Here is a 72,089-nt window from a genome sequence, read left to right as displayed (position 1 = left end):
TTATTTGGGGCTGGATTGTGCCACCTAGTCAGTCCATATTAAGTAGCAGCATGTTGCAGCACCATCCCAGGGAAGGAAATGTGGCTCAGGGAGACACAGTTCTCTCCCTACTCCCCACCCACTACTTCCTCCCGGGGGTGGTTGTACACTGCCGATATATACCAAAAGCAAATATTCCAGCAAACTGAGGAGTGGAAGGGGGACAGATCCAAGGCAGGGGGTCAGATGCCACCCCTATTTACCCATTTCCTACCCACATGTTTAGGAAGGGGAAGTAGCAGTTGCACAGCTTCTACCTACTTCTGCATGCCCAGACCCAAGATATGGGTTTCCCACCCAGAGATCTAAGAGGGCGTTTAACCCATAGAGATTCTTTGCACCCCTCCAGGGATATGGGGGTACAACTCAAGTAGAATATTGGGAAAAGTTTATTTATTCCTGTTTATCACTGATCGCATGGACATGTAATATTTCTATCTACCCAAAGTCGGAACAAAATGAAAACCTGGGTCATTTAGCTAAAACATAGGGAGGTGAAATCCTGGCCCCTTTAAAATCAAGGTCAAAACTCCTTTGCCTTCAGTGGTGCAGAATTTCAGCCTGGCTGTTTTTGTTTGGGGGATAATCCTTTCTGGATACAAAGCAGCAGTAAAACCCTTTTGACTGGTCTCTCTCTGTGTGATCGAGCATGAGAAATAGCAAGGAGAAAAGGTTCTGACACTGCAATAAAAATGTTTAGAGGTAATTAGAACTATATTTCCTGTACACTTTCTCAGTCTTTGCCTTTGTTTTTTCCTGGCAAGGAGTAGAGATGATGCTCCTTGGCCCAGAAAAGTTTGAATGCTACTGAACACACAGACCAGTGATTTGGTTGGGTGTTTTTCCCCTGAAACAATTCACAAGACCATTTTGAATGACATCAGTGCAGGAGGCCATCGCTAGGTGTGACATGACAGCATTCAAGAGTGTTGATTGGCTGCTGAGAAGTTTAGGAATGTTTCCTGAGATGATGTCATTCATGCTGATACCTGGCAAACTCATGACCTACCCATAGGCAGATTGGCTATTTTTAATTAGCGTTAGATTAAGCCTTTAGATTCATCCTTGAGTAAGGGTGGCATGTAACTGCGCCACACTAAGGGTATGTCTAGACTGTCAGAGTTACTGCGCCAGCAGTCACAGAGCTGATTAGAGAGAAAGGAAACCGCTGTTGTGTGTTCACACTGTCGGCTGCCTGCGCAATAGCATGTTCACACTTGTGGCACTTGCAGTGGTATTCGAAGCAGTGCACTCTGGGCAGCTATCCCACATAGCATCTCTTCTTCTTCTGCCGCTAAGAGTTGTGGGAAGGCGGAGGGAGTCACGGGGCATCCTGGGTCCTGTCCCAATGCCCTGTGATGCATTGCTTGACATCGCAGCAATCCCTGTGCTTCCGTCCGCATTTGGTGCCATCTTTCAATAGTTTGTGACACCTATCATCGGGATGGATCCTGAACTGCTGACCAATATGCTGCTCGCTCTCACTAACACGTCATGAGTGGCAGTGGAGTTATTCCTTAAACTACAAAGGCAAGAGGAGTGCAACATCGATCTCACCAGGTGTAGTAGCAGTGACATGAGATTGCTTGTGGCATTCATGGAGGTGCTGACCACAGTGGAAAGCTGCTTTTGGGCTCGGGAAACAAGCACTGAGTGGTGGGATCACATCGTCATGCGCGTCTGGGATGATGAGCAGTGGCTGCAGAACTTTTGGATGAGGAAAGCCACATTTACGGGACTGTGTGATGAGCTCTCCCCAGCCGCGCGGCACAAGGACACAAGAATAAGAGCTGTCCTGTCATTGGAAAAGTGCGTGATGATTGCACTGTGGAAGCTGGCTATTCCAGGCTGCTACCAATCGGTCGCTAACCAGTTTGGAGTGGAAAAGTCAACCATTGGACTCGTGTTGATGGAAGTGTGCAGGGCCATTAATCGTATCCTGCTCCGAAAGACCGTGACTCTGTGCAATGTGTGTGACATTGTGGATGGCTTTGCACAAATGGGCTTCCGTAACTGCGGAGGGGCGATAGATGGCACACATTTCAATTCTGCCACCAGACCATCTAGCCACTGAGTACATTAATTGGAAGGGGTATTTCTCAATGGTTCTCCAGGTGCTTTTGGATCACCATGGGCGTTTCACGGACATTAATGCAGGGTGGTCCGGAAAGGTGCATGATGCACGCATCTTTTGGAACACTGGCTTGTTCAGGAAGCTGACTGTAATTGGTGCAGAAGATGCACGATGAAGATTTAAGAAAATTGCCTGTTGCTTTGCAGGGCTCTGTTTGCTTTCAATAAATGGAGTAAAGATTGCTTTAAACAATTTATTTTAGTAAAAACAACAACTGGAGGAGAGAGACAAACAAAAAAACACGTCAGCACTGAAAGGGATGGGGGTTGGGGCTTCCCAGGAGGAGGTGGGGTCCCGGGATGGTTAAAGATTTGTGTATGTCCAGGTATCATATGCAACCTTCTCTTTCGGAGTACAATGCAGTGAGTACTGTACTTCAACAGGGCTAAACCTCAGAAGGATGGGTGTTGAGTGCAGTGGATACTGGGAGTCCACAGGGCTGGACTGTGACGGGGCAGGAGTGGAATGCAGCGGGTACAGACTGGAGCCAGGAGGTTGATAAGAGAGAGTGTCAGTCGCCAATTGCTTTAATCGCCATGGTGTCTACACTGGCACTGCGGCACTGTAGCCCCGGTGCAGAAAGCTGTAAACGTCTCGTTGGGATGGTTTTTTTTACAGCACTGCAACTGTGCAGTTTCTGTGCACTAAGTGGCTTGGCAGTGTGTATGCCTCAGGAGTTACAACACAGAAAGCTGCTTTACTGCGCACAAACTTGCCTGTGTAGGCCCGTCAGAGAAATGCAAATCAGAATCATACTCCTTTCCCTTTCCCATCTTGCTCAAGGGGCATGTAAGTTACTGTAGCCTTTAAAAGGAGACCGCTCATTTCACCATTGGTGACTGAGCTATTCTTGGTGTGTGCAGGGGGGCGGGAGAGTGGTCAAGGCTCCGTGTACTGTCTGCCCCTCTCCACCTGCTCTCTGTCCTTCTCCACACCCAATACCCCTTCCATCCTGTGGCGAGTGGGCATATAGAATGCAAAAGCTGCACTTTGCTCCAGATCCAATATCTGGGCAGGCATAACAAACAGTGGGGACAGGAGACTGCTCTCCTTTACTCCGTAATTCAGAACACAATCTAACACTTAGTCAGGCTGGTCAGGGGTATCAACACGGATCCATCTCTAGGGGAAAGATGCTTTGAGGAGGAGTATGTTTTAGGGTACAATCTTTCTCTTCAAACTACAGACTCCAGAAAGCTGGAACAGGGAGAAAAGACACAAAGATGAATACAAATTTCCATTGTTGGGGGGGGGGGGTAAGAATCAAATCAATAAAAAGAAATGATTTTTGAAGACAGTAAAGGGTGTAGCTGCCTGGAGCATTTTGTTTGGACTTTCTGGATGATAAAAATAACTCTGTGTGTGTGGTGTGTTTGAATATAGCATCGGGTTAACTACAAAGGACAAAAATGCAGTTGTTTATGCTGTTCTGCACATGCTCCCTCCCTGTGTTCACTGCCAATGCCTTCCTCTTCAATTTCATTTTTTAGCTCATTGCAGACCTTGTTCTTTAATAGGAGTTGCTGCTTCCCCCCCCCGCAATTGTATTTCTTATAAAACTTTCAGTTCGTTGCTGTGCTTTCTGTAAAGCTAGAAAACATTACATGCCAACAGAACAAGCCAAGATTAGAGCCTGCACTCTGAGCCATCTGGAAGAGTAAATTCCAATAGAGAGTAAAGCCTCAGGCTTTTCGACAAAGCATGAAAAGCTTTACCCAGCCTGACGTACACTCCCAAATTCCATAGACAGTCCCTTGCTTGCCAGTAAATTACTATATAACAATCATTGCAGTATTTCTCTGGTATATCAAATTCCCCTTTTAAAGATGCTTGTTCAGATGATTCTGGACAATAGTAATTTACTGGATGTGGCTTGGCAGCCTCCCTCTAAATCGGTACACAGAAGCAGTCTCTCTCTTTTCTCAGTTTGGGAACCGCACTGCTTAGGTACCACATAGTAATTATCCCTACTTATTTGATATTGCTTTGGAACTCTTCAGTACACCTTCATTTTCTTTCTGCAACATCAGCATCTTAATGCACTGCACTTACAACTGTATGTCTAGTGCCTTTCATTCCAAGGACCTGGTTTGTGAAACCCTTATCTGTAAGGGTGAGGGCATTCATCTGAGCAGTCCCACTGAAGTAATGCAAGTCTGGGATGCACAATCTATGGTGTACCAAAGTGGATACAGATTACTGCCCCAATTTTATCTATGGGGAAACTGTGGCACAAAAACGTTATGCAACCTGCCTAGATTTTATTTACTGTGACTCAGTGACAGTCCAGAATAGGACCCATTTTGAATATCCCTCTCTTACTATGGATCTGGACAAATCTGCAGTAGCCTTAATATTGGGTGTCCAGCTATTTCTTTGTTTAGGATTCCAGAGATGTTTTGTTTAACATCTGGGCCCTTAGGACTCAGTCCTGCAAAGGGTTGAGCACCTTTTGCGAGGTGTTGAATGCCTTCAATTCCCGTTGGCCATTAATAAGGTGTAAACTTTTAACAAAGAGTGTAATTATCCATTGGATCATCTTGCTGATGGATGTGGTGGTGCCTCTGTCACGTGAGGTCTTTAAGTCAAGATTCAATGTCTTTCCAGAACAGACGATATAGCCAGAAGTCATTGGCTCGATGCAAGAATCACTCACTGAAATTCAGATAATCACAGTTTTGCCTTCTGGCCTTACATTCTAAGAAAGGATGGGGGCTGAGATTGCTGAGCATCTCCTGGGGGAAGGGTGCTCAGCACTTTGTAAGATCCACCCTTTGTGGCTTGGTTTTCAAAAGTGCAGAATAGCCAGTAATTTCTGTTGACTCCAGTGGGGTAAGGAGGCTAACTTTTTGCCTTAGTGGGTAAACTTCTCATCTCTCATTATGATCAAGCTTAAAATATATATTGAAAAGATAGCCAGAATTATTTTTTTTTTTTAAATAATGGCTGACTGATAACTTTTTCCTGCCTCTCCCCTGGAACTGTGAAGGCCTTTTTATTTATGTTCTATCTTGTCCTTGTGTTTATGCCCCACTGGTTTTGATATCACATTGGGAAGAAAAAAATGACTTTACATTTGTCTGCCACATCCTGCTGCTTCTCTGCAATTTATCCTTATGCAGGCAGTTTTAAAAATGAGCAAGAGGAAAGCAAAATTCCTATGTGTTGACAAACAAATATTACCAATGGCTTGGTCAAGATTCCAAGACAATTGTGCAGGCTCTCTCTCAAATAATTACCAAACATTCTGATGATTCTTATTTATACATTAAGTTACCAGAGCTTTAGAAAGCAGAGGAAGATTCAGTTACATTAAAAATTATGTAAATTGCTGTTATGCAATTTTCCCCTCCAGCACGAAAATCCTGGCTAGAATGTCCATAAAATGTGCAGTACTGTAGTTGGGGGGCAGAGGCGGGGGGGCTGCAGGGGAGAGGACATGTGTGCAGAGTGAGACATGATCACCCTGCACACATTTAGCAAAACTCTTAAGCAAATGATTAACTTTAATCACAAAGGTAACCCCACGCCTATTCATCAAAGCACTTGAGCAGGTGCTTAACCTTAAGCATGTGAAAAGTCACATTGAAGTTCAAAGGGACTACTCACAGGCTTTAAGTTAAGCATTTGCTTAAGTGCTTTTTGGAATAAGGATGTGATTATTCATGTTTTTAACTGCTTTACTTTACTGGGATCTTATTCTGGACCTGGGCAATGGGGTGATTCTTATGCTATGGTTATGCTTGCTTGAGCTCATGCTACTCTTGCAGGAGCTGAAGATCATACCATGTTATTGGAAAGGTAGCTTTCTCTAGTTGTGCAATAAAATAAAATCTATTCAAGATTTAATCTATGATCTTGAGTTGCTGGGTTTGAACTCACCCTAAACTATTAGGAGTTGTACATGTGTCATACAGTTTATTATTGTAAAGGTAATTTTAAAAACTGAAAAGGGTTTATGATGTACTATTTTTACCCAGCATGCCGGATCTCGGGGTGCCTGTGACTCAGAGTCACCTTGTTACCCACCTGGCCGCAGTAAGAGGAAGACTTGTTTGTGCTTAACTGGATGTCAGTTTCCTGACATCTCTCATCTATTAGCCACCCAAACACTCTCCTCAGGGCTAAGCCAGCCCTTGCTTTGCCTTGCAGATTAACAATAAATGCTCCTCAGTCCCTGAGCCCCTTTGAAATGTTCCCCTGTAGTGTTCAGTCTCTTAACCACTGAACACCCACAGAAATACCAGGTTTGCTATCTTTAAGTGGACACTATACGCACAAGCTTGAATGACTCATCTCAGGATCAGCTCTTTGTATAATACCACGGCACTGAGTTATATTTATGGTGCAAACAATCACAAGTTCATTATCAAAGATTACGATTTAAGAGAGCGTGTATAGATAATGGAAACAGAAAGGTTACCTTTAAAACAAAATCATAGCATGCTTTCTAGAGATTAAACTTAACAGGCTACCCTTCTGTCCAAGGAAGTTTATCTCGCCCAGATGTCCTTCATAATGCTTCCAACCAGGGCAGGATGAGATCCCATTTTCATGAGCATAATCAGATTGCCCACAATTGCTTTCTTGGGTGCAGGGTAAAAGGGTATCTTTTTCCCTTTACCTTAAATTCTCCAAAGTTCATTGTCTGCATCCAAACACAGGGCAACTCCCCATGGTTCATTCTCTGATGAGCTCCTTTCCTGTTGACTCAGTATGTCAATGGCTGTTGTGTTAGTTTTCAATGCTTAATTTACATTTCGACAGAAATGCACATCTTACCTCTTGTCTGGAAGAAACCTGTTTTTCTTTTTAGTTGTTGACAGACTTTAAAATATATTTTCAGTACACATACACAGCTCCTTAAATGTCATCCATCCATACATATCAGAATGATTACAAGGCTCTGTGTGACATATGCTTTTAGCAGAGAACTTACATGACATCATTGATGGATAAATACCACGAAAGCAGCATGCTAGGTGTAATGAGTTTGTCAGGCCTGTTAGGAGTTGCGGTTACACAACAGTGAACTCTTTGACTGTTGGCATTGAAGGGTTCTTACAGTCATGCTCAGGTAAGGAGCTCAGAAATAGGGGATGATTTAAAAACAGGCAATTAGAAGTGGAAGACTAGGGGAGAACAATTCCATACTATGCTAGCATTGTAATAAATCCCTGACAGATGCTATTGAAGTAAGCTCTGTAAAAAATATTGAGACACCTAGTTATTTTAGAACCAAAGATTATGTTCAAAATGCAATAAAGTGCAATAACCCTAATGTTAAGGAAAGCAGAGTTCTCTGGCCACATGCTTTTGTATATTTTTGAGTAAGAAGATCTGCCTTGCAATTATTTTTTTTTATTTACACATGGGTGGACTGATAGTTTGGGTCCCTTGTCACTGCATTTTCTTTTGCCACTCATGAGCAACATATGTAAATTAACAAATACAGGATTTAAAGAAGTCTTGATATATTCCCTCTGTACAGTATGTGTTCTTATATATAATACACACGCACAGACACCCACCAACACACACAGATGCTTCAACTTGTCAAACAGGGCAGACTATATCATACCAGTTTCCCTCACTCTGCACTGACTCTTAATCCATTTCCTGATCTTCCTGAAGATTTTAAAAAGAATCCTTAAAGTGGGCTGGGGCATATTTTCTTTAGATACAGTCTCTCTTCCCAATATTCTCCCACAAAAACTTACGTCAACTAGGATGTTACAGCTGATGGAGGCCAAGAGTGTATTTGGAGAATGGGCATTCTCAGGCATGGGCCTCAACCCTGCCACCAGCGATGAGTGAGCCTAAATCTCACTGCTTTCAGAGCACAAGATACGATTTTTTTTGCAACAGCCTTCCCTCCATAACAACGAAGACTACAGAATGGCCAGCAGTGCCCTTCCTGGAAACAAAGATTTACAGATTTTTCAGGCCAAGCAGAGGCAATTTTGATAATCTAGTCCAGGGTTTCTCACGAGGGTACTCCAGGTGGTCCATGAGTCATGTCCGGGGCGCCAGCCCCGCTGATCAACTCTTACCCCTCCCTCCTAGTGCCTCCTGCATGCCACAGAACAGCTGTTCAGTGGCGTGCAGGAGGTGCTGGGAGGGCAGGGGAGGAGTGGGAACAGGGAGTGCTTCGGGGGGGACGGGACGGAAAGAGACAGGGAAGAGGAGTGGCAGGGGTGAAGCGGGGGAGGGAAGAGATGGGGTGGGGTCTGGGGCTGAGCGGGGAGCTTGGGGGTCCACAAAAAATTTTAAATCAAAATGGGGGTCCTTGGATTGCTAAAGTTTGAGAACCGCTGATCTAGTCTGCTAACACAGGGCCTAAGACTTCCCTGAATTAATTCCTGTTTGAACTAGAACATGTGTTTTAGAAAAATATCCAGTGCTGATTTAAAAATTGCCAGTGATGGAGAATCCACCACAACCCTTGTTCCAATGACTAATTACCCTCACTGTTAAAATTATTTCCAGTCTGCATTTGTCTAGCTTCAACTTCCAGCCATTGCATCTTGTTATATCTTTGTCTGCTAGACTGAAGAGCCCACTATCAATTTTTTGTTTCCCTTCTAGAAAATGCCAAAGGCGGCAGCAAAAATTATGATTTGGGAGATCATTGTTCTTTTGTTTAGAATTTATGCTCTTTAATGTGTATACATGATGCCTTCATCACTACAGTGCTAGCCACATTAAAAATGCTGAGGATCTTTCCATTGTCTTTCAATTAACTTCAGCGAGCTTTGGATCAGGGCCATACTTCTCCTATCCTATGTCAGTATTTTGCTTCTGTGAATGATTCAGAGTTTAATTAGTCAGATGGCATATTGGAATATATGTTTTCAAAGCAGACTGAGGAGCGCACACATGCAAATCAAATCTAACCATTTGTTAATGGAACGTGTTCATATCTATCCGCCCAGGCACCCGCTGCCCACTGTGAACTTTTCCCATTACTGCATGTCCTCTGTTGCTGCTGAGTGTGCTTGAAGCCCATGGCTTTGAGTGAATGCTGTTACTAGAGGTGCAAATCCAAAGCCATGCTCAATTCTTTTTCACTTGCAAGTCATCTACATATTGCTGTATGTCTAAAAATGGGATCATGAGAGTGAATTCTACAAATTATTCTGTGATATTTTTGAAGGCTGTTAAAGGGTTTCACAAAAATATTTGGGGATTTATGCCTCATGAACTATGTAATCTCAAATTAAATAGATACTGTATTAAGGCATCAAAGCAACAGCTGTAATCTGTTTTTCCCAGTTTTAATAGTTTAAGAGCTGAACCTTATCAGAAACAGCTGCTACTAATGACAGCCTAACATTTGTTATACATTTTCCATTATTTTTTCCCCTGTATTTTTCTCTTTTAACCTATTTAACCTATTTGTAAAAGGTGGTGGTTTAGCTGTTGCCTGAGGGGTCTTATTACTCACTTGTTTTGTATGCCTGTCTTAAATATTTAAAAGCCTACACTGTGAAAGTTGTAATGTCTGGCTGGATTTTAAAAAAAGTAGTTAGAGTTTAACTGCGGTGTGGATCAGATGGAAATTTTGTGATTATAGTAAAATCATTCTGATGACTTAATATTTCCTTTCATTGTTTATTAATCTGTCAGCTGGATGACAATGCTTTGGGATGGAGCCATTGAAATTCATAGGATGGAATGCAGCTGTCTGCAAAAGCTTAAGGTCTCAACCCTGCAATTTGTTCCATGAAGGTTCAGTAGGGTGCCATATAGGCACAGGAATCTGCAGGACAAGTCACAGGAGCCAGGACAAAATGATTAAGGTTTGAGATAATTTCAAGTGGGAGAAGATATTAATTATCTCTTGACAAAGTTAAGCCAAAATATATTCTAAATAGGGGTGTGTGTGTGTGAGAGAGAGACCCCCCCCCCCACACACAGAGCAGACTTAGGCTGAGCACTGCATATTTTGAATTCCAATATTATATTTAAAAATATATATGCAGTGCCATGATTATTGTCATCTGCAATATTACTAGTATTTGGTTCAACATTACGGAGTGTGAACTTTGGTTCATTTTGTTTTGATCATGTTTTTCTGATGTTGTACAGTGCCCCAAGAACCTCAGTGGTCATGACTAGGATGGAGCTTTATACATAAGTTATTAATTATTATGTATTTATTTTTAAAAGAGCGCAGCTTCAGATGCAAAAATCTTTCCTCGCAGAATTGCTTTCATGGAAAAGTTGGCTTTGTAAAAATATTTAATGTATTTCTAGCTTCTCTTAATACAATTTAATAGCTGGAAACAAGGAGGAGAGCCAACGCAGTGTGACTTGATAGCCTCTGCAGACTACTCACAAGTCCTCTGCAGACCACCGATGGTCCAGGAGCCACAGTTTGATAACCACATCACTAATCAATCAATACAAATAAGACAGCACCATCAATCATTCTGGAAAGTTCATTCTTTCAATCATCAAATTCCATTGCCTTCTTTTTAAATAAACAGGAAATACATAAAAAGGCAGCCATCAATTCTGAGCGGGGCAAGTCAAAAAAATTCAAATTGAGAAATTTCTCTGTGGAAAATAGTGACATTTTTGCTAACGTATTCTTGAAAAATTGTCCTGTTTTCTGACCAACTGTACCCACAAGCAACAGAAATAATACATGAAAAAAAAATTGACTCAGTGCTATAGTGAGCAAGGTTTGACAACTTGCTGCAGCAAAACTCTGTGAGCCATTCTGTCTGCAAGGCAGGAAGTCTATTGTGCTAGGTGTGTGCCTGACCATATACCACTGCAGCTCTTGGTCTAAGTAAGGGCTTAATTATCCCCACTTAGGCCTTTTCTAGGTTGAGACAAATTATGTTATTGGGATAATTTTAAAATGTCCATTGCACACCATGTTGGCAGGAACCATCAAATACGTCAAAAATGTGTTTTAAGTCACACTGTAGTCTAGAGACCAGAACGTGGTTTTCAAACACTGTTTTCAGACAATTATGCCCGGCCCACACTGGCCACCTGAACCATAGGCATATGGCAACGGGATGCATAGTGCTCCCAGATCCTTACACATCTACCAACTTCCATATGGAAGGGAGGGGTTCCTCCCCTCCTGCTCTTGGACACTGCTGTACACTTTGTGGGTTCAGGTCCCCATGGGAGGAGTTTGGGAGGCAGACTGAGACCAGGAAGAGAGAGGCCATATACAGTGATGAAGAGGAGGGACCACAGGTTCCTGTCTTCCTAATTCTTCTGCCCCTCCTCACCTCTTGTAGGAGTGAGGTCCATCTTGGAATGTGAGGTCCACAGTAGAACAGTTTCACGTCGGGCCAGTGAAAGGGAGCAAGCATGAAAATGACTCTGTAGCCTGGTGGTTGCCCACAGCAGTGCTCTAAGTGCCAGCATGGTCAATTTCATTTTCAAGGTCCAATACACTAATGCAATGCTGCAACAAATGGACTGTGGACAACGTAGAGCACATCTATTTGTTAAGCCAAGCAGTTTTATTGGGATTTATGGACCAGTCCTGCAATTGTCTATTTGCGTGGGGGACACACACATAGTCAATTGTAGGATCAGGGCCTAAAATAATATTGATGGAGAGCAAATTTTTCCATTGGTCTTTGGTTTTATAAAGATTTATTTTTCCAAAATTAAATTAAGTGTTGGTCCAAACTTGACCTGGTAGTGTCCTACTAAAGAAAAAATTCCCTCAGTCCTAGATTTAGTTTCACTGAATACATTTTGCTAGTGGAGTTTAATCTAAATTATTTTTTCTATTTATTTCACATTTATACACTTAATTACCCATAGGACATATCCAGAGTATAGAAGAAAACCTTTGGTAACTTTCCTGGGAGAGCCTAGAGAAGAGTTAGCTGCATTTTTCCCTGCAGCCATTGCCTATCTCTAAATGGTCCCAGATCAGCTGGTAATAGCTGCCTAAAAGTATGTGAAGTTGGCTGGCCACAAGGACAGTAGTATATCTCATCACTAATGAGAGCGACCTTTTCACCTCTACAGCTTTACATGATTGAAATCAGGAGAAATTAGTTTAGTAAACTCAGATCTTACGTAACTGTCAGTGCTAGAATTGAAATCTTTGGTCATAGTGCAAAGGCTGAATTAATGAATACTTGGATCTATTTAAAAATATTGCAGGAATCAGAATGAAGATAAAAGAACTGTGATTGAACCAACTAGTTTCTCTATAGTTTTTGACTGATAGGTGAAGAATAATAATGTCTCCAACGTGTCTAGCCTTCCATCTGGCGCATTACACATTTAACTGGAAAATCAGTGCTGCTGAACCAAAAGCCCCACTGCTTATACAGCTGACAAAGGCTGTGTTAGAGCACACTTAAAAATATAGACAAGAACATAGGTTTTGTGGAGAGAGTTCCATTGGTGTGTGAGCTGAAAGGTAATGTTTGAAATCTCTGCTGATCATGATTCAATCTCATCATTTCCCATTTATTGTTATAATTTAACATAATAGGGGCTTTAGATCTTAATTTTATATATACTATTATATAATATATATACACACACACTCACCATATAAATACTAAATACTTTTAACATATTAGAATGTTAAGATTGTTCTAAACATAAGTATGGGGGAAATTATATCATTAAAATATTTTATTTTATTCAATACAAAAATATAGTGGTTGGAGGAAAAAACCCAAGACCCGTGTAGTATGATACACTGTTAAATTCCAGATAAAGGTGATTGGAAAATAATTGCTAAACTGAAATTCACTCTCCATGTATTTTCTCATGGGGAATTATCTCAGCTTCCACTTGAAATATAAACTAGCCACTTTTATTTTATACAGATGTAATACAAGGATGAAACACAAAAGCAGCCCCGTCCTTTGTAATTTTAGGGACCCTTCTAAAATCTTATTGTGTAAGGATGCCCTTTTATAGGAACTTTTCCACAGCATGGCTTTCTGGAGCTGATTCTTTACATTTGGCAGAGGCAAGAAGCTGTAGCTCTCAGGTGGCCATTTTGTAAATGGAGGCTGCTTTTGCTGCTGTTCCAGTTGAATAAGTATTTTTAGTTTTCCTTTTCTTATTCCTGCGAAGCAGGCACATTCTCACAGCCTCAAGGGAGTTTTATTTTCCAAATTTTGACTCCTTCTGCTAATAATAATAAGTATGATTATTTTCTGTTTTTTTCGGCTCCCTGTACTACCACTCAGTATAGTTAATCTGAGCAATGCTTAGATACTATTATGACGGTTGCTTAAGAGAAAACTGGAGAAAGATTATGGACATTTAACAGCATTGTCTTTATTTGGCACTGTATGGCTGTAACTACCTCCGTATCCTACAGTCCTGTGTCCTTGAGGTTTTCTAGACTGTCCGTGTGGTAAAGAACTGTGTCTTGCGTTATTGGTTGCTGAGATCTTCACAGAGAGGTCAAACCTCAAAAGCACTTTTTCCCTTCAGACTAGAGGCTTTTATGAGTTTAACTCAACAATGTGTCCAATGCACTAGCTGACATTGAGGATAATCCTGGGATGGACATTTGAAAAAGATAACTTTTAAAAAAACTTCTCTAAGTGCAAAAAAGGCAGCTAAAATCTGTTATCTGGAAAAAATACCATCTTCTCATACTCATATCTTAAAAAAGCAGCCCGACGGAGTTATATGAAACTTTCCAAAAGAAACTGACCTTTGGGTGAAGAAGGAATAGGAACATTCCTAACAGAATGTAATTTTCTCAGAAAGTTAGGTATTTGAAATTGGGGACTTACATTGAGTGGACTTCTTCAACTACAATTGGTAGAGTTAAAGTGGGTATCAGGGTATCTTTCCATTGACTTGACTGGACACTGGACTGAGCCCTTATTGCCTTTTTAAGGATGGCTGGAGTTCCAAAAGAATCAGGTAGGAGACATGTTATAAAATGTCACCTTCTATAGGCTGCCAGTTCCCTTGCAGAATCCTTCCCTGAGCTCCTGAGGGAGCAGTGCATCTTCAGCACTGCCATCTCATTGGCCAGTGGCAAGATGACACAATTTGGCCCCATATTTTCAGATAAACATCCAGCCTGAGCTATCAAATGTTTTGGGTCTTGTTCATCACTACAAAGATGAAAGCTAATTAACATTTTTTATTCAAAACTCTTAACAAAAAATTACCTTGTTCACAAATTGTCACAGAAAAATCCATTTCCCCCTAAAATTTTCAGATTTTTTTAATGGAAACATTTTTAAAGTAAAAATTTAAGAAAAAAGTTCGGGGGGGGGGAATCAGTTATTTTTCCCCTGTTCTGTCCCCTTTTTCCCATATTTTCATTGGCAGAATGGAAAAAGAGAGAATAAAAGAAGGGAACAGGGAAGGAGGGTGCAAACGTGGTCAGGGGGAAAGGGAGAGAAGGGGAAACAAAATGGCCAAAACCCAGAATGATTTTGGTTTTGTGGTTTTTCCGTTTTTGATCAAAACATTTTAAAATGCAGAAATATTTTGTGAATATTTTTGAAACAACAAAGTGTTCAAAATGTTTCATATGAAACATGCTTGCCGTTTCCATAATTCTGATATCTATTTCTTTAAAGATTTCACTCCTAAAATATCCTGATCATTAACTTTCTTACCTTTCATCTGTTATGTCTCTTTTCCTGGGAATTATTTTGGGTATTGACCCCAAAATGAAGTCAACTGAAGTAAACAAAATGTTGAGGCTACCGTGAAAGAAGCAGACCCTAAACAAGCATACAGTATCTACCTTCTAATTACACTGATGCAGTGCAGCACTTACCACTACATTTGAAAGGCAAGTGATAGTTATTTGTAGGAATTTTTTTTCTGATGTGGAAAGGTAAGATTCTTTGTACAACTATACCAAATGGCTGACTGACAACCCAGCTTTATATAACAGGGTTTGTTTGTTTTTAACATATTGTCTAAGATATTACACAGGTTAGACTGAAAAGCTACCAAGAGTTCTTAGCACTACCAGCCTTTTCTAGTTTCTGCTATTTTAATATATCAGGAGGAAAATCCTTAAAACATTACAAAGGGTACAGTAATGAAATTGGTATAAATATCATGTACAACAGAGTTAATGAGCTAGGTATGGATGTTAAGGGTGAAAGAAATATTCACCTAGATAAAGGTTAAATGTAGTACAGGGGTAGGGTGTTTACTAGGGATTTATACTATGACTTTCTGTTGCTTTTCACCTTTTTTCACTTTAGGGAGTCACAAAATCTTTGTCAGAGTTTGTTGGAAATAGGATTTTTTTTTAATCTGGTCATTTTTACCGTATATTGACTTTGCATTATGAACTTTATATGTTGCATATGCAGATTTTGTTACTGAAAATACTTGTCTGGTCGGTTTATCCACCTGTTGTTGTTATTTATGTATTTGTGCTATGGTAATCCCTAAACATGATCAGTGGTCCCATTGTGGTGGGCACTCTACAAATTCATAGACATGACAGACAACAGATGAGAGAGGAAACAGAGGAAGAGAGAGGTGAAGTGAGTTGGCAACAACAGTGAGGCCCAGCCCGGTGAGGCACAGCCTAGGTTGTGAGCTCTCCATGTCTCTGTGTTACTTGTTTGTACAATGCCTAGCACAATACCAGTGTGGGATGCTTAAGCAATATCACAATAGAAATAATTTTTTTTAAATGTGACAACATAGTTGGAGTTAATGGCTTTGAGACATGAAATAAAACCCTTAAGTATTATTTGTTTGTATGAGGGTATCCATGACATTTTGATTTACATTAAGAACAATTATTTCCCTGCACCAGTATAATGTTTCACCTTAAGCCCTCATCCCCACCTTTCTGCCACCTCAGTATGTAGCACAGGCCAGCGTGTGATGATGCTTGTTACCAAAGTTATATTTGGCTGACAGTTACCATACAATGGTATCTGAGACTGCCATAGTTTGCCCTGAATCTTAGAATGGAAAATATATGTTGACAAATATTTAATTACATCTATGGTACAGCATTATTTGTTACTTCTGAATTTGGTCCAATGATATGAAGAAAATAAAAGTATAAGTAAGCCATTGAAAATAATGTTGCTATTAATTCTACTGTAGACTTCCTCTAATGGATCCACTTCAACTCATCCACAGTAATTCACTCAAGTGGCAAGTACTACAGATGGATCAGTAGTACAGATTATCAATCAAACATATCATATCATAATAACTTATGGTATATGAGAAGCTGCAATGTACACACAAAACACACAAATTGATTTTGTATTAGCCCAGTAACAATTTTTTGGGAGACACCGTCTATAGCAGTCTATAAATCATTAAAACTGAGAGAATGATTAATAACAAAATGCCTGCAGTATATTTGCTATTTGAATTGGGTTGGTTAGTTGGCTGATCATATAATTCACATAGAATTGTTCCTGCCTTTATTAATATATTTGCATTATGAGCCAGATTTTCAAACGTATTTAGGTGCCTAAAGATGCAGAAGGGCACCTCCTGGGATTTTCAAAAGTGCCTAATGGGAATTAGGTGCCTAACCTCTTTAGGCACTTTTGAAAAACCCATGAGGTGCCTATTTGCATCTTTAATGTGAAAATCTGGCCCTAACTGGTATAAATACTTACAAAACCCAGTTTTGTGAAGATACGGATTTGATTTTGAAATTCACTTTCTGCAAACATTTGTGAGAGCAAAGCTCAATTTCCCCAACATTAATGGAAAGTAAATGCGAAGGGACACTAGCATGACCAAACCATACATGTGACAAAATAACTGTATTTTTTGTTTGTGTGCAAGTTCACCCACCTTTGTTAATCATCATCCATGGATTCAGGGCCAATTTTGCAAAATTAGACACATGCAATTGCACACATAATTTGTATGCAAATAGCTGATGTATCCAAATACCTGTTGTTCATATAAAAATTGTCTTTGCTCATGCATGTTGCATGTGCATTGATGCCTAATCTAACTGTACACTCATGAATGAAATGCCTGATTTGTATGCATACAGTCATTAAGCAAAAATCACTTCATTGATTTATCCAATTTATCTGTCCTTCACTGTGAATTTTCAGCTGAAATAGAATGAACATAGGTGCCATGAATAGAGAGACAGACTTTTTAAAGTAGGTTACTAATTATGTGTAAGGGGACTGTTGCCCCCTTGCTAACATTCAGTGGGGGTGTTTTGGTTGGCTAGCTCCCAGTACTAAAAGGGGAAGAGTCTATGGGAAATCAGGACCCTGAGACTGATAGACCCCAGGAACAATGGGGAGAGGCCAATGCTCCAGGTCAGCCTGAATGATAGGGCGGGCAGGCTAATCAGGGAGTCAGGAGGCCAGGGAGGTCCCGTCTCCCGTGTGAGCTGGATTTGCCTGGGTCAGACAGAGTGGGGCCAAGCTAAGGAGAAAGAAGGGGCCCAAGCTAAGCTGGGGAGCAGAGCTGTGCCAGATCCAGAGGGACCAGAGAAGCAGCCCAGAGAGAGCACACCCTGTCCTGGGAGCAGAGCTGCAGCCCCAAAGCTAGAGGCACAGCCCAGAGAGAGCAGACCTGCCCTGGGAGCAGAGCTGCAGCAACCAGAGGCAGAGGGGCCTAAGAAGCAGCCCAGGGAGCTGGAGGCAGAGCAGCAGAGACAGAGTGGTGGAGCTGGGGCTGGAGCAGTCCGGAGCTGGGTGCGGTGAGCAGTTGGGGAGAGCGAGGGGGACCCTGGGCAGCGGGCCCAGCGCAGGGAGACGCCTCAGCCAAGAGGCTCTGCTGGCCAGGCTTGGATTGTAACCCCGACAGGGCGGGGGCGACACTGGGAAGAAGGGTCCCACCACTTAGAGCCTGAGAGCGTGTGGCCACCACCAAAGCAAGTGTCCAACCCACAGCATCCCTGCAGCACAGCCAGGGCCTGAGAAGAAGGCCTGGGAATTACAAGGAACAGACTGTGAACTGCCCTGACGTTCCAGAGACACTGTTTGTGATGTTCCCTGCCACAGAGCCGGTCAATGTGTTTCCTTTCCCATTTTTCCTTATTCTTTTTAAAATTAATTGTTGATTAAATAACTTGCATTTGCTTTAAATTGTATGTAATGGTCAGTAGGTCAGAGAAGTGCCCAGTGGGGACACCCTAGTCCCTGTCCTAGGTGACCACAGCAGGTTTGGGGGTCGAGCCCCCCAGGAATCCTGGGCCCAGCCTTGTTGGGGTTACAAGGACTCTGCCAGACAGGCGAGTGGAAGGGGAGTCCTCAAGGGTAGGGAGGCCACTGGGTAAAGGAAGTGGGAGCGAGGACTCAGATCCTTTCGCTAGCCCATTTCACCGGGGTAGTGCAGAAGCCAGGAAAGTTCCCCACAATACTGGGACTATTCCCCCTCTTACATATTTATATACTTCATCAACAGCTAAGTGCTTTTCCAGTGCAGCTTGTAACCCTTGTCCAGCCATCACCCTAACTATTTTTTAACTTTTCCTTTCTTTTTGGTAGTGATCTTTTTGTTAAAACTAATTGGGTACTTAAATATTTCTAAAGCTAGCAATTAAAAAATACTCCATTGCATAACCAATACATCTTGGGAGGAATACATAAACAGAAAAAAACAACTGTCAAGCAGCCCCACAAATTAGAAGCCAATTCTGAATGCCTTGACTTTTTCATACCTTTTATAAATAGCACAAGAAAATACTCTGAAAACAGTTGATGAGAAGTAGATATGCAGGCCTTCTTTATTAACACTGTACTCTGAAAATCTGAAACACAGGCAAATCTATGTTTAACTCAATCATACCTAGGTTTGACACCAAAGACTGAAGCTAAGACTTTCGGGGCGGGGGGGTCAGTTTTCTCTTGAGAACTGAGAGTGGGAAGGGAACAATATCATTCTATGTGAACTATATTGATTAGCTGTTTTCAAGTTTATCAGTTATACTGCAATTATATACATATAATGTTTAATGTGAGAGCTTCTGAGTTCAAATGACTGGATTATTTCAAATACCTAAGAAAGAGAATGTAACTGTCAGTGGTCAAAATTGTAATTAGAATCAAAGAATAATTTGTGATTGGAAAGGATTTTCGAAAAGGTGCTCTCTCTCTGTCACCTTGTTTTTATAATAGCTCTGTGGAGGTGGTGAATGTCAATTACAGCAGACCTAATTACCTGAATAAGGATCTGTGGTGGCTAATCATTAATAAGTATTCAAACTATATAATTCTCACCTAAAATACTGAAAGTGTCCAATAGAATCTCATCAAAAAAAGCTAACTGCTAAACCCCTCTACACAGAGCACTATAGAGGGGCCTTAGTGTAAGTGAGAATCAGACCTGTAGTCTTATATCTGAGCCGTTAAATTCATTCATCTAGAGATGGATTCTGACTGAAATTAATTACATTGATTTAATTTGTTTGAAATTTAAAAATCTAACCATTCAATCCATACAGATCTTTCAGATTTCTGAGGCAGGGACCCACTTTTTTTCGTGCACTTGTACAGTGCCGAGCACTGGTCCATGACTAAGGCTCATAGATGCTGCAATATTACAAATAATTATGGCTGTCAAGCAATTAAAAATATTAATCGCGATTAAAATAATTAATTGTGTGATTAATCGCACTGTTAAACAACAATAGAATACCATTTATTTAAATATTTTGGATGTTTTCTACATTTTCAAATATATTGATTTCAATTACAATACAGAATACAAAGTGTACAGTGCTTACTTTATATTTATTTTTGATTACAAGTATTTGCACTGTAAAAAAAACCAAAATAAACAGTATTTTTCAATTAACTTAATACAAGTACTATAGTGCAATCTCTTTATCATGAAATTACAAATGTAGAATTATGTACAAAAACCCCTTCATTCAAAATTAAACAATGTAAAATTTTAGAGCCTGCAAGTCCACTCTGTCCTATTTTTTGTTCAGCCAATTGCTCAGACAAACAAGTTTGTTTACATTTGCAGGAGTTGCCCATTTCTTGTTTACAATGTCACCTGAAAGTGAGAACAGGCATTCTTATGGCACTGTTGTAGCTGGCGTTGCAAGATATTTACGTGCCAGATGCACTAAAGATTCATATGTCCCTTCATGCTTCAACCACCATTACAGGGGACATGCATCTAAGCTGATGATGGGTTCTGTTCAATAACAATACAAAGCAGTGCAGATTGACACATGTTCATTTTCATTATCTGAGTCAGATGCCACCAGCAGAAGGTTGATTTTCTTTTTTGGTGATTTCGGCTCTGTAGTTTCCTCATCGGAGTGTTTTAAGACTTTCTGAAAGCATGCTCCACACCTCATCCCTCTCAGATTTTGGAGGCACTTCAGATACTTAAACCTTGGGTTGAGTGCTATAACTATCTTTAGAAATCTCACAATGGTACCTTCTTTGCACTTTGTCAAATCTGCAGTGAAAGTGTTCTTAAATGAACAACATGTTCTGGGTCATCATCCGAGACTGTTATAACATGAAATATATGGTAGAATGCAGGTAAAACAGAGCAGAGGACACACAATTCTTCACCAAGGAGTTCAGTCACAAATTTAATTAATGCATTTATTTTTTTAATGAGCGTCATCAGCATGGAAGTATGTCCTCTGGAATGGTGGCCAGACCATGAAGGGGCATATGAATGTTTAGTATATCTGGCACGTAAATACCTTGCAATGCCGGCTACAAAAGTGACATGCAAATGCCTGTTCTCACTTTCTGGTGTCATTGTAAATAAGAAGTGGGCAGCATTATCTCCTGTAAATGTAAACAAACTTGTTTGTCTTAGCTATTGGCTGAACAGGAAGTAGGACTGAGTGGAGTAGTAGGCGCTGAAGTTTTATATTTGTTTTGTTTTTGGAGTGCAGTTGTATAACCAAAAAACCCTACATTTGTAAGTCAAACTTTGACAACAAACAGATTGCACTACAGTACTTGTATGAGGTGAATTGAAAAATATTATTTCTTTTGTTTATCATTTCTACAGTGCAAATATTTAGAATAAAAAATAATATACACTTTGATTTCAATTACCACACGAATATAATATGTATGAAAAACATCCAAAATATTCAATAAATTTCAACTGGTATTTTATTGTTTAACACTGCAATTAAAACTGCGATTAATTGCAATTAATTTTTTTGAATGAATCGCATGAGTTAACTGTGATTAATCAGCAGCCCTACAAATAATAAATATTAATCAAAGGATTAATGACAAAGAGCCTGGTCCAATGTCTATTGACTTCAGTGTGAGTCTATTGACTTCAGAGAGCCTTGGATCAGGTCAAAAGAGACTGAGCTCTCCTAAATACGTAAACCTCTTTATTTACAAGGGTATGTGATGGAATGTCCACTCTATGCAAGGCCTGAAAGGGTAAATTAGGCCAATTACCCAATAGACTGCACCTGGAGGAAATCCAGGGAGTGTGAAGACCTAATTGCTGATGAAGTCCAGCTGGGGGAGGAGCTGGGCTGGGTTTATAAAGACAGGAAGTTGGCAGCAGAAAGGGGCTGTGTGGGAAGGAGTTTGCAGTCATTATCTGGGGGAAAGGAAGTGTGTTTGGGGCTACAGTGCTAACTAGCCTGCACTTATTCTCCTGGGAGTTTGGGCTGGTAAACCTAGGGGGAGAGCCAAAAAGTAGAGCTGAGAGGCAGGAAGGAGTCCAGGGGAAGAGCAAAATGATCTGGGAGAAAGCAGGCCACTGTTGCTAGTGTTAGGATCTCTGGACTGGAATCCAGAGTAAAGGGCGGGCCTAGGTTACCCTACCAGCCACTGGAGGAGTGGCACAGTCAGGGCAGTGATGGGAGACTGCCCTTTTTGGAGGGACTTTGATACTATGGAAGATGAGGACTATAATGACCTGGCTGGAGGGCTGAGTCATGAAGAAGGAGCACCCTGAGTCCTAGAGAAAGATACGGACCATAGGATGAGGAACCAACAGAAGGTGGCATCAGACCTGGAACCAGCTAAAACCCAGAGCAACCAGGAGGAGGCAGTCTAGTGGTGACTGTGAGTTACCCTCTGACAGGGTCCACTTAACCCACTTGGTACTTTTAGGAAAAAAAATAGGAGAAAGGGAAGGAGTATGGGCCTTGCTAAATGATTAAGGGGCTCTGAAAGTATCTAACAACTTTTGCAGAACTTGCCACTTGTTCTTTACCAACCAATCAGTGATCTGTTAGCTTTTCCTTTTTTTATGGTCTCTGTGGGACAGGCAAGATGATCCATAGCCAGCCAGTTGCTTTGCCAAGAATAGGTTGGCCTGAGGTAGTAGTATTTAATTTTCAGGGCTGGAGCTCTGGGACCAAAGACTTTTGTAGGAGTGGAGAGCTCACTAGCATGAATGAGTTCTATTCCACCAGCAGTAAATCTAGCTTGATTCATGAAAATGTTTATATCTGACTCAGTTTACAGTGAGGTGCATTTTGGGGAGGGAATGCAGTAACTCCATCATAGGTACTTTGGGTGTGGATTCTGGAATAAACTTGGCATGCATACAAAACTCTAGGGAAAGACAGCATCTCTAGGCCTCCTGACATGAAACAAATATCTACTTTGCATTGGAAGGCTTGGTGTTATCATTCTTCATGTTTAGTGATCATATTTTAAAATGTAGCTTCTACCATGTATTGGTATTTCATGTACTTAAATCTCGATATGGTGAACTCTTCATCCCATACCATGGTGAAATGTTAAGATTTTAAATGCAAGCAACTTTTTGGTGATCTTGGGCTACTTATATCTTTAATGGCTCACCAGCAGGCTCACACATTTGTTGTCTGAGCTCATCTGGGAAAAAAATGCTTGCTGCTGAAAGACATGGGGAGAGCACTTCTGGACTTGCTCTGTGGCAGTGGTTCTCAAACTTATTTTCCCACGGGCCACTTGAAAATTGTTGAGGGGTCTTGGCTGACCACTTTAATGACCACTTTCCAAATGTTGTTTGTACCGTTAGCTAACCATTGTATAGCGCTTTTATCCAAAGCACTTTATAAAAATAAATGAATAATTATTTTTGTTCTACAAATAAAAGCACACAACTCCTTTTAATATCCGTAGTCTTACCTTTCTTGTATGATGGATGTGCCCTCTCTCCCCCGCCATGTCAGCCACAAAGCTCAAGCTGGGAAAGAGGGCTGTGTCTCCCTGGCAGCTGCAGCCCTGGAGCTGGGAAAAGTTGCCTCTTTTTCTGGCTGCTGCAGCCCTGCACGTCCCAAACTCTTCCCACCTCCCTTTTACCCCACTGGCCCCTCCCACCTATCTCCTATTCCCCTCCAAGGTCACCACCTCACCTTACATATGCGTCTTCTCCCGCCCACTTCCTGGATCCTAATAGGGCACACAATAGCTTAGTCTCCTGAGGGCTGTAACACATTGGTCTAATTCTGGTGGTTAGATTTGGTGTGTGGGTGATGTTTGGTGTCCTGTGATATACAGAGGTCAGACCATGTGTCAAGGTTCCTCCCCCACTCTGAACTCTAGGGTACAGATGTGGGGACCTGCATGAAAAACCTCCTAAGCTTATCTTTACCAGCTTAGGTCAAAACTTCCCCAAGGTACAAAATATTCCACCCGTTGTCCTTGGACTGGCCGCTACCACCACCAAACTAATACTGGTTACTGGGGAAGAGCTGTTTGGACGCGTCCTTCCCCCCAAAATACTTCCCAAAACCTTGCACCCCACTTCCTGGACAAGGTTTGGTAAAAAGCCTCACCAATTTGCCTAGGTGACTACAGACCCAGACCCTTGGATCTTAAGAACAATGAACAATCCTCCCAACACTTGCACCCCCCCCTTTCCTGGGAAATGTTGGATAAAAAGCCTCACCAATTTGCATAGGTGACCACAGACCCAAACCCTTGGATCTGAGAACAATGAAAAAGCATTCAGTTTTTTACAAGAAGACTTTTAATAAAAAATAGAAGTAAATAGAAATAAAGAAATCCCCCCTGTAAAATCAGGATGGTAGATATCTTACAGGGTAATTAGATTCAAAAACATAGAGAACCCCTCTAGGCAAAACCTTAAGTTACAAAAAAGATACACAGACAGAAATAGTTATTCTATTCAGCACAATTCTTTTCTCAGCCATTTAAAGAAATCATAATCTAACACATACCTAGCTAGATTACTTACTAAAAGTTCTAAGACTCCATTCCTGTTCTGTCCCTGGCAAGAGCAGCATACAGACAGACACAGACCCTTTGTTTCTCTCCCTCCTCCCAGCTTTTGAAAGTATCTTGTCTCCTCATTGGTCATTTTGGTCCGGTGCCAGCGAGGTTACCTTTAGCTTCTTAACCCTTTACAGGTGAGAGGAGCTTTCCCCTGGCCAGGAGGGATTTCAAAGGGGTTTACCCTTCCCTTTATATTTATGACACGCCCCCCAAATCTCAGCTAGGGTGAAACACTGGCTGGGATTTCTTCCTGGAGCTCTAGGAAAAACAGAGTTAATAAGACACATGCATCTCTAAATATGCTACCAAGTACATAAAGACTAACAATATTTTCCACATCTCAAGGACGATTTTAACCAGTTGATTCTGGGAAACTTTCACGGGAGAGTGCATCAGCCACTTTGTTAGAAGCTCCTGAGATGTGTTGGATGTCGAAATCAAAATCTTGGAGAGCTAAACTCCACCGAAGAAGTTTTTTGTTAGTTTCCTTGACGGTGTGAAGCCACTTCAGTGCAGCATGGTCGGTTTGCAGGTGGAAACGCCGTCCCCAAACATATGGGCGTAGCTTTTCCAGAGCATTGACAATGGTGTAACATTCTTTTTCAGTGACTGACCAGTTGCTTTCCCTCTCAGACAGTTTTTTGCTGAGAAACACTACAGGGTGGAATTCTTGATCAGGTCCTTTCTGCATTAAAACTGCTCCCACACCACGCTCGGACGCATCTGTGGTTACTAGGAACGGTTTGTCAAAGTCTGGGGTCCTTAGTACAGGGTCAGACATGAGTGTCGCTTTAAGCTTGTTAAAGGCCTTCTGACACTTTTCAGTCCACTGAACAGCATTTGGCTGTTTCTTTTTGGTTAGGTCTGTCAGTGGGGCAGCGATTTGGCTGTAGTGCGGTACAAATCGTCTGTAATAACCGGCCAAGCCTAAGAAGGATTGAACCTGTTTCTTTGACTTTGGGACAGGCCACTTTTGGATAGCATCCACTTTGGCCTGTAGGGGGCTGATAGTTCCTTGACCCACCTGGTGTCCAAGGTAAGTCACTCTGTTTAGGCCTATTTGACACTTCTTAGCCTTAACAGTTAGTCCTGCCTCCCTTATGCGCTCAAGGACTTTTTGTAGATGTTCCAGGTGGTCTGCCCAGGAATCCGAAAATACGGCCACGTCATCAAGGTAGGCGACTGCATATTCTCCTAATCCCGCTAGGAGACCATCTACAAGTCTTTGGAAAGTGGCGGGTGCATTTCGCAGCCCGAAAGGGAGTACATTAAATTCATACAGCCCGAGATGTGTGATGAAGGCTGACCTTTCCTTGGCAGATTCATCTAGCGGTACCTGCCAGTACCCCTTGGTTAAGTCCAAGGTAGAGATGAACTGGGCCCGTCCCAGTTTCTCTAATAGTTCATCTGTGTGTGGCATTGGATAGTTGTCTGGGTGAGTTACAGCATTTAGCTTACAGTAGTCCATGCAAAAACGTATCTCCCCATCTGGTTTGGGAACTAGAACCACTGGAGATGCCCATGCACTTTCAGAGGGGCGGATTACCCCCATCTGTAACATATCCTGGATCTCCCGTTCTATAGCAGTTTTAGCTTGAGGAGACACCCGGTAAGGTTGGACCCTAATTGGGTGAGCATTACCTGTGTCAATGGAGTGGAATGCCCGTTCAGTCAGTCCTGAGGTGGCTGAGAACGTTGGCGCGTAGCTAGTGCACAGCTCCTGGATCTGCTGTCGCTGCATACGCCCAAGGGTCATGGAGAGGTTCACCTCTTCCACACCACCAGCACATTTCCCTTCGTAGTAGACACCTTTGGGCCACTCAGCGTCGTCTCCTCCCTGGGCTGTAAACTGACAAACCTTTAATTCTCTGGAATAAAAGGGCTTTAGAGAATTAATATGGTACACCTTAGGCTTCCGGTTGAAGGTGGGGAACGCTATGAGATAATTAACAGCTCCCAGGCGCTCCTGGACCGTGAATGGCCCTTTCCACGATGCTTCCATTTTATGGGCCTGGAGCGCCCTTAAGACCATGACCTGGTCTCCTACTTTGAAGGAACGCTCTCTGGCATGTTTATCATACCAGGCTTTTTGCTCTTTTTGAGCATCCTGTAAGTTTTCTCTAGCAAGGGCTAAAGAGGTTCGGAGGGTGTTTTGTAGGTTGGTTACAAAGTCCAGAATGTTAGTTCCTGGAGAAGGTGTAAATCCCTCCCATTGCTGCTGTGGATGAAGGGAAAGCAGTGGATGTATTGTTTCTTGACTTTAGCAAAGCTTTTGACACGGTCTCCCATAGTATTCTTGTCAGCAAGTTAAGGAAGTATGGGCTGGATGAATGCACTATAAGGTGGGTAGAAAGCTGGCTAAATTGTCGGGCTCAACGGGTAGTGATCAATGGCTCCATGTCTAGTTGGCAGCCGGTATCAAGTGGAGTGCCCCAAGGGTCGGTCCTGGGGCCGGTTTTATTCAATATCTTCATAAATGATCTGGAGGATGGTGTGGATTGCACTCTCAGCAAATTTGCGGATGATACTAAACTGGGAGGAGTGGTAGATACGCTGGAGGGGAGGGATAGGATACAGAAGGACCTAGACCAATTGGAAGATTGGGCCAAAAGGAATCTGATGAGGTTCAATAAGGATAAGTGCAGGGTCCTGCACTTAGGACGGAAGAACCCAATGCACAGCTACAGACTAGGGACCGAATGGCTAGGCAGCAGTTCTGCAGAAAAGGACCTAGGGGTGACAGTGGACGAGAAGCTGGATATGAGTCAGCAGTGTGCCCTTGTTGCCAAGAAGGCCAATGGCATTTTGGGATGTATAAGTAGGGGCATAGCGAGCAGATCGAGGGACGTGATCGTTCCCCTCTATTCGACATTGGTGAGGCCTCATCTGGAGTACTGTGTCCAGTTTTGGGCCCCACACTTCAAGAAGGATGTGGATAAATTGGAGAGAGTCCAGCGAAGGGCAACAAAAATGATTAGGGGACTGGAACACATGAGTTATGAGGAGAGGCTGAGGGAGCTGGGATTGTTTAGCCTGCAGAAGAGAAGAATGAGGGGGGATTTGATAGCTGCTTTCAACTACCTGAAAGGGGGTTCCAAAGAGGATGGCTCTAGACTGTTCTCAATGGTAGCAGATGACAGAACGAGGAGTAATGGTCTCAAGTTGCAGTGGGGGAGGTTTAGATTGGATATTAGGAAAAACTTTTTCACTAAGAGGGTGGTGAAACACTGGAATGCGTTACCTAGGGAGGTGGTAGAATCTCCTTCCTTAGAGGTTTTTAAGGTCAGGCTTGACAAAGCCCTGGCTGGGATGATTTAACTGGGAATTGGTCCTGCTTTGAGCAGGGGGTTGGACTAGATGACCTTCTGGGGTCCCTTCCAACCCTGATATTCTATGATTCTATGATTCTATGATTCACCAACTGCAATGGCCCCTTAACCTCACGGCCATATACAAGTTCAAATGGGGAAAACCCTAAACTGGGATGTGGTACAGCTCTGTAGGCAAAGAGCAACTGCTGCAACACTAGGTCCCAATCATTGGAGTGCTCATTTACGAATTTACGTATCATGGCCCCCAAAGTTCCATTAAACTTCTCCACCATGCCATTTGTTTGGTGGTGGTAAGGAGTGGCAACCAAGTGATTTACCCCATGAGCTTCCCAAAGGTTTTTCATAGTTCCTGCCAGGAAATTAGTCCCTGCATCTGTGAGGATGTCGGAGGGCCAACCTACCCTGGCAAAAATGTCTGCTAGTGCCTGGCACACACTTTTAGCCCTGGTGTTGCTTAGAGCTACTGCTTCCGGCCATCGGGTGGCAAAATCCATGAAAGTCAGTATGTACTGCTTTCCTCTGGGTGTCTTTTTCGGAAAAGGACCCAGAATATCCACAGCTACTCGCTGAAATGGAACTTCAATGATGGGGAGTGGCTGGAGAGGGGCTTTGACCTGGTCTTGGGGTTTTCCCACTCTTTGGCACACCTCACAAGACTGGACATAGGTAGAAACATCCTTGCCCATTCCCTCCCAGTGGAATGACCCCCCCAAAAGGTCTTTGGTCCTGTTCACCCCAGCATGGCCACTAGGGTGATCATAGGCTAAGCTCAAGAGCTTGGCCCGGTATTTAGTTGGAACTACCAACTGTCTCTGAGGATGCCAGTCTTCCTGGTGTCCCCCAGAAAGAGTTTCCTTGTATAAAAGTCCTCTTTCTACAACAAACCTGGATCGATTAGAAGAGCTGAGAGGCGGTGGGTTGCTCCGTGCCGCCGTCCAAGCTCTCTGGAGGCTTTCATCTGCTTCCTGTTCGGTCTGGAACTGTTCCCTTGATGCTGGAGACATCAGTCCCTCATTGGATTGTGGACCTAGGCTTGGTCCCTCTGGAAGCGATATAGGGAATGGAGCTGTTTCTGTTGACTGTGAACCGCTCTCCGCTGGTGCACTATGTTGGGATTCAGGCTCCGGCTGAGCCTCTTGTGTTGGGTTATCGGCTGCTGCCAGTTCAGGGTCGGTGGGGCACTCTGGTGTTGAGGTTGCAAGTACTGGATTCAGTGCTGACACTGGGTCTGGTGTTGGTTGTTCGGCTGGTTCCGGTTCTGGGACTGGTTCCATCTGGGTCTCTGGGACTGGATCCACTACTGCTATTGCAGACATTGGCCTGGGGTCCGGGTCCATCACCTCTGACCGGGCCCTGATAGAAGTTTCCGGAACAGAGCTAGGCCTCACTGCTTGTTTAGCCTGGCTGCGGGTGACCGTTCCCACTCTCTTGGCCTGCTTCGCATGATTGGCCAAGTCTTCCCCCAACAGCATGGGGATGGGATAATCATCATAGACTGCAAAAGTCCACATTCCTGACCAGCCCTTGTACTGAACAGGCAACTTGGCTGTAGGCAAATTGAAAGAGTTGGACTTGAAGGGTTGAATCATCACTTGGATCTCTGGGTTGATTAAATTGGGGTCCACTAAGGAAGCATGGATAGCTGACACTTGTGCTCCGGTGTCCCTCCACGCGGTGACCTTCTTCCCGCCCACACTCACAGTTTCCCTCCGCTCCAAGGGTATCTGGGAGGTATCTGGGCCTGTGGACCTCTGGTGTGATTCCGGTGCAATGAACTGTAATCTGTTGGGGTTCTTGGGGCAGTTGGCCTTTACATGCCCCAGCTCGTTACATTTAAAACATTGTCCAGCTGACGGGTCACTGGGGCGAGGTGGGTTGCTGGAGAACGGGGTGGTGGGACGATAAGGGGTCTGGAGGGTTCTTTGGGAGGTAGGTGGGGCTTTGGGCGGCCCCTGGTAATAGGGTGTGGTCTGGGGTGGTCCCTTCTGGTCTCCGCTCCAACTGCGACCAGTTTTCTTCTTCTCTGCCACCTCCACCCATCTGGCTCCAATCTCTCCTGCCTCGATTACAGTTTTGGGCTTCCCATCTAGGATGTATCTTTCTATTTCCTCAGGAACATTCTCTAAGAATTGTTCCATTTGCATTAGGAAGGGCAAATTTACTGGAGATTCAACACTTGCTCCTGATATCCAGGCATCCCAATGTTTCACAATGTGGTAGGCATGTCGGGTAAATGACATGTCTGGTTTCCACCTTAGGGCTCGGAACCTCCGACGAGACTGCTCGGGTGTTATCCCCATTCTGACTCTCGCCTTGGATTTAAACAGTTCATACTTGTTCATGAACTTTAGGCATTTCAGCTGCCACCTCAGCTAAGGGTCCACTGAGCTGCGGCCTCAGCTCTACCATGTATTGGTCAGTAGAGATGTTGTACCCAAGGCAGGCCCTTTCGAAGTTTTCTAAGAAGGCCTCAGTATCATCACCTGCCTTGTAGGTGGGGAACTTTCTGGGATGGGAAGTGGTACCTGGAGAAGGATTGCTAGGGTTTGTTGGTATATTCTGCTGGGCCTTTATCCTCTCCACCTCCTCCACATGCTTCCTTGCCTCCATTTCCCTCTTGTGGGCAGCCTCCTGTACCTCCTTCTCCAGCCGCATGAGTTCTATCTGTCTTTCATGTTCCCTTTGTTTTTCCTCAGCCTGAAATTTGGCTAATTCCAGCTGTAGTCGAGCTGAGGATTTGGTCATTCTAACCTCTCTGTTTTTAACTAACTTTATACCCGAGGTTTAGAAATAAACAAACAAAACGTGGCTGTAAAATTTTGCTGTGCTGGAATAGAATACCTATTCTCTGATAGTGACTGTCAGCCTACAGAAAAAGACAATTCCCTTGTCTCTGCTCTGGGCCCAAATTAAAGCAAAAAACCTCCAACTACTTGGAAACCTGCTTACCCAGCCCAAAGAAAAAGCAAATGGGTAGAACACACACCCCTTATTTACTTTTAGGAAGAAAAGAAAAAAAAACCTCTGGGTTGGAAGACTGTGAATTTCCCTGCAGGAGTTAAGTACCCTGCCTCCAGGCAAAGAAAACCTGCAATTCACAAGATAATCCCCTTTTGTCTCTGCTTGGCCACAAAGCAGAGAAAAAACAATCTGCTGTCAGTTTCAACCGCTTTCTGGACTTCCTTTCCAAAGGAAAAAAAATTTCTTTTTAAAATCTGTATTTCTAGTTAAAAAAATCTCAACTGGATCTCAAAATGATTTCAGGTTAATCCCACCACTGTGCCACCATGTCAAGGTTCCTCCCCCACTCTGAACTCTAGGGTACAGATGTGGGGACCTGCATGAAAAACCTCCTAAGCTTATCTTTACCAGCTTAGGTCAAAACTTCCCCAAGGTACAAAATATTCCACCCATTGTCCTTGGACTGGCCGCTACCACCACCAAACTAATACTGGTTACTGGGGAAGAGCTGTTTGGACGCGTCCTTCCCCCCAAAATACTTCCCAAAACCTTGCACCCCACTTCCTGGACAAGGTTTGGTAAAAAGCCTCACCAATTTGCCTAGGTGACTACAGACCCAGACCCTTGGATCTTAAGAACAATGAACAATCCTCCCAACACTTGCACCCCCCCCTTTCCTGGGAAATGTTGGATAAAAAGCCTCACCAATTTGCATAGGTGACCACAGACCCAAACCCTTGGATCTGAGAACAATGAAAAAGCATTCAGTTTTTTACAAGAAGACTTTTAATAAAAAATAGAAGTAAATAGAAATAAAGAAATCCCCCCTGTAAAATCAGGATGGTAGATATCTTACAGGGTAATTAGATTCAAAAACATAGAGAACCCCTCTAGGCAAAACCTTAAGTTACAAAAAAGATACACAGACAGAAATAGTTATTCTATTCAGCACAATTCTTTTCTCAGCCATTTAAAGAAATCATAATCTAACACATACCTAGCTAGATTACTTACTAAAAGTTCTAAGACTCCATTCCTGTTCTGTCCCTGGCAAGAGCAGCATACAGACAGACACAGACCCTTTGTTTCTCTCCCTCCTCCCAGCTTTTGAAAGTATCTTGTCTCCTCATTGGTCATTTTGGTCCGGTGCCAGCGAGGTTACCTTTAGCTTCTTAACCCTTTACAGGTGAGAGGAGCTTTCCCCTGGCCAGGAGGGATTTCAAAGGGGTTTACCCTTCCCTTTATATTTATGACACCATGTGATCTGGCGGTTCCTTCTGACCTCAAACTCTATGACTCTAGAAGCATTTATGTTCTTTCCATCAGTGTTGTAGTTTTTTAGTCCTTCTGGTTGTAAATTGTGATGTTTTCATTGTCCATATAAATGCCCTTTTTATTTTAATCTTGCTAATTCATTGGCCTTCAGGATGTCTTATTGCAATGAGTTCCACAGACTAATGGCATATTGTGTGAAAAATATTTCCTTTTGTTTTAATATGCTGTAAGAACAGAGAGTGGCAGACAGGGACAGCAATGAGATCAGGTGGCTGCCTAAGTGCACAATGGGCATTTCTTAAAGGATATGTGGGTTTTTATTTCTTTATTTTGTTGGGCTTAGAAATGTAAAATCTATTTTCATTTCTGACAAGAGAAAAGCATTTGGGTTTCATGGCACTGTGCATGCAAGTGGTCATCTTGTAGCAATAATGCTTCCAAGTAATACGTACCACTTTACACGTTCAAGTCACTGGGCAGGTATTAAGTAATCCTCACAACCCTCAGCTGTGAGAATAAATATTCATCCACAAACTGAGGCAGGGTGCTAAAATGACCTGCTCAGTGCCAAACAGCAAGTTAGTGGCAGAGCCTTTCCAGAGCTCTTGATTCCCAAATCATCATTCATTTCTCCAGATCACATTTCCTTACGAAAAGGGTGGGATGGACAGTGGGAATTACGAAGTAAAAGAATTGTGAGGAAAGGAGTGGAGCAAGATGATGGCTGCATGGATGAGTCATCATTCATCGCACTGCTGTGAAAGCTGTTCTCTCGATCTTCAGCAATTTCTGTGTAGAAATCTAGTAGTTGCCAGAGACTTAATCTCCAGCACAAGTTTTGAGATAGTTTTGAAGACCTAAGAAAGGAAGAATCAGGTGGCAAGTTCCTTAAAGCAGTTCTTGGACCAATAAACTTCAGTGACTGTTACTGGAGTGAAAGCAATCTTGCCACCCTGTTCCTGTTGCACTGAGCCACTTTGGGAGTAAGTACAGCTGCAAATGTTGGTGTTGATTCCTTGGAAAAGACTTCTGTATTGTTGGGGCAACTGAAATGTTGTTGGATACTTTCTTGAAAGTGTTTGAATCAAGAATAAGTTCATTTATCCCTGATTAGATTGTTCTCCACTCCAGAGCAATCAAACAAGGTGCATGGCTTCTAGTCAGAGATGGGTAACCCTAACCTTTTCTGATGTCTTGAGTAAATAAGACAAATTTATTTAACAGTCAAAAATGGAGACTCATCAAACTATCACTAAAAAAATGTTGGGGGACATACTAGCCCTATTGAAGTCAATGACAGAAATACCATTGACTTTAGCAAGACCAGGATTTCACCCTTTAAGCTTAGAGCCTGGTTCTGCTTTCATTTGCATTAGTGTGGAGTAACTCGACTGGGTGTCATATTGGGAGTTACACCTGTGGAAAAAGTAGTGTAGCTGAGGAGAGAATCGGGCCTTACAGTAATAGTCTCAATGAAGGATAGATATCCATCATCCATGCAAATTCTACTATCCAAGTGAAGAGAAAATGTTACCTATTGCTTAAAGGATGGAATGCCTTTCATAACCCACTCAAATTTATACAGAATCAAAAGACTTTGGAGGGGCCTAAAACAATTACCATATTGTGTTCCCGCTCTTGATTAAAACATTTCTGTGGTGTGGGTGTGTAATCTCTTTTTGACCTTACCTATTGCCTGATCTGTAGACACCTGAGGATCCTGTAGGTGAAAAACTGCCAAAACTTTTACTGTAGTTGCTTGGTTGGTAAAATAGTTCTATGTAAATAGATATGTTAAATTTTTTTGACAAAGATACTTGGAAACAATTGGTGATTGATGTACCCGTTATTGCAGAAAGCCCTTTTCAGAGCTGGCACAAGGCATAAGCAAACTAAACATTTGCTTAGCGCCCCGAGCAGCTCAAGGGGCCCCCCATTCACTTTTTATTATGTGTTTGGGGGGCTGTAGCTCACGAAAGCTTATTCTCAAATACATTTGTTAGTCTCCAAGGTGCCATACGTACTCCTTTTCTTTTTGCGGATACAGACTAACACAGATGCTACTCTGAAACCTAAAGAGGACCAGTAACCCTAAACTCAAAATCTTATATTAAGACTTATTCTGTCTTGGTTACTGCTCTGGTTCTAGAATCTAGAACCTTCTGGAAGTTTGAAGTTCCTGTTTCATTTTATGATTTCTTGATAAAAACATCAGTCAATAATATTTAATTACATATTTGACACAATTGTTTTTTCCTACAAGGCTTGACCCTGCCCTCTGATAAATAATGTACATCACTGGAGGGAAAAAAAACCCACAGCTCGTCTACTTGTACAGATGAACCACAGCTGATCTTCCAAGGAACACAGAAATATGTATGATATATCAGAAGGCAGGATCAGTAAAAATGAAATGGCTTAAATAATGGCAAGAAATGGTTCTATGGCAACGCACCATACAGAGTCATGGAAAAATATCTGTAGCCCAGAGGAAGCAAAGAAAAGGATATGTATGTAAAAATATGTATAAGAATGGGATATATAGGTAAGCAATTATAGGAAAGTAAAAATAGAGAATAAATTAGAAAGGGACATCTGAAAGAAGATGTCAAACTAAACATAATTCAGAATGTGAATTTTTTTTAAAACTGTCCAGTGTTGGCTTAACTCCATTCCTACTGGAGTCCATGGAAATATTATCATTGACTTGAATGGTAGTGGAGTTCAGCCAGCACCTAGTGCTTTTGACTATCTCACCCTTAATCAAAACAAATTTTGTTTCATTTGAAGGGTGGGAGAGAGAGAACTTCTGAAACAACATGAATAGGAATCAGAAGAATTAGTAACCAACAAAATAATTATGGTACTGTAAACAACCACCAATACAAGACTAGTTAATAATTCATCTTAAAAAATAAGAACAAAAAGTCAGCATATTGTATGAAGCATTGTAACTGAGGCTATGCATTTCAATGAATGGAATACAAACTGGGGAAACAAAGTGTGGGGGGAATTAAAAGCAAATGAAGGAAGATAACCGATAATTTAGAAGTTAGTGGGATAACAAATGCACTGTGAAGATGAGGCATTGTTTTAAAGATGTACCTTTCTTATTTCAGGTTTAAACACAGTACAGTCCTTGCTTCAATATACAGTTGAATTACTCATTTTTTTCTAATGAAAAACACAGTGAGAGGATTGTTTTTTAAAGTTCTAAAATGTTTTATGCAGCGCTGGGGCTGCTAAACTATGAATAAAAAGCAGACTCAATTATCATTAGTAGATTAATTTATCATGCAGATAAAGGATTAACTTAATAAGGAACAGTAATAATGGAAAAAAGACTGCAACTTCATTAACCACAATAGACACAGAAAAGGCCAATAGTTTTTGCTGCAACTACTGCCTGAGTCCTATTAACTTTCAAAATTCCCATTGCTGGTTGAGACACCTTGGGTAGATCCTCTCAATGTATTTTATCCAAGAGATTACAGCCACAATTTTACTGCTACTCAGGGCATTCCTACTGTTTCTCTTCTAATATGGATGGAAGAAAACTATTCTATTTCATTTCCCTAATAAATACCCCAGCTCCAGGTTGCACCCCAGGGAATCCATCACACTGGCATACTTCTAAAAAACATAATCTTGAGTGTCACACGCGCACACACAAAGGGAATAAGGGGCAGAGAGAAGCCAAGAAGCCAGTTTAAAGCATCAATGTGTAATAAGCAGGATTGTTGTATTCATGTAATTGAGTGTGTGCTAAACAGTGTTGGTCAGACATGTATTCAGCCCTTAATGGGATTGGAATTTGCTTCTGTTTTGAAAGGGTGATTTGTGGAGTATGGCCACAAACCTTTTTTTTTTTTTATACGAGCCCTAGTCATAGATCAGAACTTCAGTGTGCTAGATGCAATACAAACACAGAATCAAAGAATGCCCTAAAATAACGGTGTGGATCAGGCTGTCATAAAATACTCTTCTTTACTCGTTGATCCTTACACTGTTCCCCTTAAATTGTTCCTGTGTAGGTACAAAAAACCCAGGAGATGAGTATTTGCCTTGGCCTCATGGATAATCTCTTGGGTTTCTGGGTCTGTCTCAATGTTACCAATTCTTGCCATGTTTGGTGGGGTTTTTTTGCTTGCTTTTAAAGCCACACCAACTGGAGTCAGGTTTTTATGTTAGGATCTGAGCTTTAGATTTTTTTTTTTTAAGTAAGTTTCTAGTCTTCATGGTTGCAGAGGAAAACATGGAACCAAAAGGCTCAAAACCAACCAGACAAACCCGGAAGACTAAGAACTCAACACATATTTTTTTAAAAATCTTGTGCTTTTTTTTTTCAAGTTAATTCAGTATTCTGGGGGGCTAGATTCATAACGTTTGAATTCCCGGGATTGGCAATGCTGCAATCATTACTGCACTGTTTTCCATGATGCCTTCATCTTCCCCAGCCAAATCTGAGAGACATGCCATTTGTTGTATTCTCTTATCCAGCAAAATTGTGTCTGACGCAGCAAGGGGCAGCTGTGATTGTTATTGAAATGATAAAGGATCAAAGATTTGCTTAAAATTCAATCTAGGTAATACCTCTTTACAGGATTAACTCAAGGAACAGATGCAGGTCAGCTTTTAAGATAAATATTTGCTTCATGAAGAGCATATACATGTGAATGCTCTCTCTTTCCTATAAAACTTGCATCATTCCTATAAATGGGAGATCTTCAACTTTTTGTGTGTGCACTTTCTGTGTGGTGGTTACTGCACTACCCCTCAAGAAACCTGAAAATAACCCTTTTTTTTCATAAACTGTAATTACTTTAATTGCAGTATAATTATATAAATAATGCATTTGAGTGTAGGTTTCAGTTTTTCTTTGTTTTCTAAATATTATCATTTTTCTGTGTTTTCAGTTGTATAAACAGGAAACATTTAAGTTAAGATGCAGAGCAGGTGAACTGCATGTGGTACCAGGAGAGACAATCAAAAGATGATTAGGCTATTGAAAACTGTCTAACCAGGTGATAATTTTTAAGTGAGCAGGTGTACTTAGTCATTATAACTTTAAAATGGAAAATACATTTGAATTAACAACTGAAATCCTATATTAACAGGTCTTGTTTACATTGACAAAAAAGCAAGGAAGTTCTGAACTAAGGTTGAAATTCACTTATTAAGCCCCAGGGATTAGTCAATTTTTTTAAGAACCAAACCAACAGGAAGAATATACAAACTTGCAGTTTCCAGTCAGTGATGGAAAAGCTTTTTGCTTTATAGAAGACATCTTTGTTTCCTTATTTTTATAAATGGACTGCCGAAGCTGCTAGAACCAAGGAAATATAATCATCGCATCATTATCCCAGTTGCCACATCTCTGGCAGGACCCTTCTCTTCAGGTTCCACTGGGGCCCTCCCTTCTTTATCCACAATTCCTAAGACTTCCCAGAGGGCTTATTCCTGGGAGTATTGCTTGGGTAAGGACTGGGGGAATCAAGTTGTTTAATGGTGAAATCCTTACTCCATTGCAATCAACAGCAAACTCCCATTGACATCAATGAGGCCAGGTTGTCACCTTAAAATTTTACTAGTGTCAGTTGGTCCTACCATATGGTGACAATTCCACATGTTTACATTCTCACCCCTTTTCCTAGTACAGATTCATCAGAGAGTGGTACAATATCTAGGCATGACAGAACAGCCTAACAGCAGTGGGACTAATATTGTTTTGGTTAAAGTTTTTAACTAGTCAATAAACAACCTTTGATTAATTCAAGTGTGTATGTGTGTAGGCTAATCTTGTGACTAAAGTGAGGACCAGAAGTCCAGATGGGTCTACAATAGTCTTCCTATGCCACCTTCAGAAGATCACTGAATGTTTCTGTATCTTAGTTTTCACATTGTGTGAGGTGATTTCAGATTGAATTTCTTAGTGTTTACTAAAGTGCTTTGAGATCAATAGAAAATGCTACGGGAAAAGAAATACATACATTGTTTGTATGATGTTGTCAAGAAATAGCATATAACTAAAAGTTACTCAGTCTTTTTGTTGGTTTGTTTCATTTACTTATTATATTGAAATGCAATAAGCAAATCTCCACAGTATAGGACAGGTACAAACAGAACACAGGTACCATGCCCAAAATGCTGAAAGGCATAGGAATCCACACTTCGACATCTGCCAATAACTAAGTGGCCTGATTCACAAAGGGTTGCTGGGCCCAAAACTCCTGAATTTTTTGTTGTTTTATTGATAGGCTTTTCTCTGCTACTCATTGCCAGAGTAGTCGAGCACATGTTAACAACTTTGTCCTTGTATCACTCCTGTGTGCAAGGTGTGGATTATTATCCCCATTTTTACAGGGGGAACAGAAATGTTTTCCAAAGTGGGTTGTAATTTTTGGTCCTTCGCTTTTTGAGCACATGCCACTCTCCTGCCTCAGCGCATGGGGGAACTTGATGGATCCCACCATGAAGGGTAACAGTTCCACCAGCGGGGGGGGGAGGAAAACATTCATTGAGGGACACCAGGTAGGTCGTCTTGCCCCCAGGAGTCTGGGGAGGAGAGGTGCTGATTGGCCAGCATTCTCCAGCTCCCAGGATTTAACCTGGAATGGGGTCTTATGGAGCCTTTTTCATGTCTGTTCTAGCAACCTCACTCTACCCACATTGATCTAGGAATGGAATCCAGCCTGACAGATGCTATGGGTCTAGCAGATCGTCCATTTGGGGGTCAGAAAGGAACTTTTTCTCCCATGAGCCAATTGGCAGAGGACCAGGGAGTTTTCCACCTTCAAGCCACAGTAGGTTAAGTAGGAATACATTTAATATCTAACCGAAGTACTTGCAGCCTGTTTCCAATGTGGTTAAAAGGATAAAATGAACAGTTCCTAGAGGTAAAAGACCTGGGATTTTGGTGATGGGCCTTGGGCTCATGGGATAGGGTGCAATCCTATGTTGGCTGAAATCCTCACCCTTCTGTACCCTCTGCCCTCATCATCGGGGGGATGATACTGAGACTTAGAGAGCTGAGTCCAGGACGGGTAAGCTGAGGAGATCTTACCCCCAGTTATGGATTCTATGGTAAGGATCCCTGTAACCCCCACACTGGAACCAATTAAATGCCTGGTATTGGAGAGTATAGCACTGCTTGCCTGTGCTAAGGTTTTTAACTAAAGTTGCAGCCTGTCACTTAATTCTATGCATATGTCTGTCCTCATTTTGCCTTTGTCTTCATCAATCAAGTTTTGGACTTTTAGAGGTGCTGAGCACCATCTAATCTGTTATCAGTGTGGGTGTCCAGCCTTCTGATGCTCAGGCAAAATCTGAGCCACCCAAAGTTAGAAGCCATTTTTTGAAAATGTAGGCAAAAGTGATTTCCCAAAGGTCACAAAGTCAGTCTATCATAGTTCCTGAGTCTCTGTCCAGGGGACTAACCACAGGACCATTTTCCATCACCACCTCCAGTCTTTGAAGTCAATAACAGTTGTCGGTGCTCAGCACTTCTGAAAATCAAAGCCACTTATTTAAATTCCTAAATATGGATTTGCCTAACAAATTAGAAAAGTTTGACCAGTGTGTTTCTGTTAAGCAGCAAGATAGAATAGGATGTATTAATTCAGCTAACTCCTAGTGTGTTATGGGAAGCATGAGGCTGGTGGCCAAATGCCATTAATGAAACTAAGCATGAATTGATGTAACACAATTCTCGCCACTAGAGTGCCTTATTGTCATCATAAAATGTTATAGGACAACTTTGTATGTACATATATGTATGTTTCTCACAAGTTCTGAGCCCAGTGACTTATACTGTATGACATTGCTCCCAATATTCTTATTAGCAAGTTAGCTCATTGGTTTGTCCTGGCTACATTTTTAGAAGATGAAACTTATATTTTGACATGTATATAATTGAGTTCTGTTGCTCTGGGCTCATTTTCAATCTGGCCAATTGGTTTTTAGATCTTTTCTATGGACCCTCAATATCTCTGCAGTCTGCATGATTTCCTCCAAATCCTTCCTTTGTTTAAATTCTGTGGAGCTGTTTGCTGATTTGGTCAATCAAAGTATCATTGTGATCTGACAAATAAGTCTGCACCACTACACTGAAGTCAAACCAATTAAAAAATAAAACTCAAATTCCCCACTATGAATTATGGTTTACCATAGTCACAGCTGCAACTCTTACTGGCAAATCATTTCATCCACTTCTAATGTCTGTTTTATTGGCACTTCTTTGAACGCATGAGGGCCAAGTTCCTCTCTTGGTTACACTGATGTAAATTCAGAAAACTCCACTGAAGTCAGCATTTAGATACCCCAGCACCAAGTGCTTTAATGTGTACAGGTAGAACCGAGAGCAGAATTGGACCTGTAGTCCTTCTCAGTACACCCATCCATAACAAAAGTGTGTTTAAGTTGTGTACACTTATACAAGCATCCGGCTACTGTACTCTCTTATATCAGAGAGGCTCATCCAGTACACTTGTGTGGATTTCTTTCTAGTCCACATCATGCTTGGCTGTAATGAAACAGAGTTAGATATTTTCCATTTTGGAAAGGGGGAAAATGTGGCTTGTGTGTGTGTCTGAAGGAGACATGTGAAAGGCACTGTGCAGTGAGCTTCCTTGGTTTTTTGGAGCATGCCTGTGTGGCAAGACACTGGTTTGTACTGTGTGACATTGAACAAAAAGATTAAATGTCAGTCACAAAAGTCTGATAAAACAGTTACAAGAAGAGGCATTCACACTTTGTTCCCTCTTTAGTTCTGTGTCCACATGTTGTAAATTGTATAGTCAGTTGCCTGACCATATGTTTGTTATGAAAGATATTCAAGAGATCAAATAACCACTATTACTTTTATTGCTAAAAGTTGTCAATAATATAGTACAGGAAGAAGATTCAGTATGATAGCAGTTTCTGGGAAGCCGTCTCATGCAGTGTTATCTTCACCTTACGCAGAAAGTGTGCTCCCAAAGTTACACCCCTAAAGCGGTCCTTTTTATAACAATACTGTTTACAAATAGAAAGGTGCTAGGCACCTCATCTGAAACTAGCTTTAACCAATCAGCTGTTTACCTCTTTTTTTTTTCTCCCTCTGGTACCATGGTGTACCCTTTATCTCTTTGTTCTTTACACATATATTCTAGCTACCAAGGGGCATGAAGGCACTTCCTAGGTTTGTACCAGGGTAGAACAATCCTATATCTTGTCCTTTTCATTTGGAACATTTCAGTACTGCCCTGTGATAGTAACTCCTACCTGTTGCTATGGTAAAACATCCATCTGTCCTGAGCCTGACAGTTTTCTGATCTACTTAAGCCAAAGTTAATTTCAGCTAATGCAAGGTATTATGGAATACTTGACATGGGTGAACAGAATTATGGGGAGAGTATAATACATTGTTAGCATAACTTCCCAACACTTACATATATGTTAGGCATAGTATTAATATATTTGCTAACATGACGACACACATTGGAGTGCATACACACACAAATACTGCCACCGAAACATGACAAGAAAGGGAAAAAAGCAGCAACAGCAAAAGGCAACTTTTCTTCTAATTGCCTGTTCCTGATCTCCCTGCTGTGATTTCTCTGAGCTGGTGACTTGAGAGCAATTCTGATGCCATTATTATAGAGGAGTAATTTCATAATGACAGAATTAAAGGCAGGAGAAGATTCTTGTTAAGATTGTTTAGATTTCATTTATCAGATCCTGATCCGAGTTACACAGGGTAAATCTGGAGTAACTCCACTTATTTCCATCTGGCTCTATAGTACATTAAAGCAGGTCCTATTAATATATCTGCTCTTTTATTTAGAGTTGATTTTACTCAGGTTTCATTTTTGGTGGTAGGTGAATTATGAGGGCTATGTGAAAACATCATAGAATTCTTCAAGGAATGATATTCCCAATAGTGCCCTCCAAATATATTTTGTGGGTCAAAACTTCCTTTTATGTGGAATTTTCACAAAAATGTTGACTTTTCATATTGAAAACTGCAAAATTGTATGTTTCTCTAAGGAAACTAATATTGTGTAAAATATACTTGTGAAATTTACAAATCCTCCCCTCCCCCGAAATTAGGACCCTTTTTAGTGAAAATACTACAATTTTGAACAAACATCCACAGAACATCAGTTGTGGAATTGAAACAGAATGTGGAAACTACAAGTTTTGAGGGCTTTGAAGTTTGCTGAAAATGTATTGCACAGTTCTAATTATTATCAGCTATAACTGTTCATTGCATTTTAATAACAAGATTATTTTTGTTTCTGTAAACACAAATCTTCACAAGATATTTTATGCACTTGCTCTGTTTCCATTTTCTTTACAGCAGAGTATACTGTGGCCATACTGATTTGATAAGGCCTGATTTTGAAGCTCATTGAAGTCCATGGGAAGACTCCCATGATATCAGTGAGCTTTGGATCACGTGCACACAATATATATATATTTATATATATATATAAAAATACATAAAACCTGCACAGAGTACACCAAAAATTGTGGCAACATCCCCCCGAACCACCATTCCCAGAGACATTCTTGCTCCAGGTGACAATGGATCATCATTTCAGGCACTGTTAATCCATTCTTATAATTACAGCATTTCAAACCTACATTTAGTGTATGGCAAGCCTGGATGTTCACCAGCCTGCTGTGCTCTAAGTTTCCATGTGAACCCTGCTACCATGCACTAAAAAGTCCATAGTGCGCTTTGATGTCCTGCTATTTAAAATAGGAGTACCTCCAAGCACAGGACAGAACCTGTAGTGCACTGTAGCAGGGCCAGTGAGCATGGAGCAAGTTAGTGTGCTGTACATTCGTATCCTGACTTGCCACATTCTAAATTGCCATGTGAATAAGCCTGTAGTTACTTCATGGGCCTGATGGAAGTCTGCACACTGCCCTTTGAACCCCAATATTTAAAATGAATCAAATGCATCACAATGTATGCCTTGTCCCAGAAGTAGGATGTGTCCTCATATTTGGAGATACAATACTTGTGTTTTCTGCAGTACTATGATCATGACGTCTCCACTTATAAACTGAACACCTTCCATTCTTACTGTTCTTCCTCACAGCTCTTAGCCATTTAAATGGTGGAAGCTGTTTATAGTGCATTAAACATTTATGCTATTTCATGTTTCCCAAGTCATTTATTTCCATTGTCATATGAAACCATGACCGCCAAGGCCCTCAAAACACAGAGAAGCAAAATACTAGTAGTGGACATCAAGAAGCAAGAAGTTTGTGGGTAATCAGCTAAGTCCACAACTATATGAATGATAGAAGTAATGCTACCAAATACTCTGCAGTTTGTATCTGAAGGATTTAACTTTCTGCATATTTTCTAGTAATGATATTTTTGAAAAACAGGGCTTATGGGGCATTTGTTCACTAAAATATATTGAAAGGTCACTTTAAGCTTCCTGATGCATGATGTCATCTGCTGGATGAAAATGGGAAAGTCAGGAAGCTAAGCTGTTTCCTTTAATTGGAAGAGATGGCAATTTCTCCAACAAGCAACCCTATACCATAACACTACAGTTCAGAAAGAGAATTGATTGTAATTACATTGTAAACTCAAGAGCTTCCCCATCCATATGAGAAAGCTGTCCATTTGAACAGTTGTTCTGACTGGCTTGGACAATTAAGTGTTGTATACTTATATGCCAAGTATTAATTACAGTATTTCAAATGTAGTTACCATGTGCATTAGGACTCTTGATTTGCATTTCTTCACTTAGTGATATTGTCCCTGTTTATGCTTTAATGGATACTTAGTACACTGCAGTTGCAATTTAACAAACACTATGTATGGTGAATGGCTATAAATAACTATGATGCTTTGCTTTTGCCTTGAGTTCTAAGAAGTTGCATAAAACTTCAGTAATTATTTTGGGATCATAGTATATAAAGCATAAATACAATGCTGTATATTCACATGTAACATGAGAGGCTTTTCAAAGTGAAATTGGAAATGTCATGTGATTAGAATAAGTGTCTTTATTCCTTTTACCATTGTATCTGTCAGGCATATAATATCTTACCGTTGTAGGCCTCTATCCTCGCTCTAGAGGTACTGATGGTCTTTCAAGGGAGCAAACACTGAATAAAGTGATAAATCCATTCCATTTATTGATATCAGTTATGGTCTCTTCTATAGGTCAGAAGTCTTATGGCTCACATGAGAGCTGGACCTGTGCCCTTTTGATTTTCCAAGTGAATTATTGAACTAGGAGCTCAATGGGGCCAGTTCGGCGGTAAGAATGACAGTGTATATCATAGTCAAGCTCAGGAAAATATTTAAATATGAAGGACCAAATTCATCTCTGAACCCTTTTGAAATAAATGGAATCATATAAAAAAATTCACATAATTTATAGACCACAGTAAACCCCCTGAGCACCATACTGTGTGCTTCTTCTCATTTCTAAATTCTAATTATATTCCCACTCCATCTCTTGAGAGACGGCAACTAATTTTGTTCATGATAGATCTGGGCCTAATTTGAAGCCCTGGTTCTCTCCTATCAATGTTGATATTGTAATATACTAAGCCGTACAACTTTGAAATGCAGCTCCTGGACAAAGATGCTATTTTATAACATCTATATTTACATGATAAACCTCTGCATTTGTTGCAGTCTATATGCTAAAACCAAGAAAAAAAGAAAAAAAATAAGGCCTCAGTCAAGCGCGAGATCAATAATACATTTTAGTTTAATAGAAATTACCAGTTTAATAAGAAATAATTTTGAAATACTTAACTGAAAAATAAAATTATATCTATGTATTAATTGGAAAAATAGAAAACAGGTCAGATGAAATTATCACAGAGAAATATTCAAAAAAGAAGCTGTTACCTCAAAAACCATCTGTAAGCTTTAAATTGCAGTATGGAAGAACTATTCCTCTGTCTTCTCTCCTCATTCATCTCTTGGATTTCCTTTCTCATTCTCTTTTTTTTTTTGGAGGAGGAGGGGGATACTCCTCCTTCTCTGTCTCCTCCCTTCTCACTGTTAATGGTGAGGAAGCTCATGCAGAACAACTCTAGAAAGTGAAGAGAATATCCTTATTTTTTGTATGCTCTACACCAGTGGTTCTCAACTTGAGGTATGTGTAACCCTGGGCATATGCAGAGGTCTTGCAGGGGGTATATCAGCTCATCTAGATATCTGCTCAGTTTTACAACAGGCTACATAAAAAGCACTAGCAAGTCCAAACTAAAATTTCATACAGACAATGACTTATTTATACTGCTCTATATATTAAACACTGAAATGTAAGTACAATATTTATATTCCACTTGATTTATTTTTATAATTATATGGTAAAAATGAGAACATAAGCAATTTTTCGGTAATAGTGTGCTGTGACACTTTAGTATTTTTATGTCTGATTTTGTAACCAAGTTGTTCTTAAATGAAGTGAAACTTGGGGTTATGCAAGACTAATTAGACTCCTGAAAGGGGTACAGTAGTCTGGGAAGGTTGAGAGCCACTACTCTACACAAACATCTCATATTAAAGGTTCTCCTCATCCCTGGGGAATTGTTAAAAGGAAAGTGTGGAAAATTTCCTCAGTGTTGTGTTGTGGATGATTCACTTTACCGATGAAGTAAGGGGCACTTACATAAGCTCCAATATAACTGATTAATCGACACTCCATATCTGTTCCAAAGTGGCTAACTCTGAATGCACAATGATTCTTATTGCCCTGCTCCCAGCAGAATTACCAATAACAAGAATCAGATAAGAATGAAGAAGCTGATATGGTTACCAGGCCCTCACTTTCAATATCAATATTCTTTGTTTATTCCTTATGCTAAATATATTTGTTAAATTCATGGATCCTACTGCTCCCCTTATAGTCCTGATCCCCAACTGCCTGACTCAGATATTTCTTCATCACAAAGATACTTAGCCAAATGGGAAAGTGGCCAAGAGGAGGAAAGGATCATCCCACTTAGTCATAGTGGACCCATATGGAGGGACAATAACTTCTCCAGAGATTTACTACCAGTAGTATATGGATGTGGATGAAAGCCATATGGAACATGGTCACTATCGTTCAACCACAGATAGCCTTAGGTGAACACTTATGCACAATTTATTTGGGTTAATTTCTGAAATCCTTTCATCGAATCATAGAATATTAGGGTTGGAAGAGGTCATCTTGTCCAATCCCCTGCTCAAAGCAGGACCAGCACCAACTAAATCATCCCAGCCAAGGCTTTGTCAAGCCAGGGCTTAAAAACCTCTAAGGATGGAGATTCCACCACCTCCCTAGGTAACCCATTCCAGTGCTTCACCACACTCCTAGTGAAATAGTGTTTCCTAATATCCAACCTAGACCTCCCCCACTGCAACTTGAGACTATTGCTTCTTGTTCTGTCATCTGCCACCACTGAGAACAGCATAGCTCCATCCTCTTTGGAACACTCTTTCAGGTAATTGAAGGCTGCTATCAAACCCTCCCCTCCCCTTCTTCTGCCGACCAAATAACCCCAGTTCCCTCAGCCTCTCCTTGTAAGTCATGTGCCCCCGCTCCCAAATCATTCTTGTTGCCCTGTGCTAGACTCTCTCCAATTTGTCCTCATCCCTTCTGTAGTAGGGGGGCCAAAACTGGATGCAATACTCCAGGTGCGGCCTCACCAGTGCTGAATAGAGGGGAATAATCATTTCCCTCGATCTGCTGGCAATGCTCCTACTAATACAGCCCAATATGCCATTAGCCTTCTTGGCAACAAGGGCACAGTGCTGACTCATATCCAACTTCTCATCCACTGTAATCCCCAGGTCCTTTTCTGCAGAACAGGTTGCTTAGCCTGTAGCTGTGCGTGGGATTCTTCTTTCCTAAGTGCAGAACTCTGCACTTGTCCTTGTTGAACCTCATCAGATTTCTTTTGGCCCAATCCTCCAATTTGTCTAGATCACTCTGGACCCTATCCCTACCCTCCAGCCTATCTACCTCTTCCCCCAGCTTAGTGTCATCTGTGAACTTGCTGAGGGTGCAATTCATCCCATCATCCAGATCATTAATAAAGATGTTGAACAAAACCGGCCCCAGGACCGACCCCTGAGGCACTCCGCTTGATACCAGCTGCCAACTAGACATCGAGCCATTGATCACTACCCATTGAGCCTGACAATCTAGCCAGCTTTCTGTCCACCTTATAGTTCATTCATCCAATCCATACTTTTTTAGCTTGCTGGCCAGAATACGGTGGGAGACCGTATCAAAAGCTTTGCTAAAGTCAAGATATATCACATCCACCTCTTTCCCCATATCCACAGAGCCAGTTATTTCATCATAGAAGACAATCAGGTTGGTTAGGCATGACTTGCGGTTGGTCAATTCTTTCCATTATAGCTACTCTTCCACATTCTATAAAGAGTAACATAAACACACTGGAACATTTTAACTCTCCTTTGCCTTGGTTTTCATTTTCTCTCCTCCATTTTGAATCTATTCAAACATTGTGAGTTGAACTAGGACATGGGGGAGGCAGGTTCACATTTACACTAATGCTCTTCTATATCACACACACTGTAAAGAGGACGCAAGTATAATTTACTCTGACTTTAAGGCCCTTTTACACTGCCAGCACAGTGTGAAGGGGCCTTAGTGTACAGAAGAACAAGGTCCAGGCTGTTGAATTTAGAAAAGTCTGGGATGAGGAGGGGCAGGTGCAAAGCAGAAAATCCCAGTGAACAAAATGAATCAGAGTGTTTTCAAAATAGAAAAACACAGGATCTGATTGACTTCCCACTGAAGTCAGTGGCAGTTCTGCATCCAAGTGGCAGGCAAGTTTGAAATCTGTGTTCCATTGGAAGATTTGTTGAAAGTTAAAACCGACACACATCTGCAAAACATGGTCTTCAATGAATTGGCATTTTCCAACAAATATTCCATCTAAAAATTTCTGACCAGCTGTACTCATGAGCAGAATTTGGCCCTTATGTGTTTTAGAAGCTGAACCAGAATTTAGAAGCCACCAAAATGGTTATATTGTGTCTGCTGCGCTTTGGACGTTCAGGTAGGTTCCATTCCTAGGAGGATAATTCAGTTTCTCTCTTCACACAGAACGTTAATACAAACACTAGATAACTTGCACAGACTTCAAAAGAGAACTATGAAAAATGCTTTATAGCCTTAGAAAAGGAGACCCCCTTCTCTTTCTCTCTCTCTCTCTCCCCCAGCTTTATAGTGAACAGCCATTCTTTAAAAAAAATTCAGTTGAAAATGGCCAACTGAATTTTCACAAAGCATTTCTGGTCAGTGTAAAACTGGGAGGGCAGGGGGAAAGAGTGTGGTTGTTTTCCTAATCTCTGGATCAAAGTGGGTGTCCTACTGCTTCTGAAACTTAACCCCAGAATTCAATGAATACAGATATGAGCGGGGGAGGTGCTTTTATTTGGAAAAAATATTTAATGTTACTTAATTTGAAAACAAGAATTTAAAAATATCTTTGGTATGACAATGCTATCGTTGAAATGAACACAAATGAAACTCAGCCATCTTCTATTCCTTTTGTACTTGAGTTTCAAATAGCTACCTAAGTTGTGTACCTGTGTCTTGAACTTTATAGTCTGCCCAATATTCAACATCTTAGATTCACCATCCTATAACATCAGGGCACCTTTTACAATGGTGAAAGAGTAACATCACTCTCCAGTTACTATGATAAAGCAGCCAACTTTCTGGAATAAGTCAATACAAAAGAACCACCTGTACAGTTCATACATACATGACTTCTTCTGTGGTCTGGGTAAGCCTTATTCCATTTTAAATGTGTTATGACTGGCAATTCCTGACAGAGGAATTCACAAAGCACAGTGGGATGTTTGGTATGTCCATTTTCATGGATGTACCTAGATGCCTTTCAGTTCACAGCTGTTCCATAGCATTACTAGTGTTGGCATTCCAGGAACAACCTAAGGGTCAGAGTAGATCTACACTGTAAAAAACCAAACACTACCAAAACACGACAGCGAGTCTCACAGCCCAGATCAATTGACTTGGGCTCAGGAGGCTCACATTATGGGGCTAAAAATAGCAGAGCAGACCTTCCTACTTGTGCTGGAGCCTGGGCTCTGCAACATGGCAAGAGGTGTGCAGTGTAGACAAAGGCTTGTTTCTGTGGATGTTCCGGGGTCACAACGGTCCTACTTCCTGCTCCTCCATACACGATAGGCTCCCTGTGTTCCCTCAGGTCCAAGGAACCTGAGGGCTGGGGAAAGATAGAACCTGATTACTTATCTCATTTGTTTATGTCCCCACCCTGAAGTTTTTAGCAGTTCTGTCCTGTGCAGCTGCTTTTCCCCCACTTGCTTGCTCTTCTGTTCTCAACGCTGTACTCAGATCTACCAGTGGGAGTGGAGAGGAGCAGCTGAGGAAGACAGAAGGAGAAGGAATCAGCCACCATTTCATTGTACACTCTGCCAAGCTGGATGCTGGCATTTCTTTTAATACCTCAGGCAGCAGCCAGTCTGGGACCGTGGCTGGAATTGTGAATGACTCACATCTGTTTCACAAACCTGGGTTGCGTCTGGACTTTTGGCAGCTCTGTATGCAAAAATGTGCCACTAAAAAAGAGCAGCAGGGATAGACCATTAATATATGACGACTCTTTGCCTGGGCCCTCTGCATGGAAGGGATTCTGCGAATTTCAGGAGTTGGGGTGGGGGAGGGAATGACAGCTGTCTGCAGCACTGTGGCCTGCTCCGCACCTGGATTTAATTTCTGTATAGAAATCCAGGCAGAAGGAAATGCAACTTGAAGCCATGCTCAGTTGTTGCTGAGCAGTAACAGGGGACACAGCCTGTGTAAGAGTGGCTCCAGCTGGATCCATGCCTCCAGGGAGAAGAAGACCAATTGAACAGCATGGCTATTAGCCTTTCCCTGTGAATCTTGGAGATCTGTGGGACTGAGGAAGTGCATTTTAGAAAACCCACTGCTTCCCTAATCACTCCTACTGATACTTTCCCATTATTTTCCCCCACTGGAGCAGATGATTTAGCCCCATATTATTAATTTAATCAATAGAAAGTTCCTCATGTCTGGAAGTTTAGTACATTATGTGGTACATTCCCGCAATGACTGGCATGGGGATCTATGTGCATAACTTGCACTAACATCAATGGCAGCTATTGGCTTAAATCTCTCATGAATTAATAGGAAAATCAATTCCTAAGCATTCAGCCAAGCTACCTTCTTCTTCTTCTGTCATTTTACTTTTCATTGAGTTGAAGCTGCTCAGAACTTTGAACAAGCATGAAGTTGCTTTTAGAGAGAGGTTTTTCTGCCGTTCCTGATGCACTGGTGCGTGTATATTTATATGTAATCTCAGCTTTACTTTTGTTGCATTAGCATTCGATAAACACGTGTGGAGATGGACACACACACCATAATGCCATAATGACGACAACCACTAAGCTGATTCTGCTGGGGACAAAGCTTTCCTCAAGGCTTTCTTGTTTTGTCTAGGTCTGACTCAACAAAACATACAATAATAAATTAATAAACAAGTAAGTAGGTAAATAAATAATTGGATCATTGCTGATAGTTTATATAAATACAGTTTTCTTGAAAGCTGCTTGGATTCTTATTTACCTTTTCATAAAACTCAATAACTTTTGCCACGGTAGATCATTTTACTGCAGAATGAGGTTTTGAAATTGGCATCCTGGCATGTGGCAAATGCAGGCTCACTGTTATTCCTTCTATGGGCTTGTTTTCATCTGGGAGAGAAACACATCATCCCCATGAGAAGCAGCTTAATGGTCCAATTATGGGTGCAATATACCCAGACCCTCTGAAACCACAAGTTCAGATAGTACCTTTTCATGTATATAATTAATTCTATCTACTTTATTGTGTGGGCTCTTTCAGGTGAGATTTTATAATCTTAAATTCTATGAACAATGAAGCTTGTATGGCATTCTTCATCAGAGTTGAAGCTTGCCACGGCTGTCTCATCCAAAAATGTCCCCCTGACGAGCTGCTGCTGTTCCCTCACCCCAGAGGTTGTTCTATAATTATACCATTTGTAAAAAAAAAAAAAAGGTCTCGTTTATATGTTCGTTATAGGCAGGGCTAGTAGCATTACTTTTAGCTAAGGTTGTCCAACACTTTCCATTTAAGACTCTGTTTTCAGTTGCTTATAACTTTGCTAAATTTTAACGGTTCAAACGACATTTTCCTTGCTGGGTGTTTTCTCCAGGATGAATTTTGTTTGGAAAGTTTTAGCAAAAATGGATCCGCTATTTCCAAAAATGTGATTGGGGAAAAATGTTTTGCCCATGTCAAAAACAGTCTTACAGCTGTTTTGTTGAGAAGTTCTAGAACCTCCATGCTTTTGTAAGCAGAGTCAGGATGAGCTCCACCCTGACATCTGGTGGTGAGGTGTGGCAAGTTGTGGAAAAGAACTTCAGGGACTGATCTCATTTGCATAGGCACACCCACCCCACCTAGAATGAGGCCATAGCTGCCCAAATGGTCACTTTGGCTGCTGTGGGATCCCCAGTGTCTCTGTTATTGGGGCAGGAAGAATAAATTGTTATTACCCTGATTATGGGAATCAAGGACAGTAGAACTGCACTTGGCCTTTTGCTATGATGGAGGGACTCGCCATCAACTAAGTAGCACTCGCTAGGCAAGGGACATGGGTTCCAAAACTGTGAATTGAGAGAGGCTGGGAATATGTATTAATACTTGGTGCCCCCTGGTGAGGGCCTTACATGCTAATTGCACTTCCTCCTCTCTCCACTGTGGAATATTGGAGCTAATTTTGATTCCATTAGGAGTCTAGTTACAGGCTGCTGAGCTGAATTCACTTTGGGCTAATGGTGCATCAGCACTGAGGCTCCCCTACTACAAGCTGAAATCACAAAAGAGCTGAACTGACTAAGAGCTGAAATCACTGACCGTTGTGTTAAGTAGTGGGGGAGCCTGAAAATATATGGTGGAGCAGTTTGCGGGACGGCGAGCAGAGCGGCTGGTGGAGCAGAGCAGTTTGCGGGACGGCAAGCGGAGCCGTTTGTAAGACGGCGAGCGGAGCCGTTCGTGAGAGAGCGAAGCTGTGCGATGTGGAGCGGAGCCATGCGTGAGACGGCGAGCGGAGCGGAGCCCTGTGGAGCTGTGGGGTAGTCAGCTTCAGGTCACATAAGGTGCCCCTTACCTCTTTCCCCCCTGCCACAGGCACATTTTTACCCAGACTGGGGAGTAAAACTCTGCAGATAAACTTTTGGACTCTGGGGCTGCCCTGACCAGGGACAGAGACTTTTGGGTCATTGGACTTTTGGGACTTTGGGTGATTTGGGGTTGCTGGACTCAAGAACTAAAGGGAAAGGGCATGCCCCAATTTGCTTGGGGTGGGTTTTTGCTCATGGGTTGTGTTATGAATCCTGTTGGTGGTGTTTCCCCAACATAATGCCACATTGTTTCACTCTGTTATTAAAAGGCTTTTTGTTCCACTCAGACTATGTGCTTGCGAGAGGGGAAGTATTGCCTCTTGGAGATGCCCAGCGGGAGTGGTATATATTTGTCCCAGGTCACTGGGTGAGGGCTCGAGCCGGTTTTGCACTGTTATTGGAATGGATCCCCTAGATACTGAACCTGGCCCTTGTTGCTGCCAACTCTGACGGGTAGAAGGGTTACATTTTCATAAGTGCCAGACACTGAGCAAGGTGCGGGTCAAGGATTTGCCTTTTTCTGTTTCCATGGGGAAAAAAACAGCCACACTGAGCAAAGTTATACACCTTTGAAAAATCTCAGTTTGTACATACAGGCTCAGATGAGGCTTAGAGTTTAGCAGCAACATTCTCCAATGACTCCACCTTTACTGAGAGCATGCTCTAGCTTCATACTGCTCCTATGTGTCTGTGCAATCTTAAGTTGCCTCCCTTGTGTGTACGCATTATGACACAGCCTTTAATTACGTGAACACATTTATTCCACAGGACTTCTGACTCATTCAGTGCACAGGATATACTATGCTCTGGGGATGAATCAGGGTTGTGTAGTGAACATAGCTGTTATCTGAAGTCCCTCGGTCTCATTTGTTGCAGAAGTTGGAAGGTGTGTGGTGAATGATGCAGGGGACTGCAGGAAAAGAAAGCATAGTCTCATTCCTGTATGATGCTATTCAAGTCACTTAAACCAAACTTTTCTTAGGTGGCCACTAATTGTGCTTTCCTAATTTTCTGGGTGCCTTGCTGAGGTCTGATTTGCGGAAGTGCTGCGCACTCACAGTTGCAACTGAAGTCAACAGGAGCAGTGGTTTGAACATATAAAGTACCATATCATGCCAGCTTAGTACTCTGAAAAACCAGGTGCTAGGAATCTCAAATTGGGCACCCAAAATTAGTGGACTCTTTTGACTTTAATTTCTTTGTGCCTCAGCTCCCCATCTGTAAAATGGGGATAATAATACCACCTCATCTCACTAGGGTGTTGTGAAAAAGTTAATTGCTGTTCTGAGAAGCACTGAAAAATCAGGAAAAAAATTGATTTGTGTCTAATAGAAACATTTTTTGTGTTTTTTCTTGCTGAAACAAAAAATAACCCAAAAAATCATTTTAGACAAACAATTTTTTTTAACCCAAAATGATTCCCCCCTTGCAACTCAGTTTTTCGTTTCATTAGGTTTGGGGGTGGTTTTTTTACTCTTGTCTAAAAAAAAAATCTAGTTAAATTTCTAAATGAAACACTGTTTCAAAAAGAAAATGTGAAACGTTTATTTTTGAAAATATCTAAATGAAGCATTTTAACCTTTTTTATTTTTTTTCATTGGGCCAAATCTATTTGCCAAATTCTCTAACAGTTTTGGTTGCCCCAAATCTGTATCCTTCAGCAAATTTACTATTCAACCAAAAAAGTTCACCCAGCTCTAATTCTGAGTATCTACAGCCAGACTTGCTTTTTTCTGGGATTTCTAGTCTGGTTTTTGCAAGTGGAAAAAGCCCTTATTTTAAAAAAAACAAACCCAAAAACCCAAAACCAATATGGTTGTGTCATTTATATTACCTCAATCAGGTTGAATAAATCGATTCTTTTCAGTTCTACACAGATATAGCTCACTTCAGCACTTGTGAAGGATTTGTTCCTTTCTGCATCAAAATCTGTACCAAACCTCACCATGCAATAAAAATACAGTATGGAGGGGACAATGAATTTCTGTAAAATTATATCGCACAAACCAAGCTTTCAAAAAGTACAAGTCCTACAGAAATTAAATCTTAAGTGTTTTATACATAGCTTTTCAACGGTCATCAAAGACCAAAAAAAAAGGCACTAAGGGCTGATCTATGAATTCTCGCTGCTCTGTGGTAGTGCTTTGCACAATAATGCTGATCTAAAAGGAAACTGCAGCTCTCTGCAATCCTTAAACTTCATGAAAAAATTCTTTTAGAAATGCTGGCATCTCCGAGATGATGTAATCTGTTCACTGGCAGGGATCCCACATAGGAATAAAAAAAATGTACCACAGGAATTTTTTATACTATCTAAAAATAACAAACAAGGTACATGACTAGTCACAATGCATATGAGTATCTGGTGAGTAGGTCAGTGTCACCTCGGTGGTTTTGTGATAGCTACAAGAATTCAGGGGAAAATGTAAGAGATAAATATCAGTCTATCATATTTTTCACTAGTTGGGTGAGAAAAATCTCAATTGACTCATTCCTTTCAATGCCTCCGTTATCAGCATTCTTTTTCTCACCTCCAAGGTCAGGATTAACTAATTGTCTTTCACTACTTTTACCTATGAAGAATGAACTAAATAAATTGAATTGACAGATAAAGTAGTTTATGAATAAATTAGGAAGTCTTTCCCTCTTGTCATTGTCACCCCTTGAAGTGACTGATTAGCTGTTAATCTAAAATCTATCAAGTGGATTCTTTGGGGGGTGAAAAACCTAGCTAAATAAAAACAGCTATAAAAAGCTTTTGTTTTCAGCAAGACAGAGAATGTGCGAACTCTTGGGGCCGCATCTTTCACTCGACTCTAGAACTGGGGTTTATATGGATTTTTAGTGTCTGGAACACCAGTTCCTTTTTGAGGGAGAAGGGATTTCCAAGTCTGAGAAATTCCATTCACTTCAGGTTTCAGAGTAACAGCCGTGTTAGTCTGTATTCGCAAAAAGAAAAGGAGGACTTGTGGCACCTTAGAGACTAACCAATTTATTTGAGCATAAGCTTTCGTGAGCTACAGCTTATGCTCAAATAAATTGGTTAGTCTCTAAGGTGCCACAAGTACTCCTTTTCTTTTTCCATTCACTTCAGTATTACCTTGCCCTTCTATCCTATTCAAATGGGATGTGATTTGTCTTTTGTTTCTAATTAAATGCATCTGACAAAGTCCTCTGGCTCATGTTTCAAGTTGGCTTACTAACAGAAAATTCAGATTTCAGTGTAGCAGCCATGTTAGTCTGTATTCGCAAAAAGAAAAGGAGTACTTGTGGCACCTTAGAGACTAACCAATTTATTTGAGCATAAGCTTTCGTGAGCTACAGCTCACTTCATCGATGCATTCCATCAAGTGATCTGTAGCTCACGAAAGCTTATGCTCAAATAAATTTGTTAGAAAATTCAGAGTTGAGGCTGCAACTTCATCCTCACTCTATCTAGCTATGCCTGCATATTGCAGCACATATGGAATGTAACATCCTGCACTGATCTCAGACCTTAAACTATACAGACACAAAAGAACAAATTAAGGGCAAAATCCTCCTCTCATATCTGCTATGAATGGACCAGGGATAAGCACCTCAAATTAGGGTTTTTCTCACCTGCAATGCACAAACATTATTTCATGAGATCCCCTCTAGGCTTCAAATAAAGATTGTGCCAGCTGTGCACAGCATCATCTCTGGGCCAAACAAAGTGCCAAGAGTGTGTGGTCTGCCCCTCTCCTGACCCCCCCCCCCCCAAAAAAAAAGAATGCTTTTACCCTGAAGTCTCTTCTCCCATTAGATATGTTCACACTTACACAGTCCACTGGACAGGAGATTGAATCAATACATGAAGGCAAGGTAAGGAATGAAACATGACCACTCAGTACAATAAATAAATAAATTAAATATTGCATTATCCTCAGCCTGATGGGAAATTCAAGTTGTCTTGGAGCATTTTATAGTTTCTATTCATAGAAGTATATTTTCTCTCTATTTTATATGTTTAGCCTGATTTACTTATACTCCAATTAAAAGAAATGTTACTTAAATTTGCTATGTTTATCCTTTGTCAACCTATCCAGTAGGAACCTGCTTTATTACTGCATGAGAGAGATTTAGTCTGCCTTTAAAGTTAATGGCAGCTATGCATGTATATAGAGCCCTGTGTGGATACCAAATTTATATCAGTAAATGCAGATATCTGTGAATATAAAATGGACATCCGAGGAGCTTCAGGGCTCAACCAGGAAAGGCAGCAGCAAAAGCAGCTACACATTGGGTTGTCACTCTCAGGAGCCAGCACCCCACGTGGGCAGCTCCTCCAGCATGGCTGTACTGCCCCCAGCCCCACCCACTGATGCGGGCACCAGACTCAGAGACTTACATGCTCCTGGGCTAGTGTGACCAGGAACAGCTGCTGCTGAGCCTGGTGCCCAACCCAGTGGATTGGGCTGGGGGCGGTACAGCCAGGCTGGAGGAGCTGCGAGTTGCGGCCCAATGTGTGGCTGCTTTTGCCACTGCCGTTCCCAGTAGAGCCCTGCAGCTCCTCGAATATCCAGTTTATATCCATATCTGCGGATAGAAATTTGGTATCGACGCCGGGCTCTACAAAATTCCCCAGCAATTCAATGGGCAAATGTCCCACACACTGAATTAAATATGAAAAAAGTTTGCTTTATTTACCTTTAGTTAACAAGTCACATCATATTTTATATGCCACAGAAAGAGAATCTCCTCAAGGTATGGCGAACTGGGAACCCAAAGCCAAATTCTTATCCACCGAACTTCATATGTCTTATTTTAACCACACATGTACCTGTGCTTCACAGTGAATGTGTTCATCACAACTCCCAAGTAGAATATCTTTCCCCATTCCCAGGAAGGCGCAATCTTGTGTTTTGCCATTACAACAAGCATATTGGAACAAGTAAATATATTGCCCTCTGTCCCTAGATATCGAGATAGTTAGTGGTGAACCAGTAGCTAGGTTTTTGAGATGTATTTCAGAAGCCACTCTTGCAGCGGGAGATTTAGGAATGTGCTAATGAACAGAGATCTATAGACATGTGAGAGAACTGTTAGGATATAGATATTCAGGCCTGTCTGCAAAGGCCTGTACTTTAAGAATTTAGGTGTATTCTTATCACTTGGCTAGTCAGAGGTATAAAAGAAAGAATCAAAATCACTGTCTGCCAGTGTAAGGTCCTTCTCTTACTGTGACAGTCTGAGGCCCTGTGCTTAGGCTAAGGCCTTTGGCTAAGCGACAGAGGCAGCCATAAGCTGGGAAGCAACTGGTCACATCCTCACATTCCAAAGTAGTCACATCGAAAGAAGGTGCTATTGGGCTGTTAGGAATACAATCTTGTCCTGATAGTGCCTATCACCTCCAGAGAAAGGGAAGTGCCTAGAAAATGTAAAAGGAAATTGAGGTTGATAGTTTTCTGTCTGGTAAGAACTCACTTATCAATAGACACAGCTGGGAAACTCTTATGTCTTTATAGATGTAGTTGTGAAATCCTCACTTCTGTATTGTTTTGTCATTATAGTTCCCACTTTGCTATTGTTTATTGGCATGGTCTCTGTCTGATTCTGTGATTGTTTCTGTCTGTGGTATAATTAATTTTACTGGGTGTAAACTAATTAAGGTGGTGGGATATAATTGGTTAGCTAATCATGTTACAATATGTTAGGATTGGTTAGTTAAATTTCAGTAGAATGATTGGTTAAGGTATAGCTAAGAATATTGCTATATAAATTAGGGGCAAACAGGAAGTAAGTTGGGATTCGAAAATAAGGAAAAAGGAACTTGTATTTAAGCTTGCTGGAAGTTCACCCCAATAAACATCGAATTGTTTGCACCTTCGGACTTCGGGTATTGTTGCTCTCTGTTCATGTGAGAAGGACCAGGGAAGTGGGAGAGTGAAGGAATAAGCTCTCTAACAAGAACAACCAGGCTTCAGGATTCGACCTTAAGGATGGATTTTGAAACCGTAACTTTGAGTTGGGTTTGCTTGATTTTACAGATGGGTAAATTGAAGGACAGGGATGTTATCAGCTTGATTTTTCAAAGGTACTGAGAATCTCCCATTAGTGTTAAGAATCTTTGAAAATCAAGCTAAAAGAAACTTGGCCTAAGATGACATAGGAAGCTTATTGCAGACCTGGGATAAGTGCCAGCTTTGTGCTTTAGCCACAAGACCATTCTTTTTCCCTATTTAAGCATTTGTTATTGAAATTGTTATAAGTATAGGCCAGATTTTCATTGCTCGTATAAATGGAGTTGGAATTAATTTGGTCCCTAGATTTAGTACTTTGTTTGAATACAAAATATCAGTATTTATTAAAATATCATTGCAGTGTCATTAGGAGATTTTTCAAATATCATGGTAGTTGTGTTTTTCTCTTTCAGTTTTCAAAAAGCTTTCTCTGTGCTGGGACAAGTGCAAGATCAGATAATAATGTGATACTTTTTCCATTATAGAACAGTCTTTAGCAGAAGGCTGAAATAGGCCCTTATCAGGTGAAGTTGTTTACGAAAGAAACAAAGCTATTCAGAAAGATAGTGTCTCTTTGTTTTTCTAAATTATTTAGAAGGAACTGTTGATCCACTGATAGGTAGATAGCTATCCCATGTTGTATTCACCATCACCTTGCCCAGGTATCTTTCTACTCTCTTGTAATTACTGAGCCTTAAAAAAAAAAATGTATTTTTTCTGTGGGTAAAGTGTAGCACTTTAGATAACATTGTAGAGGCCTATTCTCCAACATACTATAGATAAGCAGTTTTTCCTTGCATAAATAGACACTCCTCTTGGATGATTTCATTATCCAAAAACTTCCTAACAACCGGTTTAGGAGTTCAGAACTTGTCTTACCAAATGGAAGAAGACAGGCTTTTAGGAGTTGTGGCCTGTGTCACACACGAGCATTTAGGAAGTGTGCTTTCTCTCCTACATGCAGAGACAAGGATGTAGATATGATCTTCCCTCTACTGGCGCCTAGACAGCCACTATCATCACTGCTCTAGAAATTTTTGATTTATAAATAGAGGAGACTTGTGCTTGCTGGGTGCTTCAAAGAACACTTTTTGCAAGCTCAGGTCAGCTTTCACTTTTGAATTTTTGGCTTTTTATACTATGTTTTCTATAAGTGGAATTTCCTGAAAGATGATTTTGTGATGTTTTTCACTGACATCTTGAGTTTTGATAGTAAAAAGGGATATTCGACAAAAAAGTCTGTCAAACAACTATCGAGATGGTCCAGACATTTCAAAAATCCTTAATTTTGAATTTCAAGGGGGAAAAGGGACAACATTTTAAGCATTTCTGTGTGTGTGAAAATTTAGTTCCAAATTTGACCAATTGCGAGAGTTTAGAGAGCACCTCTGTAATACAACAGATGCAATTATCCCGTCTTTGAAAACAAAATAGAGACTTACAACCAGAGGAACACATCTGATCACTGTACTTATTCAAGTAGTCCTATGGGGTAAGGCAAGTTGAATTTGGATAGAGTCAACAATGTGAAAGATAAAATGTCTACAATGGGCCAGCACCTGGGAAAACAAAACACTAGACAAAAGGCTGCCAGAGAAATTAACATCTATCAGCATCCCAGATAATCCCATTGACTTCAGCAGCAGTAGAATTGGGACCAAAAAACCAGTTTATAATGCCAATTGTTGGAGACATTTCTGTAAGGAGTGAGGTAGGCATTGTTCCTTGGAGCTGTACTCCTGTTGCTACAAACCCCAATGCAGCAAGCTTCCCAGCATAGGTTGGCCCTTGCACCCACCTAGAGTTCCATTGATCTTGGCGTCCACATGAGCACAAGAGGTCGGCCCAGGGAGATGAGTTTAAATTAGCACCTAAACCTGTTCATCCGACTCACACGCAGAGTCTCACTGAAGATAATAAGAGTACTCATAGGAGGTAATCGAGCTTTGGCTCAGTGTCCAAAAAGAGTGCAAAAAGTGAGGAAACATCAATGCTAGGAAAATAGAGCCCTTAAGAATTATCTAAAGGTCATAGCAAATGAATAAATATTAATGCACTTATGCAAAATCTGAGCAATGTGCTGTAACGACTGAAATATTATTCAAAGACAAGTATTGTAATTATGGGTGGTTTTTCTTCCCCCACTAGGCAGTGAAAAAGAAATCCAGGGTTTATTTTCTGCCTTTAGCTAAGGAGTTGTTGTTTTTTGTTTTTTAATTCTGATATGAGTTCTTTCACGCTGAAAGAATAGCTAGTTAATACTTCAAAAGTATGGCACTCCTGTTGCGAAGCATTTAATTTTTTCTGCCCTGTGCTGTTACTTCTAGGTGTGCTACTGGGCTGCAGCAGCTGCTAGTTTGTGTAACCCCTGGAAGTCAGAAGGCGTAAGAGTCCCTAGAGCTAATACAAAATGTATGGGCATGTCATATCTGGAAATTCTTGCTCTTGGAAGGGCAAGCTTGGAGGGGAGCCAGAAAGCCTGAAGGGGAGAGGCAGGGACAAGATTTAGAGGAGAAAGGAAAGTGGGAAGAGGGAAAAGAGAAGAAAGTAGGGAGCATAAAGTGGGTGGATAAGAAAGTGAGGCCTGAAATAATTGGAACAAGAGAGGGGCTTTGGAAGGAGAGAAAGCTACTACTCCATAGTGATACAAACCTTTTGGGGATTATCTCAGCCAGATCCAGAAGGGTGCATTTTTCCCTATCCCACATAGATGTTAATTAAGTGTCCCTCCCCACCATTATTCTCAAAGGCCCACGATACCTACTGCTCTCCTGGATTAGGAAGCCATAGCCCAACTACACAAACATGACAGGCAGCAGCTCAGTGGAGTGGCTATTGTGGAGGTGCCAGCTGACACACAATGACAAAAGTAATCAACAATATTGGTAGTATTATTTCTGTCCATTGCCTCCTACACAACATTTGTGAAAGCAAGAGTGAAGCAAGTGTTTAACAGCCAAAATGAATTGAGGAGGTTAGCGGCCTTCCTGCTAATTATTTATTGACGCACAGAGAAGCAGCGTAACCCGGGGTGGTGAAAGCTGCAAGCATCAAGCATGCAAATCTACTGTGAGATAGTTTGTGCACATGTTTTGCTAGTGCAGGGAGAGAAATGAGTGTGAGGGGATAGATAGCATAGAGGGCAGATTTTAATGTTATAATTTATTATTGTTTTGTTTTGGTGGTTGAGTGTTTGACCGTAGGTGATGGCTGGGCTTGCCCCCTTTATCACAGTGTAATTAATATTGTTAATGTATATGGTCTAGGGCAGTGGTTCTCAACTTGCAGCCCATGGGCTTCTTGCGGCCCAATCAGCACACAGCTGAGGCCCATGTGACCTCCTCAGGGCCATAGAGGTAGCATTGGATATAGCCCACATGACACATCGTGGGCCACATATACGGCCCACAAATGTAACTAGGTTGAGAACCACTGGTCTAGGGTGAGGGAATATTATGGGATAGTGAAGGAGGTAGGTGGCCAGTAGGCTTTAAATGGTAATGTTTTGAAGGTTAATCATATTCTGCTTACAAAATCCTAACAAAGATGAATGTTGAAAAAACAACTTCATTTAACACACAACATTCACATCATTTGAAATGAGTAACCAGTGTAAAACCACACCCAGAGAACAAACCATTGTCCATATATAAGTATTCTAGAAACAGGCGAGGTGGCTTGCATGGGTTCCTGCTCTCTTTCACCTGTGACAGTTAAGTGCCATGGTAATGATCAGGAGGGAACAGGTGAGAATAAGGCACTGCTACTGTCCTGTATCATGGCACTATTTTAAGGAGATAGTCCATGATGCACATGGCCTGTGGAGGGCCATAGTGTGAAATTTATTTTTGTCTCTGCATGTATACGCTGAAGAGCTCCCTGTGGCACTCTTCCTCCTGCAGCTACATTCACTGTCATGATGACTGTGACATGGCTTCTGTCTCCTCTTCCCTAATATCTATTTTGGAACTCAAATTGTGGGTTAGTTTGCCATGCTGCTTTTCTGTTTCTTTAGCTCCACATCACAAATTCTGTCATTGTCCCTCCACAATCCTCTGAAGGTCAAGAACCCATTCGTCTTTGTTCTCTGCCTCTCACCACAGAGACTGGTCAAACACTCTGCCTCTCGTGGTGCTGATGGTCACTATCCTGATCTCAGGGGATGACAGAGGGCACAGCTGAACCTTTTCTTGTCAAGCGGACTGACTTATGTTATTGCATTGTAATCTCGGGGGGAGGGGGTGTCTTTAATGGGGCACACAAGTCTCCACACAAGGCAGGAAGGTGTTAATAGGCTATTGAAGGGCTAATTAGCCCTAACTGAGGCACCTGGAGCAGGAAGTGGGCTTCAGGGAGGGACTTAAAAAGAAAAGCCCTGCTCAGTTTGAGGAAGTAGGCAGATAGAGCAGATGTGGAGCTGTCACTGTGGGAGAGAAGGATGGTCAGGGTCAGACTGGTGCCTCGCAGCTCTCGTGGAGGAATGGGAAGAGTTTGTGCTGCTTCATACCTGTTATGGATTTTAAGAACCCTGAAAAGGGTAAGAGACCTAGCAAGAGGGCTAAGTCTTTGCAACCCAGAAAGTGTTGGAAGCTGAGTGGAGCAGAGGAAGAGAAATTGGAAACAGGGTCCAAGTGGCTGCTGCACAACACAACACTGAAAGGAGGTGCTCTGGTAAAGACATGCAGTTACATGTGGTGGAACATGCGGGTAGGTGAACAGACCTGGGACTTGAGGGGAAATTGAAACTCTTGAGTAATTGACTGACACCTCACCCAGTTTGGGTAGTCGGGAAAGATGGAGGAGCTAATATATCCGCTGTGATGGTGTGGCAGCAGAAACAGCAGCAACAGTCCCAGACCCTGCTCCTGCAACTGAGGGAGAGCCTGCAGAAACAGCAAATGGCACAATTTGCAGGTCAGCAGTGGTGGCAAGAGGCCCCCTTCCAGCAACAAGAGTGGTTGCAGAAGCAGTTAGGCCAAGGGGTTCTAGGGACTTCAGCTGGTACTGGAGAGGGTCCCAAGTAGCCCAAAACAAGGGAAATGACAGAGGAGCTACCAGTGTGCTTCTGGGGTTGGCCAGGAAAGTCATTTGGGTGCTTCAGTTGTGTCAAGCTTGGGCATATCATGCAAGAGAGCCCAATAATGGAGAATGATTACCTGGTCTATTTCCACAGCTAGGTTTGTGGCCTGAGGTCCTCTCTGAATGGCACTAAGACTCAGCCAGACATGCTTCTAGTCAGGTGGTGTGTCAGTGGAAGGCCTCATGGACTCTGTTTGCAGACATACCCTTCTCCAGTAAACAGGGGTTTGGCAAAGATGGGCCCTTCCCTGTACATGTCTTGTGCATACTTGACAAGATGTGGTCTACCCCATGGAAGAGGTTGATCTGGGGGGTCCTGGGCTGGCTATGTGTCTGGGCACTAAAGGATCTTCTGTGGCCTGTCACCTTGGGAAGAGATTAGTACTGGCCCTGATGAGGAGGAATGTAGGCCAAAAGCTGGAAGGGAAAAGGTGTTGTGAACCCACAGCAACAGCCTAGGATGGGTAAAAGCAACGGTCAAACAGAAAAGGAATGGAAGGAGCTGGAAGGGCCAAGAGGAAGCCCTCAATCATCTTCAGTGATTATGGGAACAGCTGAAAGATTGTCAACAAGAGGTGGAGAACATAAGCACCTCCCAACAGAAGATTATCACATAGATAATTAAACCAAGAGTTTGCACGAGTAGGGGTGAAAGCAGGGCATGGGAAACAACAGCGCTTGATGCCGGAGCAGTAGTTGGCCATACTCCAGGCAGAGAAGGGTGCCAGGGAATGGAAGTTTATGATAGAGTCCGAGCAGTGTACAGTAGAGACCTAAGCCATATCTCATGCAGGAGCTATGTGGGTGACCTACAGCCCCTCGTCAGCATACCAGGTAGGTGGCGGGGGCAAAAGCAGTGTCACCTTGCAGGAGGTGAGCCAGGGGATACCCATCTGGAAGAACTGGTAGCCACAGAACATGCTCCACAAGTGACCGGGACAGGAAAGGCGCGGCATACTGCGGATCATCCGGTGACTCAGGAAGAGAGAAGTCGCTTGCTCAAGATGGTTAATGAACTCAAAGGAAAATTGGGCCCTGCGTTCAGAGACCCCAAAATCCCAGGGAAAGAAAGTGACATACCTTGTTGGGTTCACTCTTAAGAGGGAACAGCTGTAAGGGGCACATTAACCTCCACGTAAGGCAGGAAGGGGCTAGTGGGCTACTGAAGACCCTGTTAGTTCAAACTGAAACACTTGGAACAGGAAGCGGGCTCCTGAGAGGAGTTTAAAAAGAAGAGCCCTGCTCAGTTGGAGGGAACAGATAGGGGGAACATACATGGAGCTGTCACTGTGGGAGAAGAAGGCTGGCTAGGCCCAGGGAATGGGGAAGATTGGTGCCTAGCAGCTCTCCCAAGGAATAGGAAGAGTTACTGTTGCTTTATACTTGTGGATTTTGAGGACCCTGGCAGGAGTAGAACTTGTAAGTGACCTGGCCAGAGGACTCAGTCTTTGTACCCAGAAGGTGTTGGAGGCTGGGTGGGGCAGAGGAAGGCTGATGAGAAACTGAGGCTGTGTGGCTGCTGCACCACACATGCTGAAAGTTGGTGCTCTGGTAAGGACATGCCATAAGAGCGCCCTTCTGCCTAAATGGCAGGTTGCATCTGCCCGATTCACACCAACAATGGGAGTGTTCATACGAACCCAAAGAACTGTCCTCCTTTACAAGACCATTCAGACACAACCCCAAGCAGTAAGAAAACCATAAAAAGTAACATATTCTGGGTAGAGGCCTTTGCCTTCCTGAAGTCCTCCTTAGACCCAGAGATAGCAGTTGAGCATGTCTGGGACATCTCTGCAGCTCCTGCTTCCATTAAGAGATCTTGGGAGACCAGCACTTTTCGGTGGCCACTTTTCCAGTTCAAGAATTGGACACCTCTCTCAGCGTCAATCTCTGTCTTCTTGGTGTCTTAATAGCATGCTGTTCGGTACCTTGGTGCTGTCCAAAATGACCTCTGGCTCTGTAGATGCGCAGGTACTGAGAATACAGTCAAGTTCATGATAAAAGGGGTAGGTGGCATGTTAGGAGGACTTGTTGCACCATCACAATTGCTAACTTATGCCTGCTGTCTGCATTGGCAGAGACTGACAGTGGAGGTCAGCATGGCACTCTGAGCCTTAAGTGGCATCCAAATGGTGACGTGAACACCTGCGCACCTTTGATAGCAATTGTGTGTATGTAGGGTGTGGTGTGTTGGAAGGGAAGGGGACACATGTTGGTTAGCACATGAGAATCCACTAGGACAGACTAGTGAGAACAGAGGGACTAGGGGGCTTAGTAGGATCTGACAGCTGAGGCACAAAGGACAGGAGTCTTACAGAAGTCAGACACCAATTATTTGAAAAAAACAAAGCATCCAGCTGTCTGCTTAGCGACCCAATCCTAGAAGGCCCCTCTAGCCATTGGGGCTGTCTCTCTGATTTTTTTTTTTTTTAGTAGTAAGGTTTTTTTTCCTAGTAGGAAGTTCTGGCAAGTCTCTTCTAGACAATTTTGCAGACTCCAGAATTTTGGATAGCTTGGATAACCTTATTTGCAACTGAAGTTTGAATCGTATGGGGTGCTCTCAAAAAAATCACTCTTGGTGCGCTCCAAAATCACTTGATTGTCTGATACAAAGAGTGGCCTGAAGGTGGTGGGGAAATAGATTTAGACAGATCAAATTTAAGGTAGTGGCTGAAAAGCTCCGATGCAGTAAAGGTCTCTGTGATCAGATTCTTTTGTGTTGCAGTAATTGACTGTTACTGGAAGTGGTATAGACAGGAATGCTACAGTTAAAACAACCTGATCCTGAAAGACCACTGCAAGCAGACCTGCCTCTACATCATGGGAGATCTGCATGCCTAGAGTCTGCAGGAGTCATCTTATGGTAGATTAGGCACTGAATGCTGAACGTACAGCTGCACTAGGCAAACCAATTTTCTAAAAAAGCCTGTAAGCACATCATCTTTTTCAGCCCTCTGCAGTTGCAGGTGTGATAGACTGCTTCCTGTTAGCTTACTCTGATGTTGCAACACTAAGGCAAGCAAGATTCAGAGTAGCAGCCTTGTTAGTCTGTATCCACAAAAAGAACAGGAGGACTTATGACACCTTAGAGACTAACGAATTTATTAGAGCATAAGCTTTCGTGGGCTATAGCCCACTTCATCGGATTCATAAAATGGAACATATAGGAAGAAGATATATACCTTCTCTGTACGCAGAAGTCAGACACCAATTATTTGCAATATATATATATATATATATATATATAAATACATAGAAGGTGGAATTGCCATGCAAACTGGAAGAGGCTAATTAATTAAGATGAGATATTATCAGCAGAAGGAAAAAAAAAACTTCTGTAGTGATAATCAAGATGGCCCATTTAGAAAGTGTGAGGTGCTGTCGTCATTATGAATAAGTTGGAATATGAACAAGAGGCTGCTAGGCAGCTCTCTAACTCCATGTTCTACAGGCCATTATCCTCTGATCCCACTGAGGATTACCAAAAGAAACTACACCATCTGCTCAAGAAACTCCCTGAAAAAGCACAGGAACAGATCTGTGCAGACACATGCCTAGAACCCCGACCAAGGGTATTCTATTTGCTACCCAAGATCCATAAACCTGGAAATCCTGGACGCCCAATCATCTCAGGCATTGGCACCCTGACAGCAGGATTGTCTAGCTATGTGGACTCTCTCCGCAGGCCTTATGCTACCAGCACTTCCAGCTATCTTCGAGACACCACTGACTTCTTCTGCATATACACATCTGCGCTGGGCATCACAAAATGCGGAAGAGATGGCCAGCCCTCTGTGGAGATAGAGGCGGTTAGGGACTATTTAGAAAAGCTGGACGTGCACAAGTCCCTGGGGCCGGACGAGTTGCATCCGAGAGTGCTGAAGGAATTGGCGGCTGTGATTGCAGAGCCACTGGCCATTATCTTTGAAAACTCGTGGCGAACCGGGGAAGTCCCGGATGACTGGAAAAAGGCTAATGTAGTGCCAATCTTTAAAAAAGGGAAGAAGGAAGATCCTGGGAACTACAGGCCAGTCAGCCTCACCTCAGTCCCTGGAAAAATCATGGAGCAGGTCCTCAAAGAATCAATCCTGAAGCACTTGCATGAGAGGAAAGTGATCAGGAACAGCCAGCATGGATTCACCAAGGGAAGGTCATGCCTGACTAATCTAATCGCCTTTTATGATGAGATTACTGGTTCTGTGGATGAAGGGAAAGCAGTGGATGTATTGTTTCTTGACTTTAGCAAAGCTTTTGACACGGTCTCCCATAGTATTCTTGTCAGCAAGTTAAGGAAGTATGGGCTGGATGAATGCACTATAAGGTGGGTAGAAAGCTGGCTAAATTGTCGGGCTCAACGGGTAGTGATCAATGGCTCCATGTCTAGTTGGCAGCCGGTATCAAGTGGAGTGCCCCAAGGGTCGGTCCTGGGGCCGGTTTTATTCAATATCTTCATAAATGATCTGGAAGATGGTGTGGATTGCACTCTCAGCAAATTTGCGGATGATACTAAACTGGGAGGAGTGGTAGATACGCTGGAGGGGAGGGATAGGATACAGAAGGACCTAGACCAATTGGAAGATTGGGCCAAAAGGAATCTGATGAGGTTCAATAAGGATAAGTGCAGGGTCCTGCACTTAGGACGGAAGAACCCAATGCACAGCTACAGACTAGGGACCGAATGGCTAGGCAGCAGTTCTGCAGAAAAGGACCTAGGGGTGACAGTGGACGAGAAGCTGGATATGAGTCAGCAGTGTGCCCTTGTTGCCAAGAAGGCCAATGGCATTTTGGGATGTATAAGTAGGGGCATAGCGAGCAGATCGAGGGACGTGATCGTTCCCCTCTATTCGACATTGGTGAGGCCTCATCTGGAGTACTGTGTCCAGTTTTGGGCCCCACACTTCAAGAAGGATGTGGATAAATTGGAGAGAGTCCAGCGAAGGGCAACAAAAATGATTAGGGGACTGGAACACATGAGTTATGAGGAGAGGCTGAGGGAGCTGGGATTGTTTAGCCTGCAGAAGAGAAGAATGAGGGGGGATTTGATAGCTGCTTTCAACTACCTGAAAGGGGGTTCCAAAGAGGATGGCTCTAGACTGTTCTCAATGGTAGCAGATGACAGAACGAGGAGTAATGGTCTCAAGTTGCAGTGGGGGAGGTTTAGATTGGATATTAGGAAAAACTTTTTCACTAAGAGGGTGGTGAAACACTGGAATGCGTTACCTAGGGAGGTGGTAGAATCTCCTTCCTTAGAGGTTTTTAAGGTCAGGCTTGACAAAGCCCTGGCTGGGATGATTTAACTGGGAATTGGTCCTGCTTTGAGCAGGGGGTTGGACTAGATGACCTTCTGGGGTCCCTTCCAACCCTGATATTCTATGATTCTATGATTCTTACTATATGTTCCATCCTATGCATCCAATGAAGTGGGCTGTAGCCCATGAAAGCTTATGCTCTAATAAATTTGTTAGTCTCTAAGGTTCCACAAGTACTCCTGTTCTTTTTTTCTAAGGCAAGCAAGAGTAATAAACACACACCAACTAAATAGGAACTGCCAGGAAGCAAGGGAGGGGTGAAGCATGGTTCCAACCCATAATACTCTGAGCATCCCAGTTAACCTTTGACCAAGTATGTGAATTTCCTGAGTAGGGAGGAAGGGTAAATATGGCTTTATCTTGCAGGATTTTTGATCTCGTTGCAATGGAAGGTTCAGGCTTGACAAAAGGGAGGAAGCAAGTGGACTGTCTTTTGGGTTTCATAGCCATCATATTGGGCTTTATTTGATGCCTGTAAATGTTACTGAATAGGCAACTTGTTTTCTGTCTTTATATGCATCATAAATGCTACTGGATGCAGGGATAGCTCAGTGGTTTGAGCATTGGCCTGCTAAACCCAGGGTTGTGAGTTCAATCCTTGTGGGGGCCATTTAGGGAACTGGGGCAAAAATTGGAGTTTGGTCAGGAGGCTGGACAAGGTGATCTCCTGAGGTCCCTTCCAACCCTGATATTCTATGATTTGTAATCAAGATCATGACACATCTCCCAAACACCACAGTGCTGAATTTTCATTCTGTTTTGTTTTGAAAATGTAACATTATACCCTGGCTAAATATCAATATAATGAAAAATGGGGGAATGTCAAGCAAAGCTATCTGCAGCCCATAATACCATTACTTTAAGATCTGGTTGTGCAGCTCAGCAGGCAAACAGTGTGCACTAGTCTAGAGCAAAATGGACTACAGATAAATTATTAAGCTTTTCTAGGAGGCGGATGGGATATTTTCATGTAGACAGCAATGAGTGTCATCACATACAGCAAAAGGATAAACAGACTTGGGCCAACTTGATGAAAATTGATAATGACTTGTACATCCTTATTCATAGGCAGTCATATCCAGATTAAGGCAGTTTCAGCCAGCAATTTCCAGAATAATCCTACATAACACTTCCAGGCTTCCCTAATCATTAATATGTGTTGATTTGGGAAAGAGTTTTAATTTGCTGATTCAGGGGTTCCAGCAATTGCCTACTGAATAATGAGAGGAGAAACTTTTTTTCATTTTCATTTCTTATTGAAGGCTAAGAGGTTATTGTTGGAAACCTTGCTGTAGAAATTCAGCCTGAAAGTATGTAGATATCTGATTTAGTCTGATTAATGACATCTATATATGAAAAAATGATTTAGCCCCAGGATAAATTTTTCAAAAATACCTAAGTGTCCTAGGCACATTTGACAATGTTAGACTCCGTGTGCAGTCTGAAAGCTGAAGCATTTTAGGCAGCGTATCTGTTATGATCCTGTAACCACTGATTTGCACCAGTATTTTCTCCCATGAGAAAAGTCAAGGAACCAGTACAGCAGCAACATGCATTTAAAATAGGGGGTAGGCAATCTGGAGGCATTTGGTTTCTTGCTACAAAGTTTTTTCAACCCCAGCAACATTTGCTTCACAATATGTGTCCTGATGTCACTCCCAAACAGCTTTCGGAGAGTATTCCCCAGAGCACACATGGCAGGAGATGGCTCGCTATAAGGCAAAGCAACTGGCCTTCTGCCATCCTTGATCTAGGGATTGTGGAGCATGATGCCTTCTAGGCCGATGTTGTGACACACTGGGATGTAGTCATCCTGGTAACACAACACCAAACTTCCTGAACCTGAGCGTACTTAACGTCAGTGCATTCAGCAAACTCCCAAAGGGTTGCTGTGAGGATCTTCTGAATAGTTCTTCTAACAGGAATCTCTGGTTCTGGTAGAGCTAAAGTTCATTTGGGATTTTGACTGAATTCCTTCTAGATGTTTCAAGTAAAGGCAACATATTGGTCCAAATTCATCCCTGGTAAAGCTCTGAGTTTGAAGTTGGTTCATTGGTTTTAACAACCAGACAAAATACAACTGCAGCTAATATTAAATATGTGGCACATGAACTGTGTTGCTGCCCAGTAAAGAAGAGAAAATAGATGGGGTGGGAGGGAATAGTGCATTACTATTTAATGTATCAAGGTGGTAGTATCAGATAGTAGTATCTTACAATGATAGAATGTCTAGATCCTAAAATTCTTTCCAGACAGATAGACAAGCTGTAAAGTGGGGTCACTAAAGACAGGAGAGAGAGATTCCATCTTCTAGCCCGCACAATATATAGCCCTCCCCTACTCAGGCTTAGCAGAGGGGTGAAGATTTAGCCTTTGGAAGGTTGACAATTAAAGGAAAAGAGAAAGCCCTTTTGATAGAAATAAACATGATTTACCCTGAGTCCTGGTATCTGTTACTATAGTGCCAGGTGTGTGTCTACTAGTAGGTTTTCTACAGCACCCTTACTGTATTATATAAATACTCCCCAGGTACATTAGGTTGGCATAGGAAGATACCTAGTAGACCTCATGGGATCTTCTGGTTTTCTTTGGTTATACAAGTCTCTGCTTAAAATATATGTATATGTTTTAAAAATATTCCAGTAAAAAAAGAAAAGCTTGATCAAAGAGGTTCTTGCAATATGTCCTAAAACTAGTTGGACTCTGAATAAGTCTGAGTTCCTTTGGAAATTCATTCCACAGCTGAATTGTCTGAATGGAGAGTGCTTTATCTTTGACCAGGTGAAGATACATTGTCTCAGAAGAGTACAAATGTTTTGTAGGCTCACAAATGGGGATGCGGTAGCTGCTGTAGTTGTCACCTGACTTGTTAATGGCTTTGAAGATCAAAGCTAAGGTACAAAGCCAACAATGGGGTGGACTAGGAACCAGTGGAGGGACTAAAGTATAGCGATGGATGTGCTTAATAGCAGCCTGTTCCATTGAGGAAGCAGTAGCCATATTCTGTACAAGCCGGAGCCTCTGCATTGCTCCCACCTTCAGCTTCAGTTACAATGAATGATAGCAACACAGTCTGCAGCTGATGAAAGCATAGATCACTGTGATCCTTGTCTGGGAGGAAAAGACAATGTTTCATTGCGAACTGGAGGTAGAAGAAAGCATTTTTCACCATGTATAGTAACTGATCTGCTGTGTTCAATGATAAGTTGAACAGGAGGACCGCTGTTAACAAATGAGGAATGGATCCCTTCAGTAGAAGGGGAGGACATTATTGTAGCCAGTGTTCAAAGTGTTCGTCTTCCAAACAGCATTAGCTGTCTTTTCTGGATTCATATTGAACCACCTGTTCTTCATCTGGGAGCTGATCTCTTCTGGTCAATGTGATATCCTTGTTAAAGCTGTGGTATCATCTGTGGAAATTGAAATATAGAATTGAGTCTCACCAGTGTTTTGTTATCATGTTACATCATTTCTTAGTTAGTTGTGGTTTTACTCTGAAAGATGGCTCTGTAAAAATAGTATGAGTTAGCCCATGCAATCTTAATTCAGCCCTCTTGTGCATATTACCCCTGGGAGAATTCTGCACCTCAAAAAATAAAATTTCTGTGTCAAAAAATTAAAAATTATG

This window comes from Lepidochelys kempii, chromosome 2 (assembly GCF_965140285.1).
Source record: "Lepidochelys kempii isolate rLepKem1 chromosome 2, rLepKem1.hap1, whole genome shotgun sequence".
In the NCBI taxonomy this organism is placed as follows: domain Eukaryota; kingdom Metazoa; phylum Chordata; order Testudines; family Cheloniidae; genus Lepidochelys; species Lepidochelys kempii.
The sequence above is the reverse complement of the archived record's forward strand: the minus strand, read 5'-3'. Positions refer to the sequence as shown.